This window comes from Meriones unguiculatus, chromosome 10 (genome assembly GCF_030254825.1).
Source record: "Meriones unguiculatus strain TT.TT164.6M chromosome 10, Bangor_MerUng_6.1, whole genome shotgun sequence".
Classification (NCBI taxonomy): domain Eukaryota; kingdom Metazoa; phylum Chordata; class Mammalia; order Rodentia; family Muridae; genus Meriones; species Meriones unguiculatus.
The window spans coordinates 97,436,438-97,505,577 of NC_083358.1; the positions used below are offsets into that span (position 1 = coordinate 97,436,438).

Sequence of the window (69,140 nt, forward strand, 5' to 3'; positions counted from 1 at the left end):
TGCTGTCCCACTCTATGGCACACCCCAGCTGAGGGCTCTTTGCTCCCTTGCACTGTGCTGGTGGTTCTGTCAGCTGACTGCCCTCCGCGGCCCTGGCTTCCCTCAGATTTCCTGTCTCCCTGTGTTTGGTTCTTGAATTTAGATTTATAAACACGGCCACAGTACCGATTAGTTTTTAATAACCGGTGACAGAAGGACTGGGTTCCCACATCTCCTAAAGGAAAGTGCGCAGACCTGTTTATCCCTGCCCTGGGCTTGTTTCCATGTCAGCACTGATCTTGTAACTGGAGGCTGTGAGCACAACAGTCTGGCAGCTGTGACTGTGGCAGAGTCCTTTCTCGGAGGAGAGGTACCAAGTTAAACTCTCAGGTTGGGGGCTCGCCTTTTTGTCCTTAAACTGAGAGCTGAGCCTCCCCAGTGACAGATTCCCACGGTCTAGGTGTGAAAGCCGAGCTCTGCAAAGGAAAGGAAGAAGGGAGAACACCCTTGCTCTTTTGCTGTCTGGCCAGTGTCCAGGGAACGTGCGAGCATTCAGCAGGCCTAAGAGGTTTTGAGGGAGTGGGCAAGCAGGTTTTTGCCTTCAAGGTGTGCAGAATAGCATTTCTGGGGCAGAGGCTGTTAATCCCGCCTCTCCCGGAGAGGGTGTGGCCTTCCGCCTTCCTCTTCAGGGTCTGTAGTTCCAGTTACACGAGGGGGGAGGGGGCGTGCCTCACTGGGATTGGTGCAGGGATGGGAGGGACCCGTTGCTTGGTCTGGCCCATGGTTCCTTGGAGTCTGTATAAAGTCACAGCTTGTGCAAGCACGCACGACAACGCTGCTGAAGCCAGTCTGAGAAGCTCACCCTACCCAGCGCCAGCGCCAGCACCAGCACCAGCACCATGCCTATGCTACTGGGATACTGGAACGTCCGCGGTGTGAGAAAGGGGTCCGCGTGGAGTGTGGGACCGGGATGTGAAGCAGAAAGTTTCGGAACAGCTGAGGCCTTTCTAGCAGAGGGGTACTCCTCAGGCCTCGCTAGAGTCTTCTGCCTGTAGCTCTCAGCGCTCTGGAGCTTTCACACTTGGGAGGCTGTGTGTGTGTGTGTGTGTGTGTGTGTGTGTTACACATGCACGGGCAGATTGGCTCTGTTTGTGGAGTACGGGAGGTCCCAATTGGAGAAGAGGAAGCCGTACATTAAGGTCTCCACAATTTCTGACCTCTTGTCTCTGCTCTTCCTTCCCAGCTAACACACCCGGTCCGCCTGCTCCTGGAATACACGGACTCAAGCTATGAGGAGAAGAGATACACCATGGGAGATGGTAACGACACCTTCCTGGTCAGACACCTGCTCCCCTCTTGTTTATCAAGCTATGCCTAGCCTCCCAGTTAATTAGCCCTGCTGGTCTCCCGGAGCTGAAGTGAGAGGCTGCTGCTTCCGGAAACCTCTTTGAGGGTTTAGTTTGGTTTTTCAGTATAAAACACTGAGAACGGAGTTCTGGGTCCATCTGTATTTATAATCAGGTGGGGTTTACTATTGGGGTCTGATTGGGTCCAGACCCATTTAATTAACAGTTTGTCTTTATACCGCTCTCATACTGACTCACCTTGGAAAGTGGCTGCCGATCCCCTGCCTCAGGGGGGTTTTTGCTCCTGGTCAAATATCTGGAGTAAGGTGGAACCCTGGGGTGATTTCTTTTCATATCTTCTTGTCCATCACAGCCCCCGACTTTGACAGAAGCCAGTGGCTGAATGAGAAGTTCAAGCTGGGCCTGGACTTTCCCAATGTAGGTGCAGGGAAGAGGAGGTTTGGGGAATGCCTGGTGTCCTCACCCGCATGAGGGGTTTGGGATCAATGGTTCTGCTCTCCTGCTCCTGTTCCTGATGGGTTCCACAGTGGTTTTGTGATGGGCTGTGTCCCAGCTCTCCCATTCAGTGGGCAGCATGTCCACAGAGGGCTTCCCATGGGAGGCACACTGAGTGCCAGGCCCCATGGGATGTAGAGACCCCCATATCCCATCTGACCTTTCCTGCTTGTCCTCCCAGCTGCCCTACTTAATTGACGGGTCACACAAGATCACCCAGAGCAACGCCATCCTGCGCTACCTTGCCCGCAAGCACAACCTGTGTGAGTGGGGCTGGTTACAGGGGCGGGGGATGGGTGATAACCTTCTTGGCTTGGCTGGGGCGGGAGGCTGAGGGTGAGTCTGTGCTGTGTGTGCTGCAGGTGGGGAGACAGAGGAGGAGAGGATTCGTGCAGATGTTGTGGAGAACCAGGTCATGGACAACCGCATGCAGCTCATCATCCTGTGTTACAGCCCAGACTTTGTGAGTTGCCAGTGGGCGGAGCAGACAGGTTTGCAGCAGGAGTCAGCCTTGCACTCTGATCTGTAGCATCCTCCTTCGGTGAATGAACTGAGTTACTTACTGATCTCCAGGCTTTTCTGTCTTACCAGCAGAACGGCCCCCATTACCCCAGCGGCCTCTCACATCAACACTGTGAAACTGTCCCTGCTAGTCTCAGGATGTGATTGAGATTCTGCTGTTGTGCAATTGATCTCAGTTGTTTCATATAGTTGTAAATCTCTGCTGTATCTGACCTTTGACTTCTTCCAATGTGCCATCTTACCCAGTGTTTATACCAAAAGCCTCCAGGATCAAGGGATGTCCTAGTGCTTGCTGTGTAGCATGAAGGCTTAAGTATGGATCCTTAGCACCCCATAAAATAACCGAGTGTGGCTGCCCGCTCTTATAATCGCAGTGCTCCTGGGGAAGAAAAAGGAGGGTTTCTAGGAGTTTGCTGGCCAATGAGCCCAGCCAATCTTTGAGCTCTAGATTTGGTGAGAGACCCTGTCTCAAAAATAAGGTGGTCAGTGATTGAGAAAGACATCAACACCGGACCCCCACTTCCTGCACCAATAGGCACCAGTATACTCCCCAAACGATGAAAATAGGTTCTGTAGACACACTGGTCGCACACATCTTTCCAGCTCTTTGCCCATAGTTCTGCCTTAGGTGTCAATTTGGAGACCAGAACATCTTCCGAGTAGCAAGCTCAGGATCAGCCCCAGGAGCTTTGACCCTTCTTCCTTTCAGTGTTAGTCACTGATCAAAACTGATGCACTTTCTTCAAATATCTGAGCTATTATCACACCTCCCCGCCCCAACACCAGTATAACTTTGCCTTCTCTTGGGGTCTTTATGCCCTTTGTTTCTGTGGTTCCGTGGGATCTCTGAGGCCAGAATGTGCAAGATACCCCGAAGGCCGTGGGTGTGACTCACCACACCTGTTTTCAACTTGAGTGGAGACAGATTCCAGGGGCAGTGTGGAATCTCAGTCAGGCTCTCCACCGCCTCTGACATGAATTCTGCCACCAGCAGAATAGTGATGTGTTAATGGACTCCTAGACACAGGCCCTGCCCGTTCTTGGGAAGGTGACTGTTCCCCGGCAAAGCCCTCTGCTGGGGAGCCTGAGTATAAGGGTGGTGACAGCTGTTTTCTGCCTCAGGAGAAGCAGAAGCCAGAGTTCTTGAAGTCCATCCCTGAGAAGATGAAGCTCTACTCTGAGTTCCTGGGCAAGCGGCCATGGTTTGCAGGGGACAAGGTAAAGGGGAGAGGGTGGGGAGAAGGAGTTGCTGTACTTTCCCAGGGGTCAAATTCCAATGCACTCACCCTTGCCTTCCTGCAGGTCACCTATGTGGATTTCCTCGCTTATGACATCCTTGACCAGCACCGTATATTTGAGCCCAAGTGCCTGGACGCCTTCCCAAACCTGAAGGACTTCCTGGCCCGCTTTGAGGTGATGCCCTGATCCTGCTTCCTTTTGGGTTGTCTTTTTCCTCATATCCACGAGGCTTTTCTACTCTTGAGACTAAAGGAAAATAACTAGGATTTTCTGAGCTTCCTATAAAGACACATATTGGGCAATATTTATCACTTCAAAATCCCAAAAGGCTGATGTGATTCTGAGTCCCATTAGACGGATAAGAAATCTGATACTGTGGATGGTAACCACTTGTTCAAGGTCTGTGTATCAGAAGCGCCTGCCTTGGGCTTTGTCTCTGTCTCTGGAGCAGCATTCCTTGCTTTGCATCAAATGGAAATGTTCCAGATCCTTGCACAGCCTCATTTTCCTGTTTAGAGTCCTCGGCAAGCAGAGCATGTTAGTAGTATGTGGGTCCTGGCTTTAGGAGAGTGAGACAGGCTGGTGTGATATACCCAGATGTAAGGAAGTGCAGACCTGATCTGCAGAGAGCACTGAGAGCCCAGCATGGGGTTGTCGTCTCACTGGGTAGACACGGGAGTACCCTCACTGTTAGGGACGTTGATTGTGAGTGTGTGCTGTTGAATTCTTGTTTCCTCCCTTGCATTCTCCTTTTTCACGTCACAGTTTCTGTCTGTGAAAGGGAGTCAAATTCCCTTCACTAGAGGCATTCTCTTCTATATGAGGTTCATGTTGGACTCTAGGGGTCATGCAAAATGCTGCCATCTTGGAATTGAGTCAGCAGAGAGCTGTAGAAAGCCAGACTGTGATATTCCTCAGGGTTGCTGAACCTAGCCTAGACCTCACCAACATCAAACTTGGGTCATTCAGACATCTGGGAGTTAGAAGCATTGATTCAACCTGAGATCTGTTGCCTCATTCTCCATCAAGGGATGCACTTTCTCAGCTAATTCTCTCTCTCTGTCTCTCTCTCCCAAAGGTGAGGACAGCCTGTGCTTGCAACAGGTTAGGTATTCTAATCCTCTGGGGCGCGTCAATGGAGCAGCCTAGCCTTTGCCTAGCTTGTGTGTACTGTCTGTGGTGGGTCACGCTGCACCCTCTGGAATTGTCTGTGTATTCTCTAACTTGGCGTATGGCTCACAGAACAATATGTGGTCACATGGAGTGATCTCTGTGTCGGGGTGGAGATGAGGACAGCTGGGGGTGGTGAGATTGTGCTGAGCACCAGGTAGAGAATTGTTGATTTTGAAACGGATTTGAATCGTGTTCAGCTTTTCTTTGTGGGTTGTGCTCTCTTTGTTCCCTTTCTTGCACGATTTGCTGAGTCACTGGGTGCTTGGCTTTCTTCCTAAACACACACAGTCAAGTTTTTGGCTCTTTTATCCTGTTAGATCTGTCTTCTGTGGGTAAATACAGGCTAGAAAGAGCTAGGATGAGACGGGCGGGACAGGACAAGGGGACAAGAGCACACAGGTGGCTGCTCCTGAGCAGGGTGAATCCAGACCCATCTTAACAGCTGTGTTTGTCAGAGGCAGTTGCTCAGCCTCTCTGAATTTGAGGTTCCTCCTTGGTAACTTACTTTGCAAGATTGATGGGTAGGTTTTCTGAACCTATATTGTAATTTTCAGTGAGTATGAAACAACGTCCACAGGATCTAATGTCCAGTTTGAGATGAGAAATGGAAGACTTAGTTATTTTGCCTGGGCCGGGAGCTAAGCTGGCTGCACCTTGTCCAGCAAGAGCCCGGGATGAAGGCTGTTCCTGGCATGAGGCTGCTCCTCTCAGTCACCTGCAGACCTGAGCTCCTCCTGTGTCCTTCCCATTTTGCAGGGCCTGAAGAAGATCTCTGCCTACATGAAGAGTAGCCGCTTCCTGCCAACACCTGTGTTTTCAAAGATGGCCCACTGGTCTAACAAGTAGGCTCCTACCACGCTGGCACTCACAAGGAGAACCCACCTGTCTACCCTAGGGATTCCTCGGGGCCTGGCCTTCTGCTCTGCTACCTTCCTGTTCTCACTTCTCTCTCCTTCCCACTCCCTTTTCCACCGTCGTCAGTCAGCCCCATCTCCTCAGCCCTGACCTAGTCAAGCCCGTGCACTCTTCATTCTCTCCACTTTCCCCCTCTCCACTTGTGCCCTAACCCAACATCACAGTCCTTTTCTCTGGTTTGAGGTCTGCCCTGAACTCATGCTCCCTAGAATCACCCTAAAGGTCAATAGTGTCTCAGTGCGAGCTCATTCCTGGTGGAGGAGCTGCCCCCGCCTGTCTCATCTCCAATAAAGCCTGAAATCTGCTTGCTGTGTTTTGTGCCTTTTTTCTTTTTTTCTTTTTGGACCCTCCAGGTGTCACAGCTGCTGTGAGCTCTGAGCCTGTCGTGCCAGGCTCTGAAGAGTCTTGGTTCTAACCTGAGACCCTCACAGCAAGGACAAAACTCCCTAGAGCAGTGGTTCTCAACCTGTGGATCATTCTCCCTTTGGGAGGGGGGATCACACATCAGCTATCCTGCGTATTGCCATTTATAACAGGAGCAAAATTACAATCTCTGTAGTAGTAACAAAGTAATTTTATGGTTGGGGGTCATGGCAACATGAGGAACTGTATTAAAGGGTCACGACATTAGGAAGGTTAGGAACCAGTGCTGGAGAGTATGAAGCGTGTTTGCCTGGAATCTCATTCGCCGCAGCATGGTGGGACTTTGGACTGTGAATGGCTGTGGGTCTCAGTGAGGGATGAGGCTGGTGGGAGGGCCCAGGAAAGGCCCTGGATGGTTGCTTTTACCTCACATATGCCATGGCTGTGTCAGTATTAGGTCTCCAGGATATTGTCTTTACTGGGTCTCTGAAGTCCTCTTCTGGCTTGAAGCTCTCCTGGCACGGAGACCTTCATTCTCGGTTAATTCTTTTCTTCCGGGGCAGCTGAATTGAATATCCTATTACGCTCAGTTAATCATAACTATTTATGCCTCCTCTAATGTCGGTGAATCTCCCCTATCAGCGAAACTTTGCTATTGTGTATGTAACTCATTCAGTTCTTGGAGAACTGATGATAGATGAGTCTGCTTGGGTGCTAGAGGGATGAGTCAGAGGTTTGGAGCACTGGCTGCTCTTCCAGAGGACTGGGGTTTGTTTCCTAGTACCCCTGTGGTAGTTAACAGTGGCCTCCGTCTCAAGTTAGGGGACCTTCCACTCTCCTCTGGCCTCTGTGTGCACTCTGCAGGTGGTGCACAGGTATACATGCAAGCAAAATACGTGTGCGTGCAAAATAAAAATAAAAGTAACTCATTCACATAAAATAAAATAAAAAATAAGCCAGATGGTAAGTGAATTCTCTGTGTCATGCCCAGATATGTATCATCTCCTGGCCTGCTCGTTTGTTTTCCTTTTTCTCTGTCATGATCTGGGGCTTTCCCAGCGCCTCCTGTTCAGTCATGACTGGACTGAATACATCAATGGCTTTCTGGCTTTTCCTCTTGCAGTGGGCAGGTCGTGGGGTGATAAATCACAGAAACCTCTTCCCATAACAAACAGCACTTGCATAGCCACATAGTCCCTAAGTAATTTGTCTTTCTAGAATATAGATAAAAGGAAAAATATTGGCTCAGGGCCCTTAAGACCAAGTTCTCAGCACAAAGGAGATTTATTTTTCTCAGAGGGACATAGGGTAGGGAGTAAGAGACAAAGACAGGAGACAGAGGTCAAGGGAGGAGGGGTATATTTCTAGGAGGGACAAAGGACTGCCTCTGGGTAAAAAGGAGACAGACCCTTAGGCAAATGGCAGTTTATAAAGGTGCAAGAGGAAAGCCCATATTAGGATAAGGCGTTTAATTTTAACTGAGTATGTTAATTAGATAAGCCAAAGGGGGCTTTTGATAGCTGGACTTCAATACTTTGATAGCTGGACCTTTGTATTCAGCTTTAGAAAGAGGAAGTGGCCAATAAGGAAATAGACCCTGGTGGCTAGCTTTGGGAATGTAATGAAAAGGATTTTTTAGCAAGGCAGAGGGAATGGGGGAGAAGGGCAAAGCCTGCCAGAGTCACGTTTTCCACACTCGATCTGGCCAGAGTCCCTTCAAGAAAGTCTGTATTCTATTGATTCTGTCTCTTGGAGAACCCTAACCACTACACATAGTAATCATGTCCATCAATGGATAAGTTTGTTCAGACATACAACACATAATTCTAGAGTGTGTCCCTAATCTAGGGCCTTTTCTATTTGGATTAGGTGGAAGAATTGCGTTAAAATATAGCTCCAAGGAGATGTTCAGGAAATAAATCTTTTATAGGTAAGATAGCTTTCTTTGTCCTAAAAATTTCTCTGTGTTGTGGGTCTCAAAGAAGAAAATGACCTGTCTGCTCACACACTTAGTCCAGTTTATGGTTGTGAAGAGGTTTGAAAGAGTGTATGAGCTGTTGCAAACAAAACAAAACAAAAAACCAAAAACCTGCTGCTATGGTTACCTCTGTCACTGCTGTGTTGGCCCCTTGAAAATCATCAGGCACTTATTTAGTCACCTTCGGCCTAGCAGGGTCCTAGTGAAGTAAATGGCAGTGGCTTGTAGAACATGACTGCACATTCTCCTCATCATGGTGCTTTCTTTAGAAAGCTCAACGGACCCTGCACGGCCCTACACTGCTTCTGGAGAACCATCGTGCGTGAGTGGGTCTAGCTATCTGTTCCGGAATTCTGCGTCACCCAGAGAATGATCAACGAAGCCATACTCTAGGTTCCGAATGAGAAAGTTTTCTTAAGTACATAGCCAGGTAAAGTAAAAGAATGAATAGGTTAATAGTATGAGATAGATAGATAGATAGATAGATAGATAGATAGATAGATAGATAGATAGGCGGGCAGGCAGACAAATAGACAGCAAAGAATCATCCAATTAGGTGCTCAATATATCCAGGAGAAACTGATGGGGGGAGTAAGGTTGTATTGAGTTTTTACTCCATGGCTTAGCTCCCCACAAATGATTTTCTGGTTTCTCCTCACTGTAGGCACTTTTTATACTATGGGTTTGACAACAGTAACATCTGTTGGAAACACTTTACTTTTTAATTGTTCTCAAGGCTGACGACTTTCACCCTCAGGATGTTTTGTTGTTCTCTTTCCTCTCTGTCACAGAGTTGGAGCGGGAGGACCATTCCTCCCCGGACAAAGGGCTTTGGAGGAAACATTGAGACAAACATGCTTGGGTTTGAAATGGGTGTGGGGGGGCGGTATGCAGCCCTCATCTAGATCCAGACGCTCAGCACAATGTGCACAAAATTCAGCTTGTAAAATTGGTCATGTGTTACTGGATATTTTTATGTATTAAATTATTACGGTTTGGGCCAAATGTAATAAAACAAAAGATTAAGTGTAAAGATTTTGGTGTGTGTGTGTGTGTGTGTGTGTGTATGTATGTTTAGAATGGTTTTTTTTTTTTTTTTAATCTGGATAATTTTGGCTATCTTAGACCCAGCTGTAAGATGATTTCTTTCCCTTTAATGTTAACATTTTAGCATATTTAATTTACATATCTCTTTTAATCATAATTTTTTTTTTTTCATTAAGACTTTGGGACTCAGTTCGGGGCAGTATAGGGTAATGGCTCAGTTGAATCCAGATGGGGACATTGGTAAAGGGTTTGGCCTGATTCCTTCTGGATTTCTTACTAAGGAAAGGTGCTGTGTGGCCTTACTTCTGCTGATCCAGTGGCCCTTGGTGGGAGGATGTGGTGAGGGCGGTCAAGCATTATTTGTACTTTTAGGGCCTGGAATCCGGAAGATATCAGTTGTAAACGGACAAAATTAAAACAGTAAGAAAGGGGCTTCAGAGCCTCCGGATATGGTTAGCAGTTAATTTTGGTGACTAGAAAGTCTCACATACTTATTGACTGTGTGGAGAATGACGTCTCAGGAACGATTCATTGAGTTTTGGAAGAGACACATCTGGTTAGTCATTCAGGAGCCAGGCAGCGGTCAAGGAAGGCTTTACCAGACAGGCACAGATTAGCATGAACACCTCTCATGAGAATGCTGTTGGTAACATAAGCGCTATGGATCATGGTCAAAAAGGTTTACTTAACTGTAGTTGACCTTTGGGGTCCCTTTGGAAGAGCAAGTGTAAGTCCTCAATTGGTTCCTGTTTCAAGAGGGCTCTCTTGCTTTTCCTTTGGGTGCTATGTGGAAAACAGGGTTTAATCTTGGGCAAGAGAACCCAGTTTGTAATTTTTTGGTCTTTTTTTTCCCTTTTATTGAAAACAGATTCTTTTCTCATAAAATATATCCTGATTACAGTTCCCTCTCCCTCTGCCCCCCCCCCCCCAGTTCTTTTCCACCTAGAGAAAAGATCCCCTTCGGATCTACTTCTTTTCTGTCTATCATTAGAAAAGAACAGGCTTCTAAAAGATAACAACCAAACATGACAAAATAAAATTTAATGAGATCAAACAAACAAACAAACAAACAAACAAAAATTGCATCAAGGCTGGACAAGGCAACCCAACAGGAGGGAAAGAGCAAGCACAAGAGTCAGAGACCCACTCATTCACATACTCAGGAGTCCCATAAAGACCCTAAACTGAAAGCTGTAATATGCGGGCAGAGGTCCTGTGGAGGCCCTGTGCCTGCTGCTTCAGCCTCTGTGAGTTCACATGAGCCTTGCCTAATTGATTCAGAAGGTCTCGTTCTCTTGGTATTCTCCATCTTTTCTGGCTCTTATAATCTCTCTGCCTCATCTTCTGGATGGTTCCCTGAGCTCTGGATGAAAGAGATTTGATGGAGATATTTCATGTAGAGCTATGTGTTCCAAGAACTCTCTCTCTGCATAATGTCTGGCTGTAGGTCTCTGCATCTGTTCCCCTCTGCTGCAAGAGGAAGCTTCTTTGATGGTGACTTAATAGGACCATCAAACATTCAAATAATGTTTGCTTTTACCCTAGGTCTCTGGGCTATCTAGTCTCTGGTTCTTAGTCACCCAAGCAGTGTCGGGTATGGTATGGATTCAGTCTCATTGAATGGGTCTTAAATCAAATCAGACATTAGTTGGCTACTCTCACAAGTTCTGTGCCACTGTTGCTCTAGCATATCTTGCAGAAAGGACAGATTGTAGGTCAAAGGTTTTGTGGCAGGCTTGGTGCTTACGTTTCTTCTTTGTTAGCCCTCTGAGTATCTTCTCACACCAAAGACACTAGAATGTAGGGGTCAAGGCTCTATGTAGGCACTTCTCCATGGTCAATGATTTGTGTGGGTATTGTGGTTGGCAATGGGGCTCCCATTGTTGGTGTGCAGAAATCAACCCATCGTCTTAGCAACAACTTCTGTTTGGGGATTTCCATGGGACTCCCTTGGCCACCAACTCCATTGAATGCAATCTGGTCTCAGGACTTTTAGTGACAAAAGATGGCCAGTTGGGACACTGTATCTCCATTATTAGGAGACCTCCTCAGGATTGCCTTTATGTTTTAGAAAGTTTCCACTGTATTGGGTTCTGTATGTTTAGTGTTTTGATTATTATGTGGCAAGGGGACTTTCTTTTCTGGTCTAATCTCTTGGGTGTTTTGTATGCTTCTTGTGTCTTTATAGGCATCTTCTTCTTTAGATTGGATTTTTTTTTCTTTTATGATTTTGTTGAAAATATTTTCTGGGCCTTTGAGCTAGGATCCTTCTCCTTTCTCTATTCCTATTATTTTTAGGTTTGATCTTTTCATAGTGTCTCAGATTTTCTAGATGTTTTGTGTCAGGGGTTTTTTAGATTTAACATTCTCTTTGACCAATGCACCCATTTCTTCTATCACATCTTCAGTATCTGAGAGTCTCTTGTATTCTGTTGGCAAAGCTTGCCTCTGTAGTTCCTGTTCAAATTCCTAAAATTTTTATTTCCAGAATTTGCTCAGTTTGTATTTTCTTTATTGGTTCTATTTCCATTCTCAGGTCTTGAATGGTTTTATTCATTTCCTTTTGCTATTTGTTTGTGTTTTCCTGGAGTTCTTTAAGGAACGTATTCATTTTTTTTTCTTTAAGGACCTCTATCATCTTTATACAGGTGGTTTTAAGGTTTTTCTCCTTGTGTTTCAGCTATGATGAGATATTTAGGGTGTGCTGTGGTAGGATAGCTGGGTTGTATGGAGTCCTATTTCCCTGGCTGTTATTAATTGTGTTTTTATGCTGGCATTTAGACATCTGAGGTTGGGATGGTTACAGGTCTAGGCTGATTTCGTGTGTGTGTGTGTGTATGTGTGTGTGTGTGTGTGTATTGTTTTATTTTATTGTATGCATGCTTTGTTTCTTGGTTTCTGTTTTCTCTCTGGAGCCTTGGAGAGCATGATGACTGTGTTGCTTAGTAAAAATTTTTCTTTGTACCTGATAATTGTTGTTACCAGGAAGTCCAAGTAAAATGTGTTCCTGGGTATTGGGAGTTAACACTGAAGAAAAGGAATGGGCTTAGGGCCTGAAAAAGTTCACAGGAGGGAGGAGAGCAGAGTGTTCAGCCAGGATCTGCTTATTTTGTCTCTTTGGAATTGGGGAGAGGCTGAAAAGAGAGTTTACCCCAGATGTTCTGTTCTTGCACGGTGGATGAGGTTTGGGAGTTGTATTTATAGGAAGAGAAGGAGAAGGAAAGACCTACAGAAAACATGGTGGGACATTCATCAGCCTCCCCACCGTCCACCTACTACATGCTACAGCATTTCTCTATAGAAAGTTTTGAACATTGCCACGTGTGCCAGGAGCTGTAAATTGCCTACTGTACTAGTCGGTGGTTACTGGACAGAGACTCACATTTTTAAAAATTAGAAAGGAAAAAATTAAACTAAAAGAATGCATCTTATACAGGTTTTGTTTGAAAGAAATGTTGTTTCATTTAGTAGTTAAGAGTATGTATTTCTCCTTCTCATGGATCTTGCTATCTTTCAAATTCATGGCCTCTTTTTCTTTTTCCTTTTTTGGTTTTTCAAGATGGGGTTTCTCTGTATAGCCCCAGCTGTCCTGGAACTTGTTCTGTAGACTAGGCTGGCCTTGAACTCATAGAAATTCACCTACCTCTCCCTTGGACTGTTGAAGCTGATTGTAGAGATCAGTTTCTCAGGGAACCAGTACCATTGGAGGAGGTTGGTTGTTGTTGGTTTTTCCTGAGTGCATCTAGCTTCCAACAACAGAGGGCAGTAGATCTACCTGATGCCAAAGGAAAAAGGTCATAGGTTGTTGAAGAGCCTGGATTTTCCAGCCCTAAAGCCTATGGAAACTCAGGACATGCCAGAGGCACATAGGCAATACCATTCTGAGGGGACAGTATGGCAGTACTGATGTCCAGAACCAATATGCAGTTTTCATATGTGGCCTGTACAATTCTTTGCTCAGTCAGATCCCTGACTGGGGAAGCACTGAGACCCAGTCTATGGTTAGTGTTGAGTAGACAGGTCGCTGCTGTGGAGAATTTTATCCTAAACTGTTCCATGTTTAGGTATGCTATTTCTTTCCTTTCATTTCCTTCTCTTCAACTTGGCGTTTTCCTGTAAAATTATTAAAGTGGGAGTTTGCTGTCATTTTCATTCCTCTTCTCTACTGTTCTCTCTATGTGGCACAGTTTTGAGCTCAGTAGGACATACAGACATGCCTCTCCATCCAGGGATGCAGAATGGCAGACATGCCGGTCTGCCAGGTACATGTAATAGCCACAAACTGCTTTCTTTCTTAGAGATTTTGGCAATCGAGGCTGTGGTCCATAGAATCTTGTTTCCTTCCTTCCTTCCTTCCTTCCTTCCTTCCTTCCTTCCTTCCTTCCTTCCTTTCTTCCTTTTTAGTTTTCAACAGAGCGTTTCTCTATGTGGCCTTGGCTGTCCTACAATTTGCTCTGTAAACCAGTCTGGCCCCAATCTTACAGAGATCTGCCTGCCTTTGCCTCCTGAGTGCTGGGATTAAAGGCATGCACTACCACCACCTCGCTGGAATCTTGTTTTCTGTCTTCACCACACAAATGATACTTTTTCATCAGCTTGTGATCTGCTCAGCTCTGCAGATTGTGTGAGAACTGCTGTATAGTGCAATGGGAGAGTGTGGGAAGCTGTGTTCCAAGGCCATTCAGGCCTCTTGGGTACAAGCAGTCCTGGAACTTTGATTTATTCACAGCTTATCTGGGCATCCTCCTGGAAAGATGGCACACGGCACAGTGCCACTCTCTAGCAGGGCTGGGAAAATAGGATGGACACACTGAGTATGCATTCAGCTACCAGCTTTCCAGGTTCATGTTTTTCTGCATCAGGAGAATGACCAAGGCCACTCCATTATCTCCTTGCTGGCCCACTTTTCCCTGTCCCCATTCAGTCAGGATTTACTGAGGAGAGAACTTTGCTCTCTTAAAGAAGTAAACGGGCATGTTACTGGTCACTTTGCCCTGCTTGCTTCCTATGTATTTCCCATGTGGAAATGCAAGAAGGAGCCTGCTGGGAAAAAAAAATCAAGAGTGTTTGTGTAAACAGACAGTGACCAGGCATTATTGCTTGGGGAGTGAACCAAGAGGATCAAAATGGAAGCTGCAGAGCCCCTCCCTGTACAGATGGGGACAGACTGTCCTTTTTCAAGCTGAACAAGTAGCAAGGGAACTCTTAGCTTGCGTGTGTGTCAGGCTCCCTGCTGATGAATGCAGAGCACAGCAAGGCTGTTGAGGGTTTTGTGGTGTGCTCCCTCTATACCTGCCCCACAGCTGCAGGTGGACTCTTAAATGAAAGCAGCATTGGGTTTCCCCTTCCAATCAAAGCACTCCCTTACCAGAGCTGGGCATCTGAGCAGCTCGTGCTCTGTTGGGGATCTTAGAGTGAAACCGTGTCTCCACTGGGCTCCAGATCCTCAGTTCCTACTTTCTCCTGCACCCTGCAGGGCCTGAAGAAGATAGCTGACTACAGGAAGAGCAGCTGCTTCCTCCCCAAACCAATCTTTGCAAAGATAGCCCTTTGGAACCCAAAGTAGGACCTCACAGCCCATGCCTGGGAGATATTCTTGAACACCTTGGGCATGGTGCTGGCCTTTGGGCATGGCTCTGTGCTCCAACACGTGAAGTTTTCTCCTTTCCATTCCCTATTCCTCCATTTCTTCTTCCCAGCCCTTCTCTCAATCATGCCTCTGGGCTCGACTGAGCTCGCCATTCCTTCCTCAGTTTCCTCCTCCTATTCCTTGACCCTGCCCTGCATCCAGGCTTGCCTCACTGCTTTTGGAGGAATGTCCCAGATCCCAGACTCCCCAGAATGGCCTGAGAGATCAGACCTGCCCTCATGCTGCCCTGGTACTCAGGGTGAAGAGCTAAGCCCTGTCTGAGTGGGAATAAAGTGTGAACTGCATTTGTTCTGTGTCTTTTTAGTTGGCTGTGACTCTCAGAACCAGCTGTGTTAACTTGGTTGAGTGATGTTGACCTGCAGAAGGGTGTAGAGTCCATACATCTCTATGTATGGACTCTAGGCCATTTAAAGTCCTTGATGTCTCTGTGCTTCTTAATCTGGGGTTCCCGTGGAAGAGATCTCCTTCATTCATTCTGCAGAGTTCAGGAGCTCAGTTGTCCACATGTAGCTTGTGTCATGCTTAAGAGGGATCCTGTGCTGATGCGAAGGGCAGCGCATGGAGGCCACAGGTGACCGTCTCCTGTCTTCCTCCTCAACATCCTTCCTAAACTGAACATCCCCCTTCTGTGTTCTTAGCATGTCTGTCTGTCCCGCTGTTCCCAATTGACATCATAGGGTTTGTTTGTTTGTTTTCTGCTCAACTGAAGCAGAAGTTAATTGAGGGTATATCTCTCTTTTTCTCCTCCTCATCTGTTATTCATTGTTCTTTAAACAATATTTATTTGTTATCACTTTATGTGTGTGAATGTTTTCCCAGCTTTTGCATTCATGTATGAGCACCACATGGGTGACTGTGGATGCCAAAAGAGGGCATCAAACTCCTGAGCTAAAATTATAGATGTCCCTGTGGGTGCTGGGAACAGAACCACACTAAGAGCAGAGCATTCTTTTTTTTCATTTTTTTAAAATTTTTATGAATTAGAGTATATTCACTTTGTATCCCCCCTGTAGCTCCCTCCCTTCTCCCCACCCAATCTTACCCTCACTCCCACTTCTCCACCTATGTTCCTCCCCAAGTCCACTGATAAGGGAGGTCTTCCTCTCCTTCTTTCTATCCTAGTCTATCAGGTTTCATCAGGAGTGGCTGCATTGTCTTCCTCTGTGGCCTAGTAGGCTGCTTCCTCAGGGGGAGGTGATCCAAGAGCAGGCCAGTCAATTCATTTCAGAGACAGTCCCTGTTCCCATTACTATGGAACCCACTTGGACACTGAACTGCCATGGGCTACATCTGTGCAGGGGTTCTAGGTTATCTCCATGCATGGTCCTTGGTTAGAGTATCAGTCTCAGAAAAGACCCCTGTGCCCAGATTTTTGGTTCTGTTGCTCTCCTTGTGGAGCTCCTGTCCTCTCCAGGTCTTGCTGTCTCCCTCTTCTTTCATAAGATTCCCTGCACTCTGCCCAAAGATTGGCTATAAGTCTCAGCATCTAAGAGCAGGGCATTCCTAACCTCTGACCTTCGTCTCCAGCCTCTGATTGCTGATGTTTTTGACCTAGGATCTCATGTTGCCAACACTGGCTGAGTCCTTCCTCACTGTGTGCCTGAGATGACCCTTGATCCACTAATCTTCCTTTTTCTGCTTCCTGACTACTGGGATTAGAGGCTTGTACCACAACAGCAGCTTTGTATTGTGCATTTTGATATGCATGGCATGGCTTGACAAATGCTTGATGACTGGAAATTTAGAATTTGTGAGAAGTGTTGGCCCATCCATGCAACTGGCTGTAGGACTCAGACTCTGGAAAGGAAGGCCTCATCCAGAGGCATTACAGCAATGTGTCCATGCAATGGTGCTGGCGTCCACGCCAGAGGCTCTCTCAGCTAAGCAGCCCCATTAAGAGGCTGCAGTTTCTTTAGATGTACAGATTTTACTAGGTTTATCCTGTGTTATATGTCTATATGAGTGAGTATATACCATGTGTGTCTTTCTGCTTCTGGGACAGCTCACTCAGGATGATCCTTTCCAGGTCCCACCATTTACCTGAAAATTTCATGATTTCCTTATTTTTCATTGCTGAGTAATACTCCATTGTGTAGATGTACCACAATTTCTGCATCCATTCTTCAGTTGAGGGGCATCTGGGTTGTTTCCAGCTTCTGGCTATTACAAATAAAGCTGCTACAAACATGGTTGAGCAAATGTCCTTCTTGTGTACTTGAGCCTCTTTTGGATACATGCCTAGGAGTAGTATGGCTGGATTTTGGCTATTCCTAGTTGTCTGAGAAAGAGCCATATTGATTTCCAGAGTGGTTGTACAAGTTTACATTCCCACCAGTGGTGGAGGAGGGTTCTCCTTTCTCCACTAATCAAAAGAGGGACCCTGACTAAAACGCTCAATCCCCATTCTAACAGGCAAATAGGATGGACATCAGAAGAAGAAGAAAACAGGAAACAACCTAGGAACCTGCCACAGAGGGCCTTTGAAAGCCTCTGCCCTGCAGACTATCAAAGCAGACGCTGAGACTTATGGCCAACTGTTGGGCAGAATGCATGGAATCTTATGTAAGAAGTGGGAAATAGTAAGATCTGGAGAGGACAGGAACCCCACAAGGAGAGCAACAGAACCAGAAAACTTGAACACAGGGAACTTCCCAGAGACTCATACTCCAACCAAGGACTATTCATGGAGATAACCTAGAACCCCTGCACAGAAGTAGCACATGGCAATTCAGTGCCCAAGTGGGTTACATAGTAATGAGAAGAGGGACTGCCTCTGACATAATCTGATTGGCCTGGTCTTTGATTACCTCCCCCTGGGGGGGAGCAGCCTTACAATGCAGTGACAATGCAGCCACTCCTGATGTGATCTGATAGACTAAGATCAGAAGGAAGGAGAGGAGGACCTCCCCTATCAGTGGGAGGGGCATGCGTGAAGAAGGAGGAGAGAGGGTGGGATTGGGAGGGGAGGGGCTTATGAGGGAATACAAAGTGAATAAAGTGTAATTAATAAAAAAAATAAAATTAAAAAAAAAAAAAGAGGCTGCAGCTGCCTGTGGAAGACCATGGCTGGGAATGGCCGGGCCTAGTGTGCTGGGCCCCAGTGCCAGTGTATGGTAAAAGATGCTGTGGGCATTTTTCATCAAGTTGCCCATGAAGGTCTTGGACACATTACAAAAGTACTCACTGAGCATGTTGCTATGCCAGTGGCTGGATCACAGGCTCTGGCCTTTGTCAGGCAGTGCCTGCGACTTTCCTGTACCGGGTAGTACATCTGGATGAGAGTCATGATGGCTGTTGTCTTCATACCCACTGCAGTCAAGAAACAAGCAAGCACTGGCTTGCCGAAATAAACGATGAAGTAAAAGATAGAGGTCATAAGATAAAAGTTCACAGAAGTTTGTGAAACTGGCAAGTTTATACTATTTCAGCCAACTTTTGTTAAAATTTAACTAAAAGACAAACAAGATAAACTGGAAAGGATGTATGGTGTTGGGAGTGGCACTCTGATAATGCTAAGTAGAGAAAATAAAATGGTTAAACTACACTGAAGTGGATATGAGCTAGAACAGAGAGAGGTTGGCAGGTAATCCCCACGAGGGGCTAGTATTTAGGCTTTGCAGGCCAAAGTCTCTCCACTTTAGCAAATGGAACTCTGGCTTATGACTGCCATGCAAACCAAAAGAAGTCTGAATCATTCCTTCTGTAAAGAAGAAGACATGGCTGACAAAGAGGATTGTAAATGAAAACAAGGCTTAGAATATTGAGGGCAAAATTAGGAAATTAAGGCCCCATGTAACAGTACTGTAAGGCATGGCCTTTCAGCTTACCCAAGAAAGCTTATGACTTGATGTGGCTGCAATCCACCAGAAGTCCTGGCACTTTGGTAAGTCTGCAGCATTGGGACTGGGTACAGCATCTGTTTGGAGTGTCTGTAGCTCACCCAGAATGGACTGAGACCCCTGATAATGGCTGCAACCACCTGCTGTTCTTAAACAGCCATGGCTAATGCTCCCCACTGCTGTTGTGTTAGAGGATTCGGCTGAAGCAGACCCCAATCTGCAAGACTGTACACTTTCCTTATGTAAGTTCTGTGAGAAGCATCCAGGAGGCTGAGTGCTCCTGCTCCATGGCGTCATTTGGGTATATAAGCTCTTTTTGACTGTGGCCCTGCCACTTCTTAGGATGTTGTATCATGAGAATTGAAAATTGAAGAGACAGACAGATACACACACACACACACACACACACACACACACACACCCCTAAGCCAAGGAAGCAAATATGCAGCTGAAGCAGGAGGTCATCCTGTCATCCATCTTGTCTGGATACTCACCATTGCAGAAACTCAGTGTGTGGCTGTCGTTAGGTACAAGTTCACCGAGATTAATGTCCTTCTGTGTTATGTCACCTACAAGCCTCATGTCTGTGTGAGAAACTATCCTAGGGGAAAAGTTGAGGGGTATTGGCCGCCCCTGTGAACCTGATTCAGTGAAGGGCTAAGTGAATGTCACTGTGTGGGGTGGACATGGGCGCAAGAGAAGATTCATTTGGACATTCTGAAACCACCTGCACTTGGTGGGCAGAATCTGCTGTCCATCCTTTCTCAGTCATCCTGTGCCCTGAACTGGGATGAATCAGGCTAGACCAGGGTCTTGGGTTCCCATGAACCTGTTTTCCCTTTGAACTCCTAATAGCTACTTACAATTCGGGTCACTCCCCAGGTGCTGGTGCCACCATCCTTCCAAACTCCTATATCAAGTGAGCACTGTTATCAGGGCCACCTGTCTCAAGTCAGTGCCTATCTGTTCCAGAGTGGAGTAAAGTCTATCCTGAACTCTCTCTACCTCTGGCCTTGGCCTGTGCTCAGGGCTCCGGCAAAGCTGGTTCATGCTATCTGTGCATTTCTGGGTTAGACAGGCTCAATCAATGAGAACAAGTGTCCAGGATGGAGGCTGGGCATGGTGGTGCACACCTTTAATCTCAGTACTTGGGGAGTCAGAGGCAGGAAGATCTCTGGGAGTTCGAGGCAACCTGGTCTACAAGAGTCCAGGACAGCCAAGCTTATACAGAGAATTTCTGTCTCAAACCAAAACCCAAACCCCCTCCAGGGTTGATTGTCAAAGATCCCTGGGTTATGATTTTTATGTCAGGGTTTCTGAGCTCTGTGTGAGTGTTTCCTGGTTCAATCGAGCCAGCAGGTTTCCTAAGTGGCAGTTCTGAGACATTCTTAGCTTTGCAGTTCACCCTACTGGTTTTGTAATGCTGATCTCAGGGTCAAGAGGACTGTTATTCCTCTCCTTCCATCTTTTTGATTTGTTCTGTTTTTTTTGAGAGAGTTTTCTCTGTGCAGCTCTGGCTGTCCTGAAACTCACCCTGCAGACCAGGCTGGTCTCAACCTCAGCGATCCATTTGGTTCTGCCTCCCAAATGCCAGCATTAAAGTCTTTTGCCACCACAGTCTGACCTCCTTTCATCTGTATGTTCCAGTCACTCATCAATTTTATACAAATTTATAAAAATATAATTCTTATATCTCTCTTCTGAGCTGCTACTGGGGAAAGCTGTTGGTCCTCAGGAGCAGTTTCAGTTCCTTGCTTTGCCAGTCTGTCCCCTGCGGGATGGAGTCGTGTGTCCACAGCCTCCTTGTTCAACCAGCAGAAGAGAGTTTGCGTCAGTGGGCACACACCCGGAACAGTGGGTTGGTGATGTTGTTCTTGCTCTTCTTCTTTCTTCAGAGTTTATAGTTAAATTAAATTAGATCTTGAAGACTTTTTAATGTGTCGTGTTCCTGAATGTGAGGGCAAGCACGCATTCCTGAGAGTGCTCTCAGTGGCCAGACAGCCTGGACCCGGAGTTACAGGTGACTCTGAGCCACCCCATAGGGGTAATGAGAATCCAAACTCTGATTCTCTGCAACAGCAGCCAGAGTCCTAAGCACAGAGCCATCTTTCCAGCTGTGCTCTTGTTGAGACTCTATCATCCTGAGCTCCCCACACTTTATTGAAAGAGGCCAGAGAAAAGCACCCAGTCACACTGGAATAACAGCATATTCTGCAGCTGAAGCTTTAAAAGGCAGAGGGGTCTGGAGAGATCTGATTCAAGTTCTGAAAGATAATGAGTGCTGGCATTACAGATGTGCACCCCACGGCAGGCTGACATTACCGTCTCCCTGTCTGGTTTCCCATCACCTGTGCAGACCTTGGCTTCACCTGAGGTCCAGTCAGTGCAGATGTGTTAACTTGCAGCTTCTACTGTAAGCCAAGCCCAGGCTCAGGAGGGCGGCTGCTCATCCTGCCCGTTGGGGCCTGCACAGCCCTGCCAGCCATCCTCTCTGCCAAGGAGCTTGTGCACAAGAGTGATGACAGCTACTTTTGGCCTCAGGAGAAACTGAAGCCAGAGTGTATGGAGACCCTCTCTGAAAACTAAAGATGTTCCAGATTCTGAGGAGCAGCCATTGCTTTCCAGGCACAAGTTAAAAGCAAAGGGAGCTGCTCTAGCTGCTGTGCCATCCCTGAAGTGATGAACTGAAACCCTTCTGAATCTGTGAGCCAAACTAATCCTCATGTGTTCAGTGCTATGGTCCAGGGGTAAAGGTGCTTGCTCCCAAGCCTGATGACCTGAGGTCAACTCCCAGGATTCCTCCAAGTTACTCTGGCTGTCACATGTGTGTTCTGACACATGGGTGTTCCTTTCCTCCTCCTAAAAATGAACACAAACAAAAACCAAATAAACAGGTAAAGTCATAGAAAATATTTTTAATATTCTGTCTTATCATGTGTTGCCTATGCGAGCTGTTTTTGTCACAAGGATGAGGAAACTGACTACTAAATGTTCTTGGAAACAGATGATCTTCAGAGAGCCCTATGCAGCCTGAGCCCCACTGGGAAGCACTGAATTCCCTGACTGTGGTTGGTTCTGGGTCTGAGAAAGCAGCTGGTGTCCTTTCTCAAGGACTACATCTCGAACATCTTGTGGTAGGGGAGTTTCTTTTCACTCATCTTTTCCTGTTAGAGTGTGGATCTGAACTGTCCTTCAGAGGCTGTGTATTGAATAGAGGCGTGGCCCCTGAGTAATAGTGAGTCTTTGTGGGATTGATCGGCACATGAATCCATCACCCATCCATGAAGTAGTATAGTTGCAGAATTAATAAAAAGCTATATGGAGGTGTTGGAAACCCAAGGTGGGGGCTCCTAGAAGGGTGGAGTAGCTATTAGGGTGGGACTGGCTGAGGGGTATATTACCAACTTTCCCTTCGCCCTTTGCTTTCTGGCACCATGAAAAGTGTTGAGTGGCTTTCCTCCAGAACCTGCTCCTTGTCACAACGTTCTTCCCCATCATGAAGCCAAGAGATCATAGACTGAACCCCTGAGACCATGAGGCAGGGTAAATATTTCCTCATTTGAGCCAATCTTCTCTGCTACTTTGTCTAAGTAACAGACACCTGACTGAGATAGACATGCCCATGTACCACAGGAATTCTCTGTGAAATGGGACACATTCTCATCTTCACATGGCTCCGTATGAGGTATGGTGTCAGGCACAGTGGGACAGGTAGAGATGTCCTCATCCTGAGACTGAGGGCAGCAGGGAGAGAGAGTGCCGAGGACCGGCCATGCTGAGGCCCCACAACCACGGGGAATCAGAGGTTCGGATATCAGGTTAGACACAGGCGGATTGACAGTCAGAGACAACCCCGAGATAGCTTTGACTCTGCTGCGATTTACTGAAGTCAAGCTAACACTTATATAGTGATTACATAAAGAAGCACCTTGAAGTTGACATACTTCCTGGAACATTCAGACTTTCACCAACAATACAAAGTTTACATTTTAACTGAAAGGGCAACCTGATATAAAGTAGTGTCTACAAAATATCTTGGCCTAAAAGCTTTTAGTCAAATACAAAACTTTAAACTCATGGCTATATTCGCAGTTCTATTGCTGCTAATTAGTGAGGAGAAGGCCAGGGGCTGTCATTGCCCTCCGAGCCAACTTGGCTAAAGATTTACAACCCTCCCTAGAGATAAGCCCTGAAAGGAATTCCTTTTGTTTGTCTTGCTAAGGATTTACAATCTTCCTTTAGAGATAGGATGCTTGAGCTAAAACTCTTAATATAATATAAAACCTTCTGACCTCCTATGTTTGCCTATCTTCTTTCTGCCTCATCATAAACACCTGTGTTTGGTAATGGTTTTGTAGTAGCTTTACTGCAGTGGGAATATCCAGAGCATTTATCCTAACAGATACTGATTAAATATTCTCTTTAGAAAGACCTAAAACTCTTGCCCCTTTATTACCTACAGTGTTTGTTTTTTTTTCCACAAGCAATTCCTGATGCTGAATCTGATTTATTACCTCTCCTAAAATTTTATTTTCCTTCCACTCTTGTTTGCTAAAGCTTTTAGTAATCTATGAGAAATGTATTTCCTTGAATAGTTAACTGTGCTGTTCTAAGAATCATAGAGAAACAGCAAAAAAGCTCATCAATCCAACCCTGCAAACGAGGAAGCATGGGACTCTCAGAATATGTCTTTTTGGCTTAGATGGCCATGTTAGGGTTCTTGCCAGTGACCTCCAGGGAGCTTATTTCCGAAGAAAACGTATCTCCCATCTAGTAGCACAATCTATTGATATGCTACACAGACAATGCTGGAGAGGGTATAGCAAGAGAGAATGAGAGAGAGAGGGGGGAGAGAGAGAGAGAGAGAGAGAGAGAGAGAGAGAGACAGACTGAGACTGTGACTGAGACAGAGATACAGACAGAGACAGAGAAAGGTACAGAGAGGTCCTAGACTCATGTGCATGTGGTGCTTATTGAGTGCTGGGGAGCCCAGGCTAGCCCTCCTCTCACAGATATCATGGGTCACTAAGAATCTACTTTTTTGACACCTACAAAATCTACTTTATTAGAGAGTGTGGAGTTGGAGGAGTGTGGGAAACAGACATTTCAGCCTGGAATCTATTTTTTCTGCCTCATACCCATCAAGTTACACATTTTCTCATCTGGTTCTCATCAGTGCTGGTTCTGGTCCAGGCTAACAGCCTGGGGACTGTGCAAGAGCTGGCATGGCTGTGGGGAGAGAAAGAGTACAGAGGCAGGAGGGAGCAGTTGAGCGTTGATGGACACTGGGTGCACCTGGACTTTGGGGAGCAGGAAGTAACGAGCATCTTTGGACTCTTTCAGCTGTATGACACTGTCCTGCTAGAAGGTCAATAGCACATGTGGTTATCAGGCCCAGAGATGAGGTCGGCTTTGACTCAGTGAGATTGACCTCAGGCACCAAGTGGGGTAACTTGGACTTTCTGCTCTCAGGGGCTTCATAACAACCCTGATGAGGCTTTCTTTCCTGATCATTCCCCCAGTGTCCTGTTTCATCCTGTCTTTGGTGGGTCTTTGAGTAAGATCTCTTCTATGCTGCACTGACCTGTGGGAATCCTTTGTCCTGCTGGAAGTTCTGGTTGTGTGCAAAGGCTAGGCTAGGAGGAGCTGAGCTCTGAACCAGGAAGGTGTCTATGAAGACGGAGAGGGATGGGGTCCACTGCAATAGTGCAGGGCTCAGGATCTTCACAGGATGGCACTGCAGAGCCAGCCTGACTCAGGCCCTGTCCCACTGAGTAGCTCTTTGGGAAGAAAGTTGCTTAAGCGTTCTGGACCTCAGATTCCCTCCTGACCAATTGTGCAGGCTTCCTGAGTGAGTGTCTGCATCTCTTTTGTGATTTCTAGTGAATACTCACACCTTCCACAGGGTCCAGTCTTCCTTTTACTCCCCAGCTGTTTTGTCCACATGCTCCTCCCCTTCTCTACTCCATCATTCTTTCTGCCTCTCTTGCCATGTCTGAACACAGAAGCAATTTCAACCAAGGCACCATATTCCCTGTGATGCCTAGGAGGGTATTCAGACAGACAAAGAGCAGTGACTTACAGCTACTGTCACCGTTCTGCCTCCCAAGTGGACATTTTTGCCAGACCTCAAAGTAGATCATGAGAATTGGTGGAATTTAAGAGTTTTTGAGTGGTTTTGAAATTCCATCCATCTAGTTCCTGAAAACCGAATATCTCTCATTCCACAATTTATTATGCATTATTATTTCATTTGGGTCTGAATATTTCAGTCCCTGTTCATTGTAGCATTACGTATGTACATGGAAGAAATGAATATCCAGGTTTAAAATCGTTTGCACAGATTTAGGTCTCTTTTTTACCTCCTGATATTTATGAGCTTATCCTTTCCATTTCCTCCTATTTGAAGCAGGACCTCATGTCTCAGGTAGCCAGCCGTAAACTCACTAACTACATGGCTGAGGATGGCCTTGTACTACTGATCTGCCAGCCTCCACCTTTTAAATGCTCAGATGACATGAGTGCCTCCATACTTGGCTTATGAGGTACGTGGGATGGAACTCTGGGTTTTCCACATGTGAGGCTAGCACTCTGCCAGCTGAGCCCCATCCCCAGCACCTCTGGAATTTCCTTTTGTATTTTTCTTGTTGGAATAATGCTCTATCGATTTTGTTGGTGCTTTGTGATAGGATTACTGGGTTCTCATGAGTCTTGGGGAAAATCTGGGTATTTTTCTTCTTAGTATGTTTTCTACAAAGCTTTTAACATGGAACTTTGCTGTCTTTCTCCCATCTTGAAATGTTAATATGTTTAAATAAAGCTTTTTCTGTTTTTTTCTTCCCCCTCTTCCTCCCTCTCTCTCTCTCTCTCTCTCTCTCTCTCTCTCTCTCTCTCTTCTCTTCATCTCTCTCTCCCCCTCCTTTCCTCCCTCTGTCAGCCCTTCCCTGCATACCCTCTTTTTCCACCCTCCATTTTCTTTTCTTTTCTTCCTGGGTTCCTGTCTCTCACTGTATGTCTCTCTAGCTCATTTTCTGTATTGACGTGTCTACACTTGCACTTAGGGTGTCATCCATGCTCCCCAGTTGCTGAGCTTAACTCGATAGTCTTCCTTCTTGGGGTGAGGTGTTGTCACTGGTATCTCAAAAGCCAGGGAATGTGCCATTTTCACACTGTGCAGGAAGGTGATCACACCTCATAGAAGATTGCAGTGGTTCTTGAAACTGGCTCTGAAATTATGAAGTGAGGCTGTTACTGCAGCTCTGATCTGTCTTCTCACCTCCTGGCCCTCTGTCCCCAAAGGTCTTGGGAAAAGTTTGCCTAGCTTTTTTGTTCTTTATTCATTCCGGCATTAGCTGTTTACTGTTGTGTATGGTGTGTGCTGATGTGCTCCACTATGCTGGAAAATCTCCTTCCCAAAAAGAAGCTGTGCTGATTATCGACTGCATGCACAGAGGCAGGACATCTTTCATAGTAAATACAGTTTTATAGATGTAAGTCCGATAACTAGCAGTGGGAAGGCTGGAATGGGAGAAGGATGGGGGCATGTTGTGTTTCATATTGTAGAATGGGATCTGCAGGTATTCCTGGCCCATGGCTTGTTTGCTCTGAGTTAATTCCCTACTGCTGATGATATCTAGAGGCAAAAAGGCTGATGCAGGCAGACACTAACTGAGGCAAAAAGGCTGATGCAGGCAGACAGTAACTGCACTCACAGTTTAACAAAGATCTTGGGTTCCAAAGTCCGGAGAGTGAGGAGAAATACAAGACAGCAGCCCCCTATTTCATTTGATACATTTTTGTGTGTCAAATCTCTCCTTTATTTTCTGAACGATTGAACAGTTATTCAGGAAAAAGGCAACATTGTCTATTTCAACATCTTGGAACTCTTTCTGTTGGGTTTGGAAAAACTAAAACAACCCAAGCAGTCACAAGAGTTCAGCAAAGCAAGTTTGAATTAGGCAGCAAAAACTGACTCAGAGACAACAGCACAAGCTTGGGACTTGACTAGGTGTTTGAATGATCATCTTAGTAAGTATTTGAACAGATGACACATTTTATTGTACTCAGGCCACTAATGATTGATCAGGGCAGCAGAACAGACTTGGGAGCTGAACCATGACACTTCCCCCAAGAGAAGGACGAAACCCCAAAGCAAGGGGAAGCAGGGCAGACTAGCATTGTCCAATCCTATTTTGACACAAGGGGTTGAGCAAGGAAGTAAACTTTGGTGACTGGGCCTTGTCTGGGTCACCTGGTTTCAGGGTCCTTGGCTCAGCTTTTGCAGTCAGGTCCCCTCCTGGACTTCTGGCCAGAGTTCAGAATGATAAAGGAATAAAGAAGTGGGGTAGTGGCACGCAGTCAAATTTAAGTCATGACAGGCAATACATTAGGATGTCTGTGCCTTAGTTTAGATAATCAGCAATTTCTCTCTTTACTAATTAACAGACAAACGGGAAACACCCGAAGAAGCAGGATAGGAGTTGGTTTCAGGATCTGGGAACGTGAACTCAGTTTTGACCCTGCCAGCATGATGCAGGTTGTTTCTGACATGGCTGGACTCAGGTCACCTCCTAACATTTCCATGTGTTTCCTTCTAGCAATTTCTAAATTTCAATTCTTACATTAAGGCCACTGATTCATTTTTAAGTGATGTAAATGAAAGATAGGAATCTCATTTCTAGTTTCTACATGTGGATATCTAGTTTTATTCTTTTTCTTTTTCCATGGTGCATATGCGCCACATTTTCTTTATACACTTGTCAGAGAATGCATTCTTACATGACATCTATTTCTTGACTGTGGTCAAGTACATATTCCTATCAGTCTAATTTCACTTCCATATATATATATACATACATATATATATTTCCAGGATTAGTACTGCTGTATCACATGGTAGTCCTAATTTGGATTTAACACCAGGTTGTTTTCCATAATGGTTGTGATAATTTACACTCTTGTCAGCAGTGTCCTGTAAAAGTAACTTTCAATCAACTGATGTAATTGTTGTCTTCGAGACTTACTGCCTCTCATTTCTAACCTAGGCCTAGACCTGGAAGCGTCTGGCCTCCATACAATCTAATCTAGGCCTAGAATGCTTTCAGCCTCTGAGACTTACTGCTGAGTAAGCTCACCCTTTCTAGTTCTTTCTGAACTCTGCCTGGCTAGTTCAAAACTTAGCTGTTCTGGATCAAACTCCTGTCCTAGCTGCTTGAGTCAATCTGACTTTTCCCTCGGCCTCTGACTGAATTGCTCTGTTTTGCCTCAAACTAACTCTAGCAATCGGTTTTAATTTTCTGGCTCCTTCTCACTCTCTGGCTTATCCTATCTTCACCTGTCTCTGTAAAACTCCCAGTAAAACTGCTTCCTCCTCTCTCTGCACTGCTCTCTCTTAAGTCATCTCTCTTTCCTTTCTGTTCTTGTGAGAGTTGGGCATATCCTATTCTGTCAAATCTTTTTCTGATTTGTCACTTTGTCTTCTTTTTAATTAGACATCACTTTTAAACATTAGTGTTTCCTTTTACAAACTAACCTTACCTTCATTGTTTCAGATCAAAGGTGCGTACTCAGGGCACATAAACCTAGAAGGTCTTTGGATGTGATCAGAGCAGTCATGTTGCTGGATTAAAATTCTTCTTCGGTGTCCAAGTGTTCTGCCAACTTTCTCACCAGATCCTGATACCTTTGTTCTATTTGATAATGGCAGTTCTTACTGGGAAAGGTGTATCCCATTGTGGTTTTGCTTTACATTTTTCCAGTGCTTAGTGAACCTGAATATTTTTTATGCATCTACTGGTCACATGTATATGTGGCTTTGAGTTGCCCAGCTTAGCAGACTCCTGCCTGCCCTCTGGTGTCTATGTAAAAGCTATAGACCGCAGGAAACACTAATCTCTCGGGCTTGAGGCATCTTGTTTTGTTCTGGCTAAGTCACCAGGAGCCACCTAGAGCCAAAGCAGGGAGTTGATGGTGAAGTGTGAACAGTGCCAGGAAGATGATGAACAGTGTTACACTTTGATCATCAGGAGTGTCTCCAGCTGTACATCTGTTCTCCATGGGCACAACACCCCAGAGTGGGAGCAGAGAGCTGCTGACACAGGTACCAGCCCATTCCTGTCTAGTAAGTGATTAGACTGGTTCCTAAGCCAGTCTGAAAAGAGGCTAGATTTCTTTTGCCCAGCCCCTGGATCCCTGGCTCCTTCTCCTACCTCTAACACTCCCTCCTCTGGAATCTGAGACACTATTAGCCAATAGTCCAATAGGAAACCATTACCATGTCCTGCCTCCTTCCTGCCTAGGACTTTATCAAGCTTAGAGCAGCAAGAGCCAGGTTGGCCTGCTCTGGACACCTTAACAGCACTATGCCTATGACACTGGGTTACTGGGACTTCCATGGGGTGAGTGAGAGAGATTGTACTGGGACATTGTGTGGGGTGGGGAGGAGCTAGGGCTGATTTCCAGAAGATAGACTGAGTTCTAAAGATGTTGGAAAGCTTTGCCTATCAGGGGCAGTTCAAACATGGGAGCTTGTGGTGAGAATGCTAGGGGTGTAAGACAGAGGCTCCCTGTCTGCTCACTTCTGGTGAAGTCAGGCTGTCATGGTTTCCAAACCATGTAACCTGCTGTATGTCATCTTTCCAGCTGGCTCACGCCATTCGCTTGCTCCTGGAGTACACGGACACAAGCTATGAGGACAAAAGATACTCCATGGGGGACGGTGATTACTCTGCGTTGCTCAGACCTCTCTCCCCTGCCCATTGCTGCCCAGCAACATTTGTCTGGCCCCCTGTTGCTCAGCTCTGCAGAGCTCCTCCAATTGGATTTAGAGACTGTCTCTTGTAGAAGCTTTCATGAATTTGGTTGTCCAGTAGAAGGCTGAGTTCCCTTCTACAGTAACTGGATAGTTTCCACTAGGGCTTGGTCAACCCTTTTGAAAATCTTAGTGATGTAGGTCCTTACAAGCATTGGAATGTGTGAAAATGGGACAGGCTGCAGATCTTCTCCCTGGGGGGGGGGGTCATGCTTGACTCCTTGGAAGGGTCTCTAGAGGAAGAAGCTGAGACACTCACTGGGGTACTTTCTTTTCACATCATCTTGTCCATCACAGGTCCCGAGTTTGAAAGAAGCCAGTGGATGAATGAGAAGTTCAAGCTGGACTTAGACTTTCCCATTGTAGGTGCAGGGAAGAGGAGGTTTGGGGAAGGCATGTTGTCCTCACCTCATCTTCTTGCCCAGCCAAGGGGGCTTGTGCTCAGTGCTTCTGCTCATCTGCTCTGACTCCTGGAAGTCACAGTGTTTCTGTGATGGGCCATGTCCCATCTCATCCATTCAGTGGGCAGCATGTTCACAGAAAGCTTCCCATGCCAGACATACTGAGGGCCATATCCCATATCTGTCCTCAACCAGAGAAAGGAGTCAAGGACCCCAGACCTCATCTGACCATTTCTGCTTGTCCTCCCAGCTGCCCTACTTAATTGATGGATCACACAAGATCACCCAGAGCAACGCCATCCTGTGCTACCTTGGCCACAAGCACAACCTGTGTGAGTGGGGCTGGCTGCAGGGTAGAGGACAGAAGCAATCCCTCTTGCCTTTGTGGGGTGGGATGCTGAGGGTGAGTCTGTGCTGTGTGTGCTGCAGGTGGGGAGACAGAGGAAGAGAGGATTCATGTGGACAATTTGGAGAACCAGGTCATGGACACCTGAATGCAGTTGGCCATGGTTTGCTACAGCCCTGACTTTGTGAGTGCCACCAACGCTGAGTTGGAAGTGGCCCTGTATTCTTGCTCTTGCCTTTACTCTGGTTCACTTTGCCACCAGAGCCTCTTTGTGAAACTCATGGTACAGCGTTTGAAATTGCCCACAGAGTAACCCCAACACTCAGTTTGCCAAATGAGAACTCCCAGACATCGCCCCTAAGCCTTCAGATCCAGCCCAGACTCTCCAGAGTGGCACTTCAGTCCCTGGTAGGATAGACAGAGTTCAAATTGCTCTAATTCTAACTGCTGGTTCTGTCCTGAGCCATGTCCTGCAGTTGGCTTAATGCCTTGCCGCATCTGCCACAGGCACACTCACACTGTGAGAAGAAGAAACTGGGGTGGCGGGACCCTCTCTTCCTAAATGGCTTCCTAGAGCTGTGTCCTGGACACCCATAGAGAAGCAGATGTTCCCAACAGACAACTAAGTCAGTCGAAGGCCTTTGATGCTTCTACTGTCTTCTTTTGTCTTCTCAAGTTTATCTCATCTCTTTGGAACCTGTTCTGAAGTCTTTACCACACCAGTAGGTAGAATACTGTTTCCTGGGCATTTGCAGTTGTTTGCTTGTTTGCTTCTGCCTCACGTGAGTTCAGAGTTCAGAGCCAGGTGCCAATAGCTGTCTTGGGTCTGATGCATAGTGGTTCTGAAAATGGAGGTAGATACCAGGAGACAGAGTTGTATCCTGTTGGGCTTTTGCCTAATAGCAGTCTAATCATGGCGATGGTCTAACTAAACACTTGAACATCAACCCAGACTGAGTCTCATGGAGGTGACTAATGCTTTGCCTGCAGGGGCCGGCATAGCTTTGTGAAGCCAGCCTCTGCCAGGGAGCTTGTGTCTCAAGGTGGTGACAGTCGTGTTCTGCTTCAAGAGAAACGGAGGCCAGAGTACTTAGAAGGCCTTCCTGAGAAGATGAAGCTCTACTCTGAGTTCCTGGGCAAGCGGCCATGGTTTGCAGGGGACAAGGTAAAGGGAGGGAGGTGGGGAGAAGGAGTCTTCCTCAGGTGTCAAATTCCAGTGCACTCACCCTTGGCTTCCTGCAGGTCACCTACGTGGATTTCCTTGCTTATGACATCCTTGACCAGCACCGTATATTTGAGCCCAAGTGCCTGGACGCCTTCCCAAACCTGAAGGACTTCCTGGCCCGCTTTGAGGTGATGCCCTGATCTTGGTTGCTCTTGGATGCCCTACTTCCCTTCCTTCTTCCCAGGATGCCTTTCTACTCCTTGGACTAGAAATGAAGAATCATTAGCATTTGTTGAGCACTGAACATGCTCAGTTCTTCCATCTACTGCACGAAATGCTTCATCGCAACCTACATGCTAAGTAGAACTATCAGTTCCCTTGGACCGTTGAAGCTGATTGTAGAGACTGTCAGTTTCTCAGGGAACCAGTACCATTGGAGGAGGTTGTTGTTGTTGGTTTTTCCTGAGTGCATCTAGCTTCCAACAACAGAGGGCAGTAGATCTACCTGATGCCAAAGGAAAAAGGTCATAGGTTGTTGAAGAGCCTGGATTTTCCAGCCCTAAAGCCTATGGAAACTCAGGACATGCCAGAGGCACATAGGCAATACCATTCTGAGGGGGCAGTATGGCAGTACTGATGTCCAGAACCAATATGCAGTTTTCATATGTGGCCTGTACAATTCTTTGCTCAGTCAGATCCCTGACTGGGGAAGCACTGAGACCCAGTCTATGGTTAGTGTTGAGTAGACAGGTCGCTGCTGTGGAGAATTTTATCCTAAACTGTTCCATGTTTAGGTATGCTATTTCTTTCCTTTCATTTCCTTCTCTTCAACTTGGCGTTTTCCTGTAAAATTATTAAAGTGGGAGTTTGCTGTCATTTTCATTTCTCTTCTCTACTGTTCTCTCTATGTGGCACAGTTTTGAGCTCAGTAGGACATACAGACATGCCTCTCCATCCAGGGATGCAGAATGGCAGACATGCCTGTCTGCCAGGTACATGTAATAGCCACAAACTCTGCTTTCTTAGAGATTTTTGGGGATTAAGGCTATAGACTAACAGAATGCTTAACATGGAAATTTGTTTTCTTCCTTCCTTCCTTCCTTGCTTGATTTTTAGTTTTGAAGACAAGGTTTCTCTGTTTGGCCTTGGCTGTTTTAGAACCTGCTCTGTAAACCAGCCCCAATCTCACAGAGATCTGCCTGCCTCTGCCTCCCAAATGCTGGGATCAAAGGCATGCACTACCACCACCTGGCTGGAATCTTGTTTTCTGTCTTTACCACACAAGTGATGCATTTTCATCAGCTTGTGATCTGCTCAGCTCTGCAGATTGTGTGAGAACTGCTGTATAGTGCAATGGGAGAGTGTGGGAAGCTGTGTTCCAAAGCCATTCAGGCCTCTTGGGTACAAGTAGTCCTGGAACTTTGATTTATTCACAGCTTATCTGGGCATCCTCCTGGAAAGATGGCACACGGCACAGTGCCACTCTCTAGCAGGGCTGGGAAAATAGGATGGACACACTGAGTATGCATTCAGCTACCAGCTTTCCAGGTTCATGTTTTTCTGCATCAGGAGAATGACCAAGGCCACTCCATTATCTCCTTGCTGGCCCACTTTTCCCTGTCCTCATTCAGTCAGGATTTACTGAGGAGAGAACTTTGCTCTCTTAAAGAAGTAAACTGGCATGTTACTGGTCACTTTGCCCTGCTTGCTTCCTATGTATTTCCTATGTGGAAATACAAGCTAAAGGAGCCTGCTGGGGAAAAAAAAATCAAGAGTGTTTGTGTAAACAGACAGTGACCAGGCTTATTGCTTGGGGAGTGAACCAAGAGGATCAAAATGGAAGCTGCAGAGCCCCTCCTTGTACAGACGGGGACAGATTGTCCTCTTTCTACCTGAACAAGTAGCAAGGGAACTCTTAGCTTGTGTGTGTGTCAGGCTACCTGCTGATGAATGCAGAGCACAGCAAGGCTGTTGAGGGTTTTGTGGTGTGCTCCCTCTATACCTGCCCCACAGCTGCAGGTGGACTCTTAAATGAAAGCAGCATTGGGTTTCCCCTTCCAATCAAAGCACTCCCTTACCAGAGCTGGGCATCTGAGCAGCTCGTGCTCTGTTGGGGATCTTAGAGTGAAACCGTGTCTCCACTGGGCTCCAGATCCTCAGTTTCTACTTTCTCCTGCATCCTACAGGGCCTGAAGAAGATAGCTGACTACAGGAAGAGCGGCTGCTTCCTCCCCAAACCAATCTTTGCAAAGATAGCCCTTTGGAACCCAAAGTAGGACCTCACAGCCCATGCCTGGGAGATATTCTTGAACACCTTGGTCATGGTGCTGGCCTTTGGGCATGGCTCTGTGCTCCAACACGTGAAGTTTTCTCCTTTCCATTCCCTATTCCTCCATTTCTTCTTCCCAGCCCTTCTCTCAATCATGCCTCTGGGCTCGACTGAGCTCGCCATTCCTTCCTCAGTTTCCTCCTCCTATTCTTTGACCCTGCCCTGCACCCAGGCTTGCCTCACTGCTTTTGGAGGAATGTCCCAGATCCCAGAACCCCAGCATGGCCTGAGAGATCAGACCTGCCCTCATGCTGCCCTGGTACTCAGAGTGAAGAGCTAAGCCCCGTGTGAGTGGGAATAAAGTATGAACTGCATTTGTTCTGTGTCTTTTCGGTTGGCTGTGAGTCTCAGAACCAGCTGTGTTGACTTGGTTGAGTGATGTTGACCTGCAGAAGGGTGTAGAGTCCATACATAGAGATGTATGGACTCTAGGCCATTTAAAGTCCTTGATGTCTCTGTGCTTCTTAATCTGGGGTTCCCGTGGAAGAGATCTCCTTCATTCATTCTGCAGAGTTCAGGAGCTCAGTTGTCCGCATGTAGCTTGTGTCATGCTTAAGAGGGATCTTGTGCTGATGCGAAGGGCAGCGCATGGAGGCCACAGGTGACCGTCTCCTGTCTTCCTCCTCAACATCCTTCCTAAACTGAACATCCCCCTTCTGTGTTCTTAGCATGTCTGTCTGTCCCGCTGTTCCCAATTGACGTCATAGGGTTTGTTTGTTTGTTTTCTGCTCAACTGAAGCAGAAGTTAATTGAGGGTATATTTCTCTTTTTCTCCTCCTCATCTGTTATTCATTGTTCTTTAAACAATATTTATTTGTTATCACTTTATGTGTGTGAATGTTTTCCCAGCTTTTGCATTCATGTATGAGCACCACATGGGTGACTGTGGATGCCAAAAGAGGGCATCAAACTCCTGAGTTAAAATTACAGATGTCCTTATGGGTGCTGGGAACAGAACCACACAAAGAGCAGAGCATTTTTTTTTCATTTTTTATTTTTATTAATTACAGTATATTCACTTTGTATCCCTCCTGTAGCTCCCTCCCTTCTCCCCACCCAATCTTACCCTCACTCCTACTTCTCCACCTATGTCCCTCCCCACGTCCACTGATAGGGGAGGTCTTCCTCTCCTTCCTTCTATCCTAGTCTATCAGGTCTCATCAGGAGTGGCTGCATTGTCTTCCTCTGTGGCCTGGTAGGGCTGCTTCCTCAGAGGGAGGTGATCCAGAGCAGGCCAGTCAGTTCATGTCAGAGACAGTCCCTGTTCCCATTACTATGGAACCCACTTGGACACTGAACTGCCATGGGCTACATCTGTGCAGGGGTTCTAGGTTATCTCCATGCATGGTCCTTGGTTAGAGTATAAGTCTCAGAAAAGACCCCTGTGCCCAGATTTTTGGTTCTGTTGCTCTCCTTGTAGAGCTCCTGACCTCTCCAGGTCTTTCTATCTCCCCCTTCTGTCATAAGATTCCCTGCACTCTGCCCAAAGATTGGCTATAAGTCTCAGCATCTAAGAGCAGGGCATTATTAACCTCTGACCCTCGTCTCCAGCCTCTGGTTGCTGATGTTTTTGATCTAGGATCTCATGTTGCCAACACTGGCTGAGTCCTTCCTCACTGTGTGCCTGAGATGGCCCTTGATCTCCTAATCTTCCTTTTTCTGCTTCCTGACTACTGGGATTAGAGGCTTGTACCACAACGGCAGCTTTGGATTGTGCATCTTTGATATGTATGGCATGGCTTGACAAATGCTTGATGACTGGGAAATTTAGAATTTGTGAGAAGTGTTGGCCCATCCATGCAACCAGCAGTAGGACTCAGAGCTCGGGAAAGGAAGGCCTTATCCAGAGGCATTACAGCAATGTGTCCATGCAATGGTGCTAGCGTCCACGCCAGAGGCTCTCTCAGCTAAGCAGCCCCATTAAGAGGCTGCAGCTGCCTGTGGAAGACCAAGGCTGGGAATGGCCGGGCCTAGTGTGCTGGGCCCCAGTGCCAGTGTATGGTCAAAGATGCTGTGGGCATTTTTCATCAAGTTGCCCATGAAGGTCTTGGACACATTACAAAAGTACTCACTGAGCATGTTGCTATGCCAGTGGCTGGATCACAGGCTCTGGCCTTTGTCAGGCAGTGCCTGCGACTTTCCTGTACCGGGTAGTACATCTGGATGAGAGTCATGATGGCTGTTGTCTTCATACCCACTGCAGTCAAGAAACAAGCAAGCACTGGCTTGCCGAAATAAACGATGAAGTAAAAGATAGAGGTCATAAGATAAAAGTTCACAGAAGTTTGTGAAACTGGCAAGTTCATACTATTTCAGCCAACTTTTGTTAAAATTTAACTAAAACACAAAGAAGATAAACTGGAAAGGATGAACGGAGGTCAGGAATGGCACTCTGATAATGCTAAGTAGAGAAAATAAAATGACTAAACTACACTGAAGTGGATATGAGGTAGAACAGAGAGAGGTTGGCAGGTAATCCCCACGAGGGGCTAGTATTTAGGCTTTGCAGGCCATAGTCTCTCCACTTTAGCAAATGGAACTCTGGCTTATGACTGCCATGCAAACCAAAAGAAGTCTGAATCATTCCTTCTGTAAAGAAGAAGACATGGCTGACAAAGAGGATTGTAAATGAAAACAAGGCTTAGAATATTGAGGGCAAAATTAGGAAATTAAGGCCCCATGTAACAGTACTGTAAGGCATGGCCTTTCAGCTTACCCAAGAAAGCTTATGACTTGATGTGGCTGCAATCCACCAGAAGTCCTGGCACTTTGGAAAGTTTGCAGCATTGGGACTGGGTACAGCATCTGTTTAGAGTGTCTGTAGCTCACCCAGAATGAACTGAGACCCCTGATAATGGCTGCAACTACCTGCTGTTCTTAAACAGCCATGGCTAATGCTCCCCACTGCTGTTGTGTTAGAGGATTCAGCTGAAGCAGACCGCAATCTACAAGACTGTACACTTTCCTTATGTAAGTTCTGTGAGAAGCATCCAGGAGGCTGAGTGCTCCTGCTCCATGGCGTCATTTGGGTATATAAGCTCTTTTTGACTGTGGCCCTGCCACTTCTTAGGATGTTGTATCATGAGAATTGAAAATTAAAGAGACAGACAGACAGACAGACAGACACACACACACACACACACACACACACACACACACCCCTAAGCCAAGGAAGCAAATATGCAGCTGAAGCAGGAGGTCATCCTGTCATCCATCTTGTCTGGATACTCACCATTGCAGAAACTCAGTGTGTGGCTGTCGTTAGGTACAAGTTCACCGAGATTAATGTCCTTCTGTGTTATGTCACCTACAAGCCTCATGTCTGTGTGAGAAACTATCCTAGGGGAAAAGTTGAGGGGTATTGGCCGCCCCTGTGAACCTGATTCAGTGAAGGGCTAAGTGAATGTCACTGTGTGGGGTGGACATGGGCGCAAGAGAAGATTCATTTGGACATTCTGAAACCACCTGCACTTGGTGGGCAGAATCTGCTGTCCATCCTTTCTCAGTCATCCTGTGCCCTGAACTGGGATGAATCAGGCTAGACCAGGGTCTTGGGTTCCCATGAACCTGTTTTCCCTTTGAACTCCTAATAGCTACTTACAATTCGGGTCACTCCCCAGGTGCTGGTGCCACCATCCTTCCAAACTCCTATATCAAGTGAGCACTGTTATCAGGGCCACCTGTCTCAAGTCAGTGCCTATCTGTTCCAGAGTGGAGTAAAGTCTATCCTGAACTCTCTCTACCTCTGGCCTTGGCCTGTGCTCAGGGCTCTGGCAAAGCTGGTTCATGCTATCTGTGCATTTCTGGGTTAGACAGGCTCAATCAATGAGAACAAGTGTCCAGGATGGAATCTGGGCATGGTGGTGCACACCTTTAATCTCAGTACTTGGGGAGTCAGAGGCAGGAAGATCTCTGGGAGTTCGAGGCAACCTGGTCTACAAAGAGTCCAGGACAGCCAAGGTTATACAGAGAATCTCTGTCTCAAACCAAAACCCAAACCCCCTCCAGGGTGGATTGTCAAAGATCCCTGGGTTATGATTTTTATGTCAGGGTTTCTGAGCTCTGTGTGAGTGTTTCCTGGTTCAATCGAGCCAGCAGGTTTCCTAAGTGGCAGTTCTGAGACATTCTTAGCTTTGCAGTTCACCTTACTGGTTTTGTAATGCTGATCTCAGGGTCAAGAGGACTGTTATTCCTCTCCTTCCATCTTTTTGATTTGTTCTGTTTTTTTGAGAGAGTTTTCTCTGTGCAGCTCTGGCTGTCCTGAAACTCACCCTGCAGACCAGGCTGGTCTCAACCTCAGAGATCCATTTGGTTCTGCCTCCCAAATGCCAGCATTAAAGTCTTTTGCCACCACAGTCTGACCTCCTTCCATCTGTATGTTCCAGTCACTCATCAATTTTATACAAATTTATAAAAATATAATTCTTATATCACTCTTCTGAGCTGCTACTGGGGAAAGCTGTTGGTCCTCAGGAGCAGTTTCAGTTCCTTGCTTTGCCAGTCTGTCCCCTGCGGGATGGAGTCGTGTGTCCACAGCCTCCTTGTTCAACCAGCAGAAGAGAGTTTGCGTCAGTGGGCACACACCCGGAACAGTGGGTTGGTGATGTTGTTCTTGCTCTTCTTCTTTCTTCAGAGTTTATAGTTAAATTAAATTAGATCTTGAAGACTTTTTAATGTGTCGTGTTCCTGAATGTGAGGGCAAGCATGCATTCCTGAGAGTGCTCTCAGTGGCCAGACAGCCTGGACCTGGAGTTACAGGTGACTCTGAGCCACCCCATGTGGGTAATGAGAACCCAAACTCTGGTCCTCTGCTCCTTATGAGGCATGGTGTCAGGCACAGTGGGATAGGTAGAGATGTCCTCATCCTGAGACTGAGGGCAGCAGAGAGACAGAGAGAGAGAGAGAGAGAGAGAGAGAGAGAGAGAGAGAGAGAGAGACTGAGACAGAGATACAGACAGAGACAGAGAAAGGCACAGAGATCCTAGACTCTCATGTGCATGTGGTGCTTATTGAGTGCTGGGGAGCCCAGGCTAGCCCTCCTCTCACAGATATCCTGGGTCACTAAGAATCTACTTTTTTGACACCTACAAAATCTACTTTATTAGAGAGTTTGGAGTTGGAGGAGTTTGGAAAACATTTCAGCCTGGAATCTATTTTTTCTGCCTCATACCCATCAAATTACACATTTTCTCATCTGGTTCTCATCAGTGCTGGTTCTGGTCCAGGATAACAGCCTTGGGGACTGTGAAAGAGCTGGCATGGCTGTGGGGAGAGAAAGAGTACAGAGGCAGGAGGGAGCAGTTGAGCGTTGATGGACACTGGGTGCACCTGGACTTTGGGGAGCAGGAAGTAACGTGTATCTTTGGACTCTTACAGCTGTATGACACTGTCCTGGTAGACGGTCAATAGCACATGTGGTTATCAGGCCCAGAGATGAGGTCAGTTTTGGCTCAGTGATGTTGACCTCAGGCACCAAATGGGGTAACTTGGACTTTCTGCTCTCAGGGGCTTCATAACAACCCTGATGAGGATTTCTTCCCGGATCATTCCCCCAGTGTCCTGTTTCATCCTGTCTTTGGTGGGTCTTTGAGTAAGATCTCTTCTATGCTGCACTGACCTGTGGGACTCCTTTGTCTTGCTGGAAGTTCTGGTTGCTTTCAAAGCTAGGCTAGGAGGAGCTGAGCTCTGAACCAGGAACATGTCTATGAAGACAGAGAGTGATGGGGTCCACTGTAGGAGGGCAGACCTCAGGATCCTCACAGAATGGCACCACAGAGCCAGCCTGACTCAGGCCCTGTCCCACTGAGTAGCTCTTTGGGAAGAAAGTTGCTTAAGCGTTCTGGACCTCAGATTCCCTCCTGACCAATTGTGCAGGCTTCCTGAGTGAGTGTCTGCATCTCTTTTGTGATTTCTAGTGAATACTCACACCTTCCACAGGGTCCAGTCTTCCCTTTACTCCCCAGCTGTTTTGTCCACATGCTCCTCCCCTTGTCTACTCCATCATTCTCCCTGCCTCTCTTGCCATGTCTGAACACAGAAGCAATTTCATCCAAGGCACCATCTTCTCTGTGATGCCTAGGAGGGATTCAGACAGACAAAGAGCAGTGTCTTACAGCCACTCTCACCATTCTGTCTCCCAGGTGGACCCGGATGAACCACCTGTCCTGAGTGTCAGAACTGGTCCTGAGTTCAATTCCCAGCAACCACATATGTCTCACAACCATCTGTAATGGAATCTGTTTCCCTCTTCTGGTGTGCATGCAAACAGAGCACTCATATATATGTAATAAATAAATCTTAAAAAAAAAGATTCTGAAGCCTTTATATGTAGACTTCTGTGAATTGTCATTGACCATGCTAAATGCCACCCATTGGGCTGGAAGAAATATGGGATCCACTTCAGATGTCACTCTTCAGGCTATAAGCCATATTATCTCCAAATACATTTAGATTTGTTCCTGCATAATGTCATATATAATACAATATTTGCCAGACCTCAAAGTAGATCATGAGAATTGGTGGAATTTAAGAGTTTTTGAAATTCCATCCATCTGAAAACCAAATATATTTTGTTCCAAAATTTATTATGCATTATTATTTCATTTGGGTCTTAATATTTCAGTCTATATGTTTTTATATTGGCAGGAGACCATGTTCATTATAGCATTAACATATGTACATGGAAAAAATGAATACCCAGATTTAAAATCATTTGTACAGATTTAGGTCTCTTTTTTACCTCCTGATATTTATGAGCTTATCCTTTCCATTTCCTCCTGTTTGAAGCAGGACCTCATGGCGCAGGTAGCCAGCCGTAAACTCACTACATGGCTGAGGATGGCCTTGTACTACTGATCTGCCAGCCTCCACCTTTTAAATGCTCAGATGACGTGAGTGCCTCCATACTCAGATTATGGGGTACGTGGGATGGAACTCTGGGTTTTGCACTCTGCCAGCTGAGCCCCATCCCCAGCACCTCTGGAATTTCCTTTTGTATTTTTCTTGTTGGAATAATGCTCTATCGATTTTGTTGGTACTTTGTGATAGGATTACTGGGCTCTCATGAGTCTTGGGGGAAATCTGGGTATTTTTCTTCTTAGTATGTTTTCTACAAAGTTTTTAACATGGAACTGTGTTGCTATTCTCCCATCTTGAAATGTTAATGTGTTTAAATAAAGCTTTTTCTGTTTTTTTCTCCCCCCTTCCTCCCTCTCTCTCTCTCCCTTTTCTTCATCTTTCTCTCCCCCTCCCCTCCTCCCTCTGTCAGCCCTTTCCTGCATACCCTCTTTTTCCACCCTCCATTTTCTTTTCTTTCCTTCCTGGGTTCCTGTCTCTCACTGCATGTCTCTCTAGCTCATTTTCTGCCTTGACGTGTCTACACTTGCACTTAGGGTGTCATCCATGCTCCCCAGTTGCTGAGCTTAACTCGATAGTCTTCCTTCTTGGGGTGAGGTGTTGTCACTGGTATCTCAAATGCCAGGGAATGTGCCATTTTCACACTGTGCAGGAAGGTGATCACACCTCATAGAAGATTGCAGCGGTTCTTGAAACTGGCTCTGAAATTATGAAGTGAGGCTGTTACTTCAGCTCTGATCTGTCTTCTCACCTCCTGGCCCTCTGTCCCCAAAAGTCTTGGGAAAAATTTGCCTAGCTTTCTTGTTCTTTATTCATTTCATCATTAGCTGTTTACTGTTGTGTATGGTGTGTGCTGATGTGCTCCACTATGCTGGAAAATCTCCTTCCCCAAAAGAAGCTGTGCTGCTGGTTGATTGCATGCACAGAAGTCTTTCATAGTAGACAGAGTTTTATAGATGCAGGTCTGATAACTCCTAGCGGGGATGCCAGGATGGGAAGATAGGGGCACTTGATGTTTCATATCGTAGAATGGAATCTGCAGGCATTCCTGGCACATGGTTTGTTTGCTGTGAGTTAATTCCCTAGTGTAGATGTTGTCTAGGGGGAACAAAGCAGATCTAGGCAGACACTAACTACACTCACCCTTTAGAAAGGGTGTGGGTTCCAATGTCCAGAGAATGAGGAGAAATACAAGGCGTGAGGGTTATTCACAGGGCCTCATCCATGCCACACAGCTGCTTCCCTGAAGCTACTACCTAATGCGATAAAAGCCCACTGGGTGGAGACAAGATGTGAAGACAGTTTTTGTTTCAACCCGCCATCACCGCAGATTGCCTGTTCTCTGATGAAAGTGCAACCTGAAGATTGAGTTCCTGTCTCTGCTCACTGGGCAGCACCAGCTCCCTTCCTCTGGTTGTGCACGCCCAGCCCTCTACCCAGTTCTTGCTGTCACAGGGCTGTGGACATTCTCTGCCTCTGTTCTGAGCTGGCCATGTTTGGGGCATGGTGACACTCATTTCATTATTTCTTACAGAAATGAGATCATATGTATCTTCTTTTTCCTGAGTTTCCCTAGACAGCATGCAAGAGAGTTCCCTTGGGGCAGAAACTGCTTAGTTCATTGTTGGCACTTACTTCTCCTGCAGTGTTTTAAAGATTCTGAAGGGGCTGGAGAGATGGCTCAGTGGTTAAGAGCACTGGCTGCCCTTCCAGAGGTCCTGAATTCCCAGAGGTTCAATTCCCAGCAACCACATGTGGCTCACAACCATCTGTAATGGAATCTGATTCCCTCTTCTGGTGTGCATGCAAACAGAGCACTCATATATATAAAATAAATAAATCTTAAAAAAAGAAAAATTCTGAAGCCTTTATTCTGTAGACTTCTGTGAATTGTCATTGACCATGCTAAATGCCACCCATTGGGCTGGAAGGAATATGGGATCCACTTCAGATGTCTCTCTTCAGTTTATAAGCCATATTATCTCCAAATACATTTAGATTTGTTCCTGCATAATGTCATTTTAAGCCAGTAGGACTGGCTACGCTGTGAACTTGTGACAGAGCACAGAAACACCAAAGGACCAGTGATCAACACTGGGGATTAGTCCTCCAGGACAGTGCTGGCTATAGTTTCTAGCTTCAGGACCCTAATATCCATGTCCCCATTCCCCACTGCTCCCTGTTGCCTTTCAGAGACCTCTGTCATCCAAAGGGATGATGCTCTTAGACTCTGGGGACCCTGCATTGAGGGCTTGCTATCCCAGCCCTTTCCCTCTCCTGGAGAGCTATTCTGTCCTCTGAAGGGCTCTGGGTCTCTGGCCTCTCTTTCCAGTTCCTCTGAGTCCTTATCTTCTACTCCTCCTTCTCCCCTCCCCGTAGTGCATGAAAATACACTGATGTGTTCCAGACTTGAAAAATATTTCCTTTCAACTCCCAGAGAACTTGTGGTTCTTAGCAACTAATTCACAGTCAGCAAGAAGGGCCTTCTTATCCATGGGGTTTCCTTGCTAAGGGCTCACTGTTTAATAAATGAAAAATATATTAGGTGAATATTATGCTACAATTTCTGTTTCCATGTAAAAATTGTTTTAATGTTGTGTCATTGTCTTTCAAACTTATTGTACTAATTGATCTTAGTATTTAAAACTCAGCTTTTCAGTTAAATCCAGAAATTTTATTTTTCTGAGCTTGACATATATAATAACCCTTAGAATCACAAATGATTAATGATCTCAGACATAAGAGTTCAGAGAATCAGAACATTAAGTGTGTGTGTGAATAGTGTGGCTATTCTATGGGGAAGGTTAACAGTGGATGTTGTCCTTAGGGTCTCAGGTTTCTGAGCTTGGACATTCACGACCCTGAAACGGGCAGGCGGACATGTTCAAAGCTAAGGCAGCAATTGCCACAGACACTGTGAGCCCCAGTGACATGGTCTGTTTACTTGCATCTCACACACATCTGCAGATCATGTGGCTGCTCTAGAGTCACAGGAAAAGATGGCCTCTGCCTGTTCCCTGCACCCTCACTGCACACCTCACCCTCCTCAAGGCAAACCTGCATTGATAGGTTGGCTTCCTGTCCCATAGACCTAGGAAAGGGTGATGTCATCTCAAAATGTGCTTTTTCCAGAGCAGCAGCCTTGCCCTTTGACCTGCAAACCCATTTTCATCTCCACTTCCGTCATTTGTTTTTCATTATTTCTGATAAGTTTCTGTAAACAAGGTGATGTCATCCTCAGGACAATCAACCACAGGCTTGTGGTTTTGAAAGAGTCTCTTGCTCTCTTGCCTGAAAGGAAGAAAGCAGACAGGTGGGACGGTGTTCCTGGTAGGACAGTGTCCTTAGGAAGGCTCTACCACAGGACCTATATCCCAGGATAACGTGAAAGGGTGTTTGAGCCACCCTGTCATCCAGACAGACCTGTGGCAGGAGCCAGGACCAGGGGTCTGGACAGCTGAGGGTCCAGCTTTGGGCTCCTTGTGCCCTGTGCAGTGTTACAGGATCCGTGTGCACAGCATCCTGTTGTCCCTGCAAGCAAGCCTCTTGGGACACATGCTGTCCCACTCTATGGCACACCCCAGCTGAGGGCTCTTTGCTCCCTTGCACTGTGCTGGTCTATGGGAAGGTCTGCAAGCCAGCTGCCCTCCACTGCCATGGGGGTAGCTCAGATTTCTTGTACCCTGGTGTCTGATTCATGGAATTAGTTCACAAACTTAGCCAAAAATCCTGACTAGTATATATGGTCACTATCTTGATCAGCATGATGGAGTCCCCAGAATTTCCCAAAGGAGGATACTGAGACTACCTGTTTTCTGATTGACCCTGCCCTGGGGTCGTTCCTGTGTCATAGAGTGTCCTACAAATCTAGGAAGATAATTTAAAGCTGTGGTGGATAATGTCTGCCTGACAGCTGTCAAATGGACTGTTCTGGAAGCAATAACAGGGGCTGAATTAAACTTTCAAATTATGAGCTTTATATTCTGTTGAGAGCTGGGCATCTCTGAAGGACAGATTTCCATGGTCTAGGGGTAAAAACCTAAGTTCTGCAAGGAAAGAAAAAAGGTGCTTTCAGCTTTGAGGGCACCCAGTAGGGTAAGGTGGCAGATCTCAAGGCTCTGACTGTTCTGGGGGATCCTTCCTGGTGCCCTGATCAGAATCCCAGGACTGAGGCTGCATGAAATCTTACTCCTGCCCCTCCCAGGGTGAAGGCTGTGGCCCTTTGGCTTTGGGTTCAGAGTCCCTGAGCACACTTGGAGGGAAAGAGTGGGGTTAGATCATTGAGGGTGGGACCGTTCACAAGGCCCCTCCCACCTTTCCCTTGGTGCCTCCTTAAAGTCCCCTGTTCAGCCTTCCTGAAGCCAGTCTGAGAAGACCTCAGCACCAGCACCATGCCCATGACACTGGGATACTGGAATGTCCGAGGAGTGAGAGAGGGCTCTGCCTGAAGGGCGGGACTAGGACTTAGACGGGAAGTTCAGAGCTGCCTGGGCTGCTTTAGCGGAGGGATACTTCCTTGAGCACTCTGGGGCTCACAAATTCGGGAGAGTGCATGCGTGAGTGTGTGCACCTGTGTGTGCACCTCGGGGTGGCTGTGTTGGTGGCGTGTGGGGGGACTGAGATGAGAAGATGAAGTCATCCAGTAAGGGTCCAGCCCATCTCTAACCTCTGCGGCCTTCTCTCCCAGCTGACTCACCCCATCCGCCTGCTCCTGGAATACACAGACTCAAGCTATGAGGAGAAGAGATACGTGATGGGGGACGGTAACGACACCTTCTCTGTCAGACACCTCCTTTCCCCAGTGATGCCATCACACCACGCCTAGGCTCTTATTCCTAGCCCTGCAGACAGCCCACAATGGAGCTGGAGCCTGCTCCTTCCAGCAACCTCTTGAGGCTGCTGCATGTTGGTTTTCTACACACTGAGAAGGACCCAGTATGAGGCAGAGCTTGCCTTTAATCCCGGCACTAGGGAGGTAGAGGCAGGTGGATCTTTGTGAATTTGAGATTGGCCGGGTATGCATATCTAATTTCAGAGCAGCCAGAGTTTACATACCTGAGAGACTTTGTGTCAAACAACAACAAAACAAAACAAAACAAAACAAAACAAAAAACATTGAGAGTGGAGCTCCCGGTTAACTGGATTTCGAATTGGGCTGGGTTCACTACTGTGGTCCTGTTGGGTCCAGGCTCCCCTTATTACCAGTTGTCATAATACCAGTTATTCACCTCTCTCCTCCCATCTTGAGAGTGAAGTAGTGTGAGAGGTTGCAGATCCTCTGCCTCAGGGTATCTTGCTCCTGAGTCCTTGGGTGGGTCCCTGAGGAAGGAGTGTTAGACACTGGACTGATTTTTTTTTTTTCACATTGTCTTGTTCACAACAGCCCCCAACTTTGACAGAAGCCAGTGGCTGAGTGAGAAATTCAATCTTGGCCTGGACATTCCCAATGTAGGTACAGGGAAGGGGAGGTTTGGAAATGGCATGGTGATCTCACCTCGTGTTGCCTGGCTGAGGGGTTTGGGATCAGTGTTTTTGCCCTCCTGCTCCCATTCCGGCGGGTTGCACAGTTTCTGTGATGGGCTGTGTCCCAGCTCATTCATTCATGGTGCACTGTGCTCAGAGAGGGCATCCTGTGGCAGACACACTGAGGGCCACAGCCAGTCTGTCTTCACCCTGAGAAGGGATGCAAAGACTCCATATCCCATCTGAGCATTTCTGCTTGTCCTCCCAGCTGCCCTACTTAATTGACGGGCCACACAAGATCACCCAGAGCAACGCCATCCTGCGCTACCTTGGCCGCAAGCACAACCTGTGTGAGTGGGGCTGCCTGCAGGACCGGGGGCAGAAGCCATCCCTCTTGGCTTGGCTTGGCTGGGGCGGGAGGCTGAGGGTGAGTCTGTGCTGTGTGTGCTGCAGGTGGGGAGACAGAGGAGGAGAGGATCCGTGTGGATACTTTGGAAAACCAGGTCATGGACACCCGCATACAACTCATGATAGTCTGCTGCAGCCCGGACTTTGTGAGTTGCCAGTGGGCGGAGCAGACGGGGTTTGCAGCAGGAGTCAGCCTTGCATTCAGACCTGCATCCTCCTCCTCCCTTGATAAACTGAGTTACTGATTTGCAGGCTTTCCTATCTTACCGGCAGAATAGCCTCATTACCCCAGCAGCCTCTCACGTCAACACCGTGAATCTGTCGCTGCTCACCTAACCTTCTAGATATGGTTCAGATTCTATGGAGTCAACAGTCTGATCCTAAACATTTAATGCCTGTCACGCCTGTCCTTTGCCCGTTTCCATGTGTCATCTTGACCTGGTGTTCGCACTCCTTAAAACACAGACCCAAAGGGTGACGCAGAGTCAGGGGAGATGGCTCAGAGGGCAAAAGCCTTTGACGTGCAAGCCATGAGGACTTGATGATGGACCCCAGGTACCCAGATTGAAAACACAAACCAGAGAGTGCCTTGTAGCAGCATGAGAAAGGAAACAGGAGGATTACTGTGCTTGCTGGCCAGCGAGTGCAGCTAGTCTGAGCGCTCCAGGGTCAGTGAGAGACACTGTCACAAAAACATAAGGTGGAGAGAGACTGAGGAAGTCACTGGACAGCAGCCTTTAGCTTGCACGGATGCACACACAGGTAGGCACAGCCACACACGCTCTCTCCTACAAACACATTATGAAGAGAAGAGGCAGAGGCTTGGGAGTGGCATGAACAATGGCCTCGCACATACACCAAGCACTTCCCAAGAGTTCTGTCTTTAGCATCACTAGAGGTCAGGACATCTTCTTTGTAGGCAGCTCAGGGGCAGTCAGAGGACCCTTGACAATTCTTCCTTTCAATGTTTGTCGCTCAAATCTGATGCATGCTTTTCAAATATCTATACTGTTCTTATGCACACACTCCCGAAACCAGTCTAACTTTGTCTTCTCCTGGGTTCTTTGAGTCCTTTGTTTCTGGATCTCTGAAACCACAACATGCATGATGATCTGGGTGAGACTCCAGCTCCTGAGTACCAGTGGTGACAGATCTGTGGACAGTGTAGCATTCCTGTCTGTCTTCCAGTCACTGCTGATAGATGATGTCCTGCTACTAAAAAATAAAAGTAAAAAATGGTGGCCACACTCACGAGCCTAGCCCATGACTAGTTGGGGAGCCCATAACTAAGAAGGCTGACAGCCCTTTTCTGCCTCAGGAGAAGCAGAAGCCAGACTTCTTGAAGGCCATCCCTGACAAGATGAAAATCTACTCTGAGTTCCTGGGCAAGCGGCCATGGTTTGCAGGGGACAAGGTAAAGGTGGGGAGGTGGAAGCAACGAGGTTGCCATTCTTCCCAGGTTGCCAGATTCCAGTACACTCACCTGGGCTTCCTGCAGGTCACCTATGTGGACTTTCTCGCTTATGACATCCTTGACCAGTACCGTATGTTTGAGCCCAAGTGCCTGGACACCTTCCCAAACCTGAAGGACTTCCTGGCCCGCTTTGAGGTGATGCCCTGATCCCGCTTCCTCTCGGGTTGTCTCGTTCCTCATTGCATGATGTTTTTCCAGTCCTGAGACTAAAGGAAAAACAACTAGGATTATTTTTTTTCAGATTTCTGTAAACCGTATCTGGCAACATTTATCACTTCAATATCCACAAGTGGGTGATGATTATGGGGGAAGGGAGGATATTGGGCTCGCAATGCATAATGCTGCCATCTTGGGACTGAATCAGCAGAGAGCTATAGAAACCCAGACTGTGAGATGTGTGTGATATTCCCCAGGGATGCTTAGCCCAGCCTGGATTGCACCACACAACAGTCTTGGGACATGTACATGAATCTGGGAATCAGAGACATTGAGCCAAGGACGTTTCTACCTGTATCTGTTGACCTTGATCTCTCCCCATCAAGGGTGCTCTTTCCCTACTAGTTCTCATCAGCTGTGGTTCTGGCCCAGACTGGGTACCCTGGGGACTGTGCAGAAGATAGCATGGCTTTAGGGTGGGTGGCTGAAGGGGCATCTTAGCCCAGCTTGTGTATAGTTGGTGGCAGATGTCTTTGCACCCTCTAGAACCGTCTGTGTATTCTGCAGCTTGGTGAATGGCTTATAGCATGACATATGGTCCTGTAGGGGTGGAGACAAGGACAGCCAGAGTACAATGAGGTTACACTTGGCAACCAAGCCAACTGTCAGTTCTGCTCACAGGAAATGGATTAGAATCCCGTTCAGCTTTTCCTTGAGGCCTGTTCTCTTGTTTGATTTCATTGAGGATTTGATGAGTCACTGGGTTCCACCTGCCTTCCCCATTCTTTCATCCTGTTAGATCCCTCTTCTGTATAAATACAAGCCAGAAAATGCTTCCCAGTGAAATGTCTGTTCCTAGGGAAGAGAGAGGGAGAGAAACAGTGAGGAAGAGGAAGTGGAGAGGGAGAGGCAGGGGAGAGGGAGACAACAGAAGACAAGGGAGAGGAAGAGGATGAGGAAAATGGAGGAGAGGATAAGGGAGAGGGAGAATGGCAGCCTCAGAGCCAAGCTGATTCCACCTCTGTCTTAATGGATACCTGAGTGAGAAGGGAAGTTGACTAACTTCTCTGGATCTCAGACCTCTGGTAATGGGTCCTGGTCCAGTGCCTTCCCAGGGTCTCGGCTCCCATTATAGGAACCCGAAGCATTCTCTAGCTAGGGCCAGGAGCTAAGCTGGCTGTGCTATGGTCCAGAGCTTGAGTCTTTGAGAAATGTTATTCCTGGTGTGGGACTGCTCAGTCTAGTGGGGCTGCAGACCTGAGCTCCTGCTGTGTCCTTCCCAATTTGCAGGGCCTGAAGAGGATCTCTGCCTACATGAAGAGTAGCCGCTTCCTCCCAACACCTGTGTTTACTAAGATAGCCAGGTGGGGCACGGATTAGGCCCCTGCCATGCTGGCACTCACAGGGAGGATCTGTCCACACTGGGGATTCCCCAAGCCTTGGGGACGGCTGGTTTACTGCTCTGCTACCTCCCTGTTCTCACTTCTCTCTCCTTCCCACTCCTTTCTCCAGCATTGTCAGTCAGCCCCATCTCCTCAGCCCTGACCTAGGCAGACCCATGCAGTCTTCATTCTCCACCTTCTTTCATCACAACCCCCTCTCCATTTGTGCCCTAACCCAACCTCACAGTCCTTTTCTGTGGTTTGAGGTCTGCCCTGAACTCACGCTTCTTAGAATCACCCTAAAGGTCAATACTGTCTCAGTGCCAGCCCATTCCTGGTGGAGGAGCTGCCCCGGCCTGTCTCATCTCCAATAAAGCCCAAAACCCACTGGCTGTGTGTTGTGTCTTATTCCTTTTGCTTTGGACTCACCAAGCAGTCTGAGCTCTGAGCCTGTCGTGCCAGGCTCTGGAGTACCTAGAGGAACCAGAAGAGCTTTGAAATATCTTGGTTCTAACTAAGACCCTCTCAGCAGAGATCACTAGAGGATGAAGTGTATTTGCCTGGAATCTCTTTAGCTTCTGCATGCTGGGACTTTAAACTGTGAAAGGCTGTGGGTCTCAATGAGGCTTGTGCGAGTGCCCAGGAGGGGTCCTGCATGATTTCTCTATCTCCACAAGCCATGGCTGTGGCAATATTAAGTCTCTAGGATATTGTCTTTATTGGGTCTCTGAAATCCTCTTCTGGCTTGAAGCTCTCCTGTCATGGAGACATTCACTCTGGACTAATCCTTTCTATTTGGGAAAACTGAACTGAACCTACCCTACTGTCTTTTAATTTTTATGACCTGTGTCTCCTGTACCCAAGAAATCTGTCAATAAATCTGTCAGTGAGGGTCCTCGTGTCACATTCTAATACTGGGGGATTCAGACAGTTCTCAGAGATCGGTTCACTGAAGAGTCTGTGACAATCAACGCCTAGTTTTCTGCAGGCCTAATGTCATTAGGTGCTACTGCATTCACAGCTTGAATACAATGGAATGGTTGATTGCCAGGACCTGCATAGATTTGGGGTTGACTTGACTGGAGCAACTGGAAATGAAGAAACACTGAAACAAGTACAGAGAAAACAGAGATTGGTAGATCATGCACTCTGATGGAGATACAGATGGAGAAATTCAGTGTGTACAGCTGGACGGGAAGGAGGGTTTATGAAACTCATATGGACAAGGAAGAATGCCAGCTAATCTTGGTAAGGGTCTTGAGGGAGCAGCCTCGGGCCCAGTCATCCTGGAGGAAGAAGCTGTGGCCAGTACTTTGGGCACCCACTGTCCATATCTATCCTTGGCCAAGGGAAGGCCTTGTCACTCTCATAGGTCTGAGACATCGGGGTTCTTGGCATAGACAGGCTCGTATCAACTATATACATTCACTCAGACTTCATCTGCTCCCCAAAGTTGATATTTTATGTGTCAAGTGGATTGCTCTCAGAGCTGCCAGACAGCTTGTAGAATGTTGTATGTGGTGTGGCGATGGTGACGTCTCTAGAAGAGCCGCACAATGACTCAGCAGACCCACTGAAGAAGACCGTCCTCACCACAGGGGTTAGGCACCATGCACAGGCACAGGAGTTAGGTGAACCCAAAGCTAGGTGATGTGTGAGTTCCTCCTGTTAGCCAAGGCACCCGTCATCTCCTGGCATTCTTCTCTCATGCTTTATCTGGCACTTTCCCAGGGTTTCCTGTCCACTCAGGACTGATTACAGCACAGGCTGTGGGGGCTCTCTCAGCATCAACAGGTGAAGGGGTGCAAATTTCAGGACGCTTTTCCCATTAGAAATAATATACACATATTTACAGAATCCAAGGTAATATGCCTGCACAGTCTGTTGATCCTGCCTCATGGGTCCTGGCTGACCTTGGAGGTCAAGGGCCAAAATAGTAGCTGTTCCTATTGATTCTCTTATCCTTATTGGTAGAGATCTTACAATTACTTTTGTTGAAAACCCAGAAGAACAACATTGACAAACTTGTAATTCACACTTTCATGCAATGTTTTGATAGGGTTCTAAAAAAAAACCTGTTTGAAATTTTTGTTAAGGCTTAGTTTTCCTCGTTATGTTGTTGAAAAAAAAATTTAGTAGACCAATAGACCAATATCCTAGAAAAACTCTGTTGCTTTAAAGATAATTTCAATATTGATATTAGCATATTGGACTTTGATAGTAAATAACCTTTAGTAGTTAACTACCTTTAGTCAGCAAACACATGTAACATCAAACACATTCTCTGTAAACAAGAAAAAAAACGGAAGAGGAAATACACAGAAACCAAATATCCTTAGGTCTTCACCCTGTGACTGCAGTTTTGGGTGCAGTTGAGGCTTATCCCTTTTGTTCTAGCAGTGGGAGCATGGGAACTCACAGAAACCCATCTGCCTCTGCCTCCCAAATGTTGGGATTTACACTGTGTGCCACTATCCACAGCCCCTTTTTTGTTTTTACTATGCATGTCTGTAACTTCACACTTCAGAGGCTGTGTGTGTATAGTTGAACATGGCTGCATGTGCCTGTGGAGGCTGAAAGTGTCAGAAACTCTCCTGGTTCTGCAGTCATAGGCAGTTGTGAGCTTGCTGGTGTGAGTTTTGGGAACTGAACTCAATTCTCTGTAAGAGCAGCGCGTGCTCTTAACCCCTGGGGCACGTCTGCAGCTCATACTTTCTATTTTGCAAGAGTGAATTCATCATTTCTATAGTAAGCCAAGTCGAAAGTATAAATAGCAAGAGATAGATAAATAAATAGCAGAATATCATCAAATTGGTCGCTCAAAATATCTAGCTGAAGCCCCTCCCTGAGGAAAAGCTATTGGGGTCAGTTGGGGCTCCCAGTAGAGTCATAAGCAGAGCAGAGTGTCTCCTCAGGTGAGGCTTCCAGGCACAAGAACAAATAGCAGCAAATAGAGATGATGTCACAAAATCAGGTGCTCACAACTCCTAGCAAAATCTGTTGGCAAAGTTGAGGCAGCCAGCTGAAGTTCTGGACTGAGCTTTCTCTGCTTGGATGAGCTTCCTATGGATGAACTTCTGGCTTCTCTTTTCCACCACAAGCACTTTTGTGTCATGAGACAAAAATGGCATCCACTGTTGTGCATAGTTCACCTTCTACCTGTTCCCCAGAACAGGATGTTTTTACTCTTGGGATGTTTTGTTATTTTCCTCCTCTCTGTAGCAGAGACAGGAGAGCCATCCCTAGAAAAGAGACCTTGGGGAAACTGAGAGAAACTTGCTTGGGTCTGAAAAGAGTAGAGACACTGAGTACTTTCAGAGCCAGCTTCTCAGGGAGCTCAAACAACGTATGACAACTTACCAACACAATGTATAGCACACCCTGGGGTGTGTAGCACACAACTTACCAATACAATGTATAGCACAGCCTGCTGAGGACTGCAGTGTGTGAGGAGGGGCGGCTGGTTTTCTGATCACCAGAGTCCCACCTGTTCTACCCTGTATCCTGAAGGACCAGGCTACCCGACCTCCCCATCTGGTGGGTCCAGGTCTCTGTCCAAGTCTCCTACTCTCTTTCCTGATGTGCAGGCAACCTTACACTGCAGTTCTCTTTAAAGTTTCAAGTTACTTCCTGAGTTTGGACACAGCCCGGAAACTTGAGGTAAGCAGGATGGTCTTACCTGAATGCCAGAGAGGCATCTGCCACAGGTGGTGCATCCCGCCAGCCCCTCCCCACCATGACATAGTCTCTGAGCTTCCGTTCTTACACACCCACAGAGCATGACCTTTAGTGTTCAGACGGTCTCTGCCTGTCCCCTCACGCTTTACTTTCATCAGGTCAGACATTTACTGAATACTGGGCTCACAATATGAAACCCTACCAAAGGGCTACAGAGAAGCAACCTGGTCCTTTGACTTGCAATCTCACTTCAATTTTAAGTTCTGACTTCCATCTCCTGGAAGTCCTTCCTTTCCTCTGGAAGAATTATTCTCCTCCTGTCCTATAGGTCTGAGATCCATTATGTCAGTCAAGTTCTTTTAGACATGGCAAAGCCAACTACAGGCCAGTTCCCCGGCCACCCACCTCTTGATTCTGAACCTTCAGAGAAGGTTCTTTGCTTCTAAGTTAGAACACAGACACAAGGGACAGTGTTCTTGGTATTGGGCAGCTAGACTGGCAAGTAGCAGGCTTGGAAGGGGGCAGGGAGGAGATGAGGGAGGGAGGGTGGGATTAGGAGGGATACAAAGTGAGTGACCTGTGATTAAAACAAAAAATAAAATAAAAAATAATATTAAAAAAGCTGTGTGAAGACAAACAAAATGTCATAATCAGTTTCCCACCTTCCTATTTCTCTTTAAGAAAAGGTAACATCGAGATTGCTTCCTTAAAAATTCAAACACCAAATGAGAGGAAGGAAGATGAGGGCATCAGGGCTTTGCTGAGACCCATTAAGGGAAAGTATTTCTTCCTGGTCAAATATAGAATCTGAGTTTTACCCCTGGTCCTGGGTATAGACATGACATTTTAAACTATCCAAAACATAAGGTTGCAAATACATACTATTGCCTCCTACTTAAAGAGTTACTCAACTGGGCTTGTCAATGGCCTGGCTAGGAGACTCCTTCTTCAAGAAAGCTGGTACACCTGAAGACATGTTAAGAGAAATAATTACCCCATAAATGAGATAACACATTCACATAATCCAGAAGCCCCTCCCTTGAAGCAACTGCTTACGGATGTGCTAAGCCTGCTGCTCTTCTGAATTCTAATCCAAAAGGTTGACTTTTCCTTTCTCCCCTTTCTATTTATTCTTCAGATCATAGCCAATTCTTTGCATGTTTTCCCTGACTCTCCTTCTTTGAAGGCATCTCTCATCTCATATGGCTGCTTCCAAGCCTCCATTGCTGTGTCTATCTGCTTCCTTGGACACCAGCTCAAAAAGCGTGACTCATTCTTCATTTTCCATTTCTCCCTCCCGGCAGCTGCTGGCATGTACTGCTTCTCTGACTTGCTGTTTTTCTCTCTAATTCTTAATGAGATGATCCTTCTGAGTCCATTTTCACTTATGTATTTTTTTTTTTTTTTAGCCTAAATTGCTAAGTTCAGGCTGGCCTCAAATTGTTATGTAGCAAAGGATGGCATTGAACTCCTGATCCTCCTGCTTCTACCTCCCAAGAACTGCGATTACAGAATTATACAATTATTCCTTCACTGAGTCTTTTGTGTGTGTGTGCACGCGTGTGTACAGAGTATATGCATATGTGTTCACACGTGTGTGGAGACCAGGGTCTGATATATCTGGTGTCCTCCTTAATTACTCTCCACCTTAATTTTAGTACCTGGACTTGGAGCTCACTGCTTCAGCTGGACTGACCATTCAGGAAGCCTCCGGGAGCCCCCTGCCTCCAACTCCCTAGCGATAGGATTTTGGATGCCCCCCCCCACATTTTACTTTTTTAATGTGGTTTCTGGAGAATCGAACTAGTGTTTGATGTGCTGGTTAGGTTTTTGCCAACTTGACACAGCTAGAGCTATTTGGGAAGAGGAACCTCAGATGAGAACATGCCTCTATCAGATTGCCTGTAAACAAGTTTGCAGGGCATTTCATGATTGATGGAGAAGCACCCAGCTCACTGGAGGGGACGGGAAGGGGAAAGGTTTTCTGTTTCCTTGAGCGCATGCTCTGTCACCCCTGGGCAGATGATCCTGAGTGGTATAAGAAATCAGACTGAGAAAGCCATAAAAATCGAGCCAGTGAGCAGCGTTTCTCCGTGTATGGCTTCTGTTTCAGTTTCCGCCTCCTGGTTTCTGTGTGCAGTTCCTGCCCTGATTTCCCTCAGTGATGAAGTGTGATCTTTGAGCTGAAATTAAACCCTTTCTTCCTCAAGCTGTTATTGGTCACGTCTTTTTTCACAGCAAGAGGAACCCTCACTGAAATATCTGACAAGTCTTTACCAACAGAGCCATTTCCCCATTCTCCCAAGTCCAGCGGCCCTCTCTTCCTGCCTTCAGATCCAGAAGTAGAACTCTTAGCTACCATGTCTGCCTGCATGCTGACATGCTCCCTGCCATGAAGATAATGAACTAAACCTCTGAAACTGTAAGCAAGCCCCAATTAAATGCTTTCTTTTATAAGGGTTGCCGTGGTCACGGTGTCTTTCCACAGCAAGAGAACACCAACTAAGACAAATACTAAGAACCTGAACAAGGGAACCGCGGCTCTCAAGTAACATTGGTGGGAGATAGTATTTGAGATTTAACCTCAAGTTCCAGGTCCCAATGACTTGAAAAGCATTTGAACCAACGTCCCATTCCGACACACATGAATCAGGAGCCTGTGCTAGGGTTGATGCCGGGGAGCTGGACAGCTGAGAGTCTGGCCATTGAGCTTCCTAGATCTTATGCAGATACTGCAGGGTTCCCTTTGAACAGGAATCTGTAGTCTCTTGGAAGCAGTCTGTTTCCTTGAGCACATGCTCTACCAGCCTATCAGCTCTGGCTGCAAGCTCTGTGCAGCCTTCTGCTGTGCTGCTGAGCGTGAGGCTCTGCCAACAGACTGCTGTCAGTGCGGTGGGAAAGCCTGAGGTCCACAGGCCTTAGACTGAGCTCAAAAATATGGCCAACACACCGATTAATTTATATGCTCATTTTCAAGTTTCAAACCTGGGACAAGACGCTGAAGTCCCCATTTAACATGTCAAAGCTGACCTGGCTTCCAGGTTCTACCAGCCTCCCTCAGTCCTTCCCCGAGAGGCTCTTCCCTATATAATCCAGGTTTTTGTACCTTTGGCCTCCTGATTGTCGTTCTTGGTTCCCTCCTCCCTCCCCACATGGTTCAGGGTCATGACCACTCTGAATTCTCCCAGATGTGTCTGCCTCTGGCTACGCTCTCCCATGTATTTAAAATAAACGTTCTCCTCAATCATACCTAGGAGCAGCCGTGTCCTTTCCTTTCCTTTTTATTTCCCTCTCTTTTTTTTTTCATTCCAACCAACATGTCGTTCCCATGTCACTTCTTATCCCCGTAACTCTAGACTTCGAGGACAGTGATGTTTTGATAGCTTTCAGACTAGAAGAGTCCTGGAAGCAGTGATGAATGCTTGATTAAACTCTCAGGTCAGAGGCATGCCTTTTCGGCCCTTATATTGACGGGTGAGCTTTCTTGGATGACAGATTCTAACCGTCCAGGTGTGAAAATTGAGCTCAGCAATGAAAAGAAGAAGAAGAAGAAGAAGAAGAAGAAGAAGAAGAAGAAGAAGAAGAAGAAGAAGAAGAAGAAGAAGAAGAAGAACTGCCTTGTTGTCTGCCTATTTGGCCAGTCTCCAGGGAGCACTTCCAACTTCCTGAGGACCCAGCAGGGGGGAGGGGTTGTAGGCAGGGAGCCACTAGAGCAGGTGTGCCAATCACTGCCTTCGGTATCTGAATACTCAGACTTGCCTCAGGAGATGGTAAGTTTGGACAGGAGCTCCTCCCCACTGTCCAGATAAGCTGGGCTTCAGGTCTTGAGGGTTGGCCCAACCCCCTGTGCACTGGTCTCTGAGAGTGAAGTCCATCCTGACTGAAGCCCACCTGCCCAGTCTCCAAGGCTAGAAAAGAAAGCATGCCCGTGACGCTGGGTTATTGGGATATCCGTGGGGCGAGTTAAAGTTTGGGATGCTAAGTAGGGCGAGCCTTTGGCTGGGACACAGTGAAGAGTTAGGCTTGGTTACAGGAGGTAGTGCTTTCTAGTGTCTCCTGCCAGCCCTTGTTAAGAGGCCAAAGACTGCCCCTGCTCTCTAGTTAGTTATAGAGATGGGAGGCTTTCCTAAGGAGGTGAAGCCACACACAGGGGACCTCACTAACTGTGACTTTTGTTACCAGCTGGGTCACGCCATCCGCCTGCTCCTGGAATATACAGACACGAGCTATGAGGAGAAGCGATACTCCATGGGGGATGGTAATGACATTCTTCTGGTTTGCCAACTGGTACCCATCATCTTCTGCCAGGTTCCCCGTTCCTCAGCTCTGCGGATCTCCTCCAGATGAACACAGAGCTGACCCCTTGCGGAAACCTCCTTGAGGGCGCAGCTTTGTTTTTCAATAAATAACCAGTGACACGCTGGCTCCCTCTCCACCTGTAATTGTGTGGGGTTGACTTTGCACCTGTCCATACTTTCTGTACCCACCTTAGTCAAACAGGGCCCACAGCCTTTGAAGGAACATTCACTTGTATAACCTTGGGACGTGAGACTGAGTGTGTCAGATCACAGAGCCCCTATTTTAGGAGAGCTTGCCCTGATGGCTTTGGAGGGTTCCAGGGAAAGGTAAGGTTATACACAGGGGAGAGAATTTTACATTATTTTGTTCATTACAGCTCCTGATTATGACCAAAGCCAGTGGCTGAGTGATAAATTCAAGCTGGGTCTAGACTTTCCCAATGTAAGTGCAGGGAACGGGAGGTTTGGGGAAGGCGTGGTGTCCTCACCTCGTCTCTTTGCCTGGCCGAGGGAATTTGGAATCAATGCTTCTGCTCTTCTGCTCCCACTCCTGGTGGTTGCACAGCGTTTCTGTGATGGGCTGTGTCCCATTCAGTGTCTCATCCATTCAGTGTGGACTGTGTTCATGGAGGGCTTCCCATGTCAGGCACACCGAGTGCCAGGCCTCGTGTTTGTTCTTATCCAGGGAAGGGATGAAGGGACCTCATATCCTCTCTGACCATTTCTGCTTGTCCTCGCAGCTGCCCTACTTAATTGACGGGTCCCACAAGATCACCTAGAGCAACGCCATCCTGCGCTACCTTGGCCGCAGGCACAACCTGTGTGAGTGGGGCTGCCTGCAGGGAGGGGACACAAAGCCATCTCTCTTGGCTTGGCTTGGCTGGGGCGGGAGGCTGAGGGTGAGTCTGTGCTGTGTGTGCTGCAGGTGGGGAGACAGAGGAGGAGAGGATTCGTGTGGACATTTTGGAGAGCCAGGTTATAGACACCCACATGCAGCTGAGCAGTGTCTGTTACAGCCCTGACTTTGTGAGTCCTAACTGTGTGGAACAGGCATGGGGTTGCAGGAGGAGTTAAAGGCTTGTGTTCATGTTCACACATGTCCTATTTGGGATTTGAACCCACCCATTCTGAATCTCTAGGCTTTCTTATCCAGCCAACACATTCACTTTCCTAACCCCCAAATCTTAAGCACTGTGTATCAATGCCTAGAAGTCTTTGGTATGCTTGTGACAGCCATGGATGGGCATTTGCTTCCTATATAATGAATTCTTGTATTCAGAATTCTCTCTAACTTTGGGTCAGACATCTGCCTGCTCCTTGGAGGCACAGATTCAAACCGGAAGAAAATAAGCCTAATCTATTCAGAAATCTACCCAACAGTTTTCCCAGAGCTGTGTCCCTGGTAGAAGCAATGACCAGGGCCTCTTCCAGTATGCAGCTCACGCTCAGCCTGAGGACCTTTGGCCCTTTCAACCTCAAACATGGTTCAGCTTTGCTCAGGCTGCTCAAATATTGACCCTGATCTTGTGTCATCTCTTGGGAATAATTTTGTCTCTTCTCTAGAGACTGCTACCTATTTTGCTTCTTTGGTTCCACTGGACTTGTAGGTGCAGAACCTGTGAGTTACCTAAAAGTAGTCTTGGCTGTAGTACACCATGCTTGGTTTGGATGTTGGTGGTGACAGATTCAGGGACAATGTGGCGTTCTCATCTAACTTCCAATCTGAGTGAACTCTGCTACCAAGTAGGAGTCTGATTGCTACAATGATTTGTTGTTTAGAAAGCTGCACACATGCCCAGGCCCAGTATTAGAAAGGAGGCGACTATTCTGCACGGCCCTAAAAGGTCAGCCTTTCTCCATAGCTCCTGTATCTAAGCTGTTTTCCCTCTCAGGAGAAACTGAAGCCAGAGTTCTTGAAGGGCCTCCCAGATCAGTTGAAGCTCTACTCTGAGTTCCTAGGGAAGCGGCCATGGTTTGCAGGGGACAAGGTAAAGAGGTTACAGGGCAGGAGGAGTTGCCATTCTTCCCAGGTCACCAGATCCCATCCCACTGACCCTCACTTCCTGCAGATCACCTTTGCGGATTTCCTTGTCTATGATGTCCTTGACCAGCACCGAATGTTTGAGCCCACATGCCTGGACACTTTCGCAAACCTGAAGGGCTTTGTGGCCTGCTTTGAGGTGATGCCCTGATCCTGCTTCCTCTTGAATGTCCTTCTTTTCCCAGGATGTTTCACTTGTCCTGAGGGTTAAAGGAAGAGTAACAAGGACCTACTGAGTGCTGGCCTCCTACCAGGACCTGTGCTCTCCCTCTTAGACCTGTGGAGTCAATTCATCATTGCAACAGGCAGGCAATGGTTAGATTTTGATGACCCACTGGACAGATCAGGAACTAAAGACGGTGGAGGGAAAGCTGCTTGCTCAAGGTCACCAGTACACACTGCTCTGGCTCCTGCCTACCTCTGACTTCTAAAGGCAGCTGACCTGAACCAGCAGGTTGTTCTTCAGTGACAAGGTCCTAAGTGGGAAGTGGCCAGGAGATGAGAAAGATAGAAAATAGAGACAGTAAGCTAAGGTTGGTAGGTTTGGTACAAGTTATGTCTTATGCCAAGGAAACTTACTAAGACATATAGCCTCTTTTCCAGGAGAAAAATGGGATAAAGCCAGCTGAAAGCTAAGCAAGCAGTGTTGCCAAAGGGGAACAGAATATCTCAAGAACATTGCAGTCTGAGCACACAGTGGCCTTGCACTGATAAAGATAGCTCTGAACAGTGGGCAGAGCTGGGTTCTCAGGATTGGAAGCCACAGAGTCCCCAAGGCCCTGGCCCTAGACCATTAGCAGCTGTTTGCCAAGCATAGCCCTGGTCTTAGAGAAAGAGCTGAGTTCCTTCTCCATACCTCATGGGCTTGGGGGACGCCTTGGATCAGTACAGCTCAACAGACAACATTCAGTGTCTCCTTCTGATTTGTGAAAAAAGGAAAGTCAGGCCTTTGTACGCCTGGGTTTCCTGCCCAGGACCTGTGGTATGAGGAACATGTGAAGAATTTGTCTATAAAGGCAGACTGATGTGCAGGACTCAGACTACTCAGTGGCCATAGCTGATCTGTAGAATGGTGTATCCATGTTCCTGACTAGGGAAGCACCGTGACTCAGGGCTCTAGCTGGTTTTAGATTGAGCACCTCTGTGGAATTCCTGTAGAAGATTTTGTTTTGTTTTGTTTTGTTGTTTTGTTTGTGGGGACAGGGTGTCTCTGTGTAGCCCTAGATGTGCTGAAACTTGCTCTTCCATGAACTCAGAGAACTACCTGCCTCTGCCTCCTGTGTGCTGGGATTAAAGGCAAGTGCCACCACTGGCTGGGTGCATCCCTCAGAAGACTTCACCTTGAGTTTTGTTGATGGGTGTGCTCTTTCCTCCCTCTCTTCCTTCCAATCTCCTGTATGTGTTTCTCTGTGAAATGAGCTCTTACTTTAATGTTTAATTCATAGTCCCTGGAATTTTCCTTTCTGTGTGAGGCCCGGCAGGACATTTAAAAATGGCCCTTCATCCTAGGAGTGAGTGAAGCTAAGAGCAGTCGTCACAACAGACTGTGGGAAGTATGTGTTATGGTTGGTTGCCAGGCCCTCGCCTCATGGTTAATCACGGGCCGTGTGGGGCTATCTGGTTTGACACCAACAAGACCTATTATTTTCTTAGGGTTAGGTGATGTCGGTATTAGTGTAAGAACAATGGTAGCCTGGAAGTTCTTCTTCTTGACTCTCCATAAAGGGATCCATTCTCTGTGAGTTCTCATCACTATGGTTCTGGTCCATGTGGAATGGCCTTGGGAGCGTGCAGGAGCTGGCTTGCCTGGGGAGGGCAGTAGAAGCATTTGTGGAGTGCAGAGGCCCTCGGTCCAGCACTGATGGGTGTGACTTTGGGGGCTGGTAGCTCCAGCTCTCTATTGATCTTTAGGCATGACCTATGCACTCTTGGCTGAGGTGTCCTGTAGCACACTCTACTGCATCAGAGCTAGACACAGAGGTTGGTGGGGCTCAGGGAGCTTGTGCTCAGGGCTCAGGTGGAGAAGTTTTAGCTTCAGGTGAACAGTTGGAGCTGGCCATGCCTTGCTTTGTGGTCCCCTCAGCCTTTTCCACTTACGCTCAGGATTTGCTGAATCACTGGGTGGGACCTGGGCTCTCTTCCAAGTCCTCAGCTCTTTTGGTTTCTGGATCCTTGATTCCTTTCATTGTGGGCATGTCAGTGCAGCCAGGAGTGACAGTGCCCCCTACGGGAGACAGGAGGGAAGTGCACAGAGGGCAGAGTAGGTAGAGCACAGAGCCACAGAGCTGGGCTGACCCTCTTAGGCATGGGAGAATGAGGAAGTTTCTTAACCTCTGGGTACCTCAGCATCTGTGCTTAAAGCTGATGATGGTGGGACTGATTTTGCAGGGTGGCTGGGTGGATTTTCTGCATCTGGATCTTAAGGTCTCTTGGCTGATCCCAGAGTGGGTTTGCAGACCTGAGGTCCTGGTTTCTCCTTCTCACCTCAGGGCCTGCCGAAGATCTCTGCCTATATGAAGACCAGCTGCTTCCTCCCAAGTCCTGTGTACTTAAAACAGGCCACGTGGGGCAACAAGTAGCCGAGCCCTGCTGTCAGTGCACCTGCAGTCCGGGACTTTGAACCGCACTTGGCTCCTGCTGTCCCCTCTGCATCAGTCTTCTCCTTCCATTTCCTCCTCTCTCGGGGTCACTGTCTCCCGTCCACCCACTATTTATAGCAAACCTTCCATAAGTCCAGCTCTTCACTTCTTTGGTTCGTTCCTTCTCTTAGTTGTTTCTGTCCCGTTTCCTAGCAGATGGTGGTATGCTTGAGCAGCTTAATTGACCTTATAACCCTCGCCCCCCCCCAGTTGCCTGAGAGATCAGGGTCATGTGAGCTCCAGTAAAGTCTGAACTGCACATGCTCTGCATCTTGTCTTATTGCCAGTGACCCTGAAGACTGACTACATTGACTTGGTTGAGTTCTTGTGTTCACCGGAAGAGCTGGGTATTAAGACTATGATGAGAGCCCTCAGTCAGGGGCATCAAATATGGTCCTTGATGTCCTCTGATGATTCTGATGATGGGATTCCTCCAGGACGAGGCTCCTTTCATGCCAGGCCTCCTCATTTGTCCTGCAGTATACACGACATTAGTGCTCCTCCATTGGCGAGGGGTAGTTGTGTGTCAGGCCTCGAAGAATTGCTGGGCTGATGGGAAGAGGTGAGCAGGCCCTAGGATCCACATCTGTCCTTACTGGAAGTCCTTCCTGAACCAAATGTTCAGTTTTCTGAACATTCTTCTTTGTTCTCAGGAAATATCTGCATCTCTTGTGACTGGTCTTGTGGGTGTTCTCACCCAACTCCTTTCAGGGATCCAGGAGTCATTAGATTTTTGATCTCTAATATGAATGACTGTGTCAGGAGAATAGTCAATGCTTGGGAAACTAATATTTGCTTTTTTTTTTAAGCATTCTTTATCAGAGATGCTTTTGCCACTGCTGGGAATTAGCACTGTGGCAATAACCCTGGTTTCCCCCCCCCCAAAGGCACAGAATGAGATACAAAAGATTTTCCATGGTGGAGTAGTCTGACCCAGAAGCCCTCTCTAAGCAATTAGGAGGCTGCAGCTGCTCCTGAGTGGCTGGAGGTGGGTGGGGCCTACTTTCCTGGGCCTGATTGAAGCAGCCAGATGTGCCGCGGGTGTTTTATGTCAGCTCACCCACAAAACAGCTGGACTCTTGAGAGAACCGTCCTTTGATGGAGGACAGTCATGGATTGTGGCCTATGTCAAGCACTTCTTTCGAGACTTACCCGTAACCTGGAACAAGTCGGAGGACAGTGCTGCTGGGCATTGTCCGTATGCCAAGTTTCAGCCTGTTACAATAGTTATGAAATAAGAACTCCTAGGCAGATGTGAGGGCCACTGTGAAATAAGTGACTAATTAAAAGGTAAAGTTTGTAAGATAAAAGTTCACCAAAGAGAAATACTTATTAATCTGGTAAGATCAAAATCATTTTAAGCCAACCTTTGTTAAACACTTACTTAAACACAGATGAAGTAACAGCAAAAGAGGAATATTATGAGAGTTCAGTAGGTAGACACAAATATTAAGTGAGAGCGAAAGTACGTGTGTGGGTGTATGTGTGTGTGTGTGTGTGTGTGTGTGTGTACGTGTGTGTTTGTGCAAATGGAAATCATGTTGACATCATCCAGTATCTTCTTCAACCACCCTTGGCCTTTTTTTTCTCTTGAGATTTTTGTCTCATCCTGAGCCTGAACCTCACTCATTTGCCTAAACTCTCTGGCTAGCAAGTCCCAGGATTTTGCCATCTCCCCAGCACTGAGATTAACAAGCACACACTTCCTAGCCTGGCTTTTCTACAGGTGCTGGGGACTGAACTCAGATGGTTGCACTAGCATGATGGCCTGCACAGTATGCAAGGGCTTTACAGACTGAGCCATCTCCCCAGCCCTTCCTGGTCTTTTCCGATTCCTCTGCTGGCTCTCTATGGAAACCTTAGACAAGACACAGCAAACAGTGAGGGGGTCTGGCCATGTCCCACTGCAACAAAGAGAAGACCAAACAACTCAAACTTGGGCCAAGGGCTAAACGGACTTTTCTTTTCCTTGAGAAGATATGCAAGTGTCCATAAGCACACAAAAAGTCGCTTTAAAATCATTCATCATTAGAGAACTGTCAAGCAAAACCCATCGAATATCTGCCTCACACGTATGATTAGTCTCTGTCAGTAGATAATGGCAGGTAGTGATTGTGCAAGGCAATCAGAAGGTTTTGGTTTTGTCTCTGGGAATGTGAAACGCTGCATCTACTGTGGAAATTAGGCTGTTTCTCATAAACATATAATAAAATTACTCATGATGTGTGCCAGTCCCTTTTTACGCACATACTCAAAATAACTCAGAATTCACAGATATATAATACATATGCACATATAATATGCAATATATATGTACCATATATAATGGGTTTAAATAACTACATTGGCTTCTTAAGACAATATTTCTCTGTTTAGCTCTCAAGCTGGCCTGGAATTGCTTAGGTAGCTCAGGCTGGCCAAGACTAGTAATCTTCTTGCCTAGGCCTTCTGAGTCCTAAGACTTACAGGTGTGCACCAACATGGGCTGTTCAAATACGTATTTGTAGGCCCATGTGCAAAGAATCATTGTTGAGAATCCATTTACAAATGAATATAAATAGAAAATGCAGTGTAGAAACACAGAAGAATATTTTCAGTGTTAAAGAGGAGGACTATTTTTACCCATGAGAAAACTAAGATGAAACTTGTGCCATTAAAACGGGCTTAAAAAACGCAAAGATTTTACATTGAAGTTGGGGTCATACTCCCTTGGCCCCATGTAAACACATGGCAGAATATCATAGCAGCCAGGACATATGGCAAAGGCTGTTTTCCACTTCTTGGTGAAGAGGCAGAGTGTGACAGGAAGGGTTTGCAGAGTGCATGTCTGTGAGGAACCATCGCCAGGCATCTAGCTCTTGAAGCTTTGTCTCATTCTCCTCAATGTGCTACGACAGAGTCACCAGCTAGTCAAGGGATCAGAATACGATCCTGTGGGAGTGAGGGTATTCCGTATTTGAGCTATAACACGTGAGGAAGGCGGATAGTCGCAGAGACGGTTTCCAGAGGCTGACAGAAAGGGTAGCTGACAAAACCTCCAGCTTCACAACAGGAAAGAGTCACAGAGATGGGTGGAGACAGCTGCTGACATCAGTGCGTGTGGCCATACAGAAAGGACACGAGGTCACAGGTGGTGTTCAAGAGCTTACCACAGTAAATAGAGAGAATACATAAGAAAGAAAGCAAGGAACAGTAGGTGGTTATACAGTCCCCGGCCCCAGTTCAGATGCTCCCATTTCAAGGGCAAACGACTGTAAAGCCAAACGCTACATTAGATTTAAATTTTTAAGTGTGGATATAAGAGAAAGGAATCGAGGGCACCTTCATCTTTATATCCTGGAGAGGACAAAATAAAGAAGGCGACTACAGATAAAAAAAGATCTCTGATCATTGCGCTCGGAAGAGATAAAGACATCCAACTGAGGGTCTCAGCTGGACACTGCATAAGATGTATACTTCGGACATAGGCAACAAAAAATGATTTGCTGTAGTGGGCACCTCCATTCGGTGTGCCTCTTGCTCTCCAGAATGGGAGAGGGGACAGGCTTTCTTCAAAACAGTGCGAAAGTGTTTGCACTGGAGTTGGCTCCATCACTCCATCCACTCACTATTCATTACACTTCTTGGCCTAGTTTCCTTCTATTTATCGTGTCAGTGGATGAGGATTCAACTCAGAGACATCGGTCTAGAGAACAGTTAATCTCATGGAGAGAGTCCAGGAGACTGAGCCTCTCTGGTTCACGGAGTCTTTCAGGGTCCCTGCCTCCTTCTTTAGGGTGCTTCCCCTTTGTTAGGTTTTCAGGTTCCAGAAGAGAAGGGGGCACTGAGTCTAGTTGACCTGTAGGCAAGAGTTTTGTTCACCATTGGCAGTCTGGCAGCCCAACACAGTAGGGTCTGAAGAAGAAGGATGCTTGAGGCCCCTCTAGGGAGGGCAGAGCCTGTTCCTTTGAGATCCCTTGTGAGGGGAGTAGAGAGGAAGGGCTGCATCTCAAGGAACTTCGCCCAAGGTCGGCTGATATGACCTAGACTAAGAGACACTGTGTTTTCTTGAGTTCCTGGCTTGAACAAGTGTTTGGAAAGGCCTAAGGACACTTCTGGATAAGGCTTCTGGAAGCACAAAGGGCCTATTAGTTCATGATAGGACAGTGGCCCCTTGTCCTGTATGCAGTCCTCCACTGAGGGCCTTTTACCAGGGAGGGGAAGATAAGTTCCCTGCCCACTCCCCCATCCTTAGAAGAAGCTTTGTCTCGATTATGGGAAGGAGAGAAAGAAAGCAGACCAAGACAGGAAGTTTCCATCATGCAGGTGGGGCACATGGGCACCTGTCAAGGCCAGTCACATCTCACTGGTGAGGCGTAGAATGCCATACTCAGACTCAAGATCACCTAGAGTGATGTCATCCCGTGCAGCATTGGCCCTTGGCTCAATGTGTCAGGGGGGCTGGCTGCAAGGTGGGGGTGGGGCTTGTTAGAAGCCATCACTTGAACTCATCAGGGGGAAAATACTGAGCATCAGTCACTGTGTGGGCTACATGTGGACAGGAAGACATTCTGAAGAACCACGCTATGGCTACCTCTAGTCAGGTGGTGAGAAACTGCTCAGCCCTGACTTTCTGTGTCACGTCATGCCCCCTGCTGGACAGGGTTTGGATTGTCCACCCAGGCTCTAAGTCTGCTCCGAGCTTGTTGAAGCTACTTGCTCTCCATTTCCACATGCTGCCGCTCATAACACCCTATGGCATTAAGTGAATACTATTACTCAAAGCCATCAATGTCAGGATAGAGTGGCTTCTCCCCCGAGTGGGCCTTCAGCTCCTAGGGAGCAGAGTCTGTGTCTAGAACTCTCTACTGCCTGTGGCCTGTGCCGTGGGCTTTGTTCCAGCTGGGTCAGATCATCTCTGTGCCCCTGGAATAAACAGGCTCGGTGGATGAGGAAGAGTAGTAGTTCAGGATCAAGGAGAGACATGGAACCCTTGACTTTAACTCTGCTCACCTGTTGCCTTGGTCCTGCCTGTTCAAATCCATTAGCGAGTTTTCTGATGAAGGCTCATGGGCAGCCAGAGGGCCTGTGCTCCTCTCCCTTCTGCCTCTTAGCTTCAATTACTCCCCAACTTCGTGGAAATTGTCAAGCGCTTGCTCATCCCTCTGCCTCCCCACTGAGATGAATTTTGGCTCCCCGTCCCTGAGCCCCTGAGTTTTACATATGTGTCCCTGTGTCTACACACGTGTACACATTTATGTGTCAGTTACAGGCTGACATTTGGCATCTTCAACGATCACTTTGCATGTAGTTTTTTGGGGCGTCTCTCTCACTGAGCCTGGAGTCTGCTGAGTCAGCTAGACTGGCAGCCGGGAACCCTGCTGGAGGTTTGTGCCTCCACCTCCCCAGCTCTGGGCCCGCCAGCACGACAAACTTTTCCACATGGGTTAGCACTGAGATCCTAATGTTGATCTGGCAAACACTTGTCATGTGAGCCATCCCCCTGCCCTCTTGAGTCTTTTTTTTTTTTTTAACTCGTTTATCACTGATGCTAAGAACCTGAAAAAGAGAGCCTTGGCTCTTGAGCAGCATTGGTAGGATTTTGTGGGTGAGTTTCAACCACAGGTGCCACAATGACTTGAAGGACATCTGAGTCACCCTCTCACGCCCAGACACGTAAGTCAGGAGCTTGGGCCAGGGCTGAAACCAGTGAGTGAGGCAGCTGAGAGCTTGACCCTCATGCACCTGGGCCCTCCTCTGCAGAGTCCTTCGAGGTCCTCTCTGGACAGTGATCTGTTGCTCCTTAGCATCAGGAGAGGTGTCCAGACCCTCCTGGTCCTTCCTGTTGAGTTAGGAGTACTGTTCATGGTGGTAGGAGTCTGGCTGTCTGTCTTGCTTTTCACAACAGGGTTTTTCCGGATAGCCTTGGCTGTCATGGACTCACCTTATAGACCAGGCTGGCTTCGAACTCATAGAGATCTGCCTGCCTCTGCCTCCCCGAGTGCTGGGATTACAGGCCTGTGCCACCACGCTCAGCTTAGCTCACTGTATCTTAACGGATAGGTTGTTACTGTTTACAAAGTGCTGAAATCATACCATGAGTGGATTGAATTTTTTTAAAGCTTTAAAAAAGTGATCATATATATTTTAAAACATACATTTTAGACTTTCTAGCCAAAAGTAACTACTGGCCTTTTAAATTCATTCACTCAGCATGTGCCCTTTTACGGCCCTCGCTGCTGTTTGTTGTTGTGGCTTTAGATGATACTTCTTTGGCCCGGCTCATCAAAAAATGTAGCTGGGTACAGTGGCACATGTCCGTACTCCCAGCACTCAGGGAGGCAGAGGCAGGCGGATCTCTGTGAGTTCGAGGCCAGCCTGGTGTGCAAAGCAAGTCCAGGATCAGACGTAAGCTCTCAGCTCCTGCCACAGCACCATGTCTGCCTGCCTGCTTGTCTGCTGCGGTTCCCCTTGCCATAATGGCTACGGACTCAGCCTCTGACACTGTAAAGCCTCATTAAATGCTCTCCTCCGTAAGTTGCCTTGGTCATGGGGTTTGTCACAGCCATAAGACCCGAGGTCCCTAAAAGAAACACAGAGACTGTTTCCTCTTCTATTCGGCCCTCTCCCGGGTCATTCTCATTTCACTGCTCCTGTACCTCCAGGTTGTACGAACAATAAAGTCTGAAGTTGGTCCGACTGGCATAGTCATTTCTTCCAGTGATGGGAACAAGACTAGACTGTCAGGTTAAGAGAATTCCTTTTTAACCACATGTTGAGAGCTGAGCCTCCCTAAATGACAGATTGCCACAGACTAGGTGTAAAAATCAACCTACAAGGAAAGGAGATGGGCAGAACAAAACAGGCCAGTTATCTGGGATACTGCCATCTTCCTGAGGATCCAGCAGGGGGCAGACGTGCCAATCACTGGTATCTGAAAGCTCAGGCCAGCCTCCCAGTTATAGCTCCTGGGGCTGGATTGGTTTTTACTCCCTAAAGTCACGGTGGGTGGGGCTTTCTGGTTCGGTCGTTGGCTCCTCCAGGGGCGGGGCAGAGCTGCTGGCTAGCTGCTCTCAGTCCCGCCATCCTGGGTACTGCTATCTCAAAGTGGAGTCTTCTCCCACAGTGGCCTGACTGCGGTCTTCAAGG

At 47.1% G+C, this 69,140-nt stretch overlaps 4 protein-coding genes and 1 pseudogene across 6 annotated transcripts in view; all 5 read left to right on the plus strand.

Annotated features, from left to right (window-relative positions):
- Positions 1 to 756: 756 nt before the first annotated feature.
- On the plus strand, positions 757 to 5,994 carry LOC110545508 (glutathione S-transferase Mu 1). The gene is made up of 8 exons (XM_021631669.2): positions 757 to 914; positions 1,223 to 1,298; positions 1,699 to 1,763; positions 2,023 to 2,104; positions 2,204 to 2,304; positions 3,486 to 3,581; positions 3,666 to 3,776; positions 5,532 to 5,994. Exons 1-8 carry the CDS (start codon positions 879 to 881, stop codon positions 5,619 to 5,621), a joined length of 657 nt encoding a protein of 218 aa, XP_021487344.1. The 5' UTR covers positions 757 to 878; the 3' UTR covers positions 5,622 to 5,994.
- Positions 5,995 to 18,479: 12,485 nt separating this feature from the next.
- Positions 18,480 to 33,913, plus strand: LOC110545513 (glutathione S-transferase Mu 2-like). Of its 2 annotated transcripts, XM_060392900.1 has the most exons (7): positions 28,914 to 28,964; positions 29,675 to 29,739; positions 30,029 to 30,110; positions 30,208 to 30,308; positions 31,115 to 31,289; positions 31,367 to 31,477; positions 33,476 to 33,913. In XM_060392900.1, exons 3-7 carry the CDS (start codon positions 30,045 to 30,047, stop codon positions 33,563 to 33,565), a joined length of 543 nt encoding a protein of 180 aa, XP_060248883.1. In that variant the 5' UTR covers positions 28,914 to 28,964; positions 29,675 to 29,739; positions 30,029 to 30,044; the 3' UTR covers positions 33,566 to 33,913. The 2 variants fall into 2 exon arrangements, with proteins under 2 accessions (XP_060248884.1, XP_060248883.1); XM_060392901.1 differs by lacking the exons at positions 28,914 to 28,964; positions 29,675 to 29,739 and adding an exon at positions 18,480 to 18,611.
- A 10,848-nt stretch (positions 33,914 to 44,761) lies between these two features.
- Positions 44,762 to 49,743, plus strand: LOC110545512 (glutathione S-transferase Mu 3). The gene is made up of 8 exons (XM_021631672.2): positions 44,762 to 44,900; positions 45,161 to 45,236; positions 45,857 to 45,921; positions 46,205 to 46,286; positions 46,390 to 46,490; positions 47,663 to 47,758; positions 47,843 to 47,953; positions 49,265 to 49,743. The coding sequence occupies exons 1-8, from the start codon at positions 44,865 to 44,867 to the stop codon at positions 49,352 to 49,354; spliced, it is 657 nt and encodes a 218-aa protein (XP_021487347.1). The 5' UTR covers positions 44,762 to 44,864; the 3' UTR covers positions 49,355 to 49,743.
- Positions 49,744 to 56,794: 7,051 nt separating this feature from the next.
- On the plus strand, positions 56,795 to 62,271 carry LOC110545514 (glutathione S-transferase Mu 6-like; annotated as a pseudogene).
- A 6,760-nt stretch (positions 62,272 to 69,031) lies between these two features.
- LOC110545510 (glutathione S-transferase Mu 6) overlaps positions 69,032 to 69,140 on the plus strand; it is a 4,098-nt gene continuing 3,989 nt past the window's right edge. The window contains exon 1 of one of the 2 annotated variants that reach the window (XM_021631671.2): positions 69,032 to 69,140. This exon is cut by the window's right edge and continues 50 nt beyond it. The gene's annotated coding sequence lies outside the window, so the exon portion shown is untranslated. The other variant, XM_060392897.1, reaches the window with a different exon arrangement.

Bases quoted from the DNA above. Each gene is read 5' to 3' on its own strand.
- LOC110545508 (XM_021631669.2), top strand. From the start codon at position 879: ATGCCTATGCTACTGGGATACTGGAACGTCCGCGGT. The intron at 1,299-1,698 runs GTAACGACACCT...TGTCCATCACAG, and splicing joins GAGATACACCATGGGAGATG to CCCCCGACTTTGACAGAAGC. The intron at 2,105-2,203 runs GTGAGTGGGGCT...TGTGTGCTGCAG, and splicing joins TGCCCGCAAGCACAACCTGT to GTGGGGAGACAGAGGAGGAG.
- LOC110545513 (XM_060392901.1), top strand. From the start codon at position 30,045: ATGGATCACACAAGATCACCCAGAGCAACGCCATCCTGTGCTACCTTG. The intron at 30,111-30,207 runs GTGAGTGGGGCT...TGTGTGCTGCAG, and splicing joins TGGCCACAAGCACAACCTGT to GTGGGGAGACAGAGGAAGAG. The intron at 31,478-33,475 runs GTGATGCCCTGA...TGCATCCTACAG, and splicing joins ACTTCCTGGCCCGCTTTGAG to GGCCTGAAGAAGATAGCTGA.
- LOC110545512 (XM_021631672.2), top strand. From the start codon at position 44,865: ATGCCCATGACACTGGGATACTGGAATGTCCGAGGA. The intron at 44,901-45,160 runs GTGAGAGAGGGC...CTTCTCTCCCAG, and splicing joins GATACTGGAATGTCCGAGGA to CTGACTCACCCCATCCGCCT. The intron at 47,954-49,264 runs GTGATGCCCTGA...CCCAATTTGCAG, and splicing joins ACTTCCTGGCCCGCTTTGAG to GGCCTGAAGAGGATCTCTGC.